This window comes from Zingiber officinale, chromosome 5A (genome assembly GCF_018446385.1).
Source record: "Zingiber officinale cultivar Zhangliang chromosome 5A, Zo_v1.1, whole genome shotgun sequence".
Lineage (NCBI taxonomy): Eukaryota > Viridiplantae > Streptophyta > Magnoliopsida > Zingiberales > Zingiberaceae > Zingiber > Zingiber officinale.
Genome location: NC_055994.1, coordinates 52,142,532 through 52,203,479, shown reverse-complemented (window position 1 = coordinate 52,203,479; position 60,948 = coordinate 52,142,532). Strand labels below are relative to the sequence as shown.

Sequence of the window (60,948 nt, the reverse complement as noted above, 5' to 3'; positions counted from 1 at the left end):
ACAGGGACCTAGAGGAGGAATTGGTTTAGGCCTCCTGATGGGCTTGGGCTTCCTGTGTTCGACCCGAACACCCAACCCAAGTCCATCAATAATAACCCATATTACTAAAGGATTATTATTGAACTACCGCACCAATTCCATATTACAATATAGGCTCCTACTTATCATGAGTGCGTTAATCTCCCTGTGTTTAAGATATCGTATGTCCGTTAATTAAATGAGTTATTGACAACTCAATTAATTAACATCTGATTCCAAGAGTAGTACCATTCAACTTTATTATCATGCCGGACTAAGTCCACCTACAGAGTTTACATGATAATCCTTATGAGCTCCTCAAGGGGACATCATCAGCCTAAATAATTAGGACACAAATTTCTTCTATAATCAACAACACACCATATAAATAATACTATCTCCCAACTCATCAGGTCTATTAATTTAACGAATAAATCTCACCCGTTGATAAGTTAAAGAAATAAATACTAAGTATATATGCTTGTTATTATATAGGGATTAAGAGGACACACATCCATAATAACAGAGGTTCTGCTATTTTATGTAGTCAGTATAAATTAAACAACCTCAAATGGTCCTGCTCAATACATACATAGTGTACTAGTGTAATTTTATAGTCAAGACAAACTAATATCAAATTACACTACAACTGTTCCAATGGTTTGTCCCTATCCATCTTGGTTGTGAGCTACTATTTATAATTTATAAGGAACCGATAACATGATCTTCTGTATGACACCACATACCATGTTATCTACAATATAAATTAAATGGACAACTGCATTGACATATATATAAATATAAAATGCAAACATTTGACCAAAGTGATTCTCATTTCAAAATATTTCAAAACAAATGTTCATACAAAAGCTAGGCTTATAGTATACATCCCAACAGGCATGACCCCTTGCCCTTAGTGTGCACGGTCGTGCCAAATGGCATAACTGGGCCGTGCAGACAACGAAAGCGGATGGTCAGGTCATGTCCCTTTCAGTGAGTAAGAGGCATCATTGTGCCTCCTGGCATGGTCATGCCTCCTAACACGACCCTACTGTGTCACTCTCTGGATCAAGGGCACAGTCGTGCCTGGTAGGCACAACCCTGTCATGGCTATCTCTACAGGGGGCATGACCATGCCTCACCACACAACCTGCCTATGTCTCAGGGCACAACCAACCCATGATGGATTCTGGAATAGGTTGCACTTCGCGTTCTTTGTCCCCTTCCACTTCATTTCGCATCTTGCCAATCAAAATAAAGCAAAAGCATATCTTCGACCACAAATAAGTAATTATACTAATAAAATGAATGAATGGAGTACGATAACATAAATCATAATAAAAAAATATAGTAAATGTGCGTCAATGAAAGCCTAAAATCATATATAATCTATGTGCACACACCCCTAGATTTAAACATTTATTTGTCCTCAAGAAAAAACTACAATCTAAACTCCTATGGTTAAATAGTGCATCGTAATGTTTAGCAAATCAGTTTAATCCTATCAAATAATTTTATTAGTAAGGAAGATACAAAAGTTGTTCGAGTGTGGCTTAAGAAATAGTTCTCCGTGCTTAGTGCAATAGTGACCTAAATTTTTTAAGTTTCAATTCCTAAGCCTAGTCAAGTTGTCATAAGACCATGTTCCTTATACTCCCAGCGATAGACACTTACCTGCCACACACATGGTTCATATCTCTAAAATTACACAAGATTTTAAAGGATTACTCGTAATCAAGAGAAACATAATATTTATTTTCCTAATAATCTAACTCGATCTCAAAGGAGTAAATTATTAGTTTCCATTCAAGATAACTATTTTTATATTACTTATTCAAATGATTTTTTTGTGCTTTAAAGGTGTTGCACTAATACAAATGCAAGGATTTTGATTTTTCCAAGTGAGTTTCCATGATCTGAGATCGTCCAGTAATCAAAATGTAATTGAGAGATCACTGTAGAAATATAAGTACTAGTTCAATTCTATGAATCATGACTACTTTCAGAGTTATCTACCATCAAAACTAGGCAAAGTGTGGGAAAAATCCTAAAATAAGGTCAATACTTAAACTCTTAAAGAAGAAACCTCACTCATTTCATGCTATCATGGATAGAAAAAGATAAATCATTAAACATACTAGCACCATAAGTAAAAATGAACCACATGAAATCTAAAATAAACGTACTAGTATTTTTGTATTAAGAAATAAACAATCATGACATGATATCTAATGCAACTAGAAAAATTTTATTATGTAAAAAGAAATATGACAAAAACTAATCTAAATTCAATACATCATCCTAGACTTAAATCTTTCATTGTCCTAATGAAAACTAGAAATGTAATATGTGTTAGCAATTCAAGCCGTAAAAATCACTTTTTGCGTTGCAGAAATCCCGAATTCTAGCCACGGATCCGTGCAAAGATATATTTAAAATTAAATCATGTACATGTTTCTACACTAGATCTACCTTAGATCTACATGAAAAGAGAGTATACCTTTGTAGCGAAGCCCTTCGCTTATCCCGCTTGTCCAAAAGGTGCCGGATCTCGAAGAGTATCAAGTGAACACTCCTCTACAAGTATCCACACGGACAAAAGGTGGAGAAGAACCACTTAGAGTGTGCTAGCACTCTTGGGTGGCTCGGCAATGGAGGAGAGGGAGAATAGAGAAGAGAGGAGGAAGAAGATGACTTCAATTAGCACACAAAAATGCTTAATGCACACAATTAAGTGGCCGGCCACTTTTAGAGGCTTTTAAACCTCCATGTAATACCAAGAGTCATGACTCTTGGTCTCCCTTATGAGGTGGCACACACTTGATGTAACCTTGATAATGTGGACCAATATCATTGGTCGACCCCCACGCCATGTCACAATGAAGTGACATTTGGTCAAGTCAAACTTGACCCTTCATCTTCCCTCTCAAGTTAACTTAAACTTGACTCATTTATCTCCCATGGTTGATCAAATCTAACCATTGATTCAAGTCAATTTGATTTAATGAATATCTATTCATTGAATTAAATTGATTCAATGAGTCATAATCTAAATTAGACTCATTCAACACATGAATCAAATTGAGTCCCACTCAATTAGTCTAATTTGGATTACTCTTAATCCAATTTGATTCATCACATGAACCTAATCCTCTTGGTCCATCATATGAAACTATTCTCCATCTAATTACCCTTTGTGTGTGACCCTATAGGTTCTTGTAACGTTGGCAATGCTCCTAAACCCATTTAGAAACATAAGTAATGAGCGGTATCTAGCAACACATCATTACTACCCAAGTTACAAGAATGTTGAGATCCAACATCATCTTTGTGACTACTAATTGTGACTCTCACAATATGTGACAATATCCTTCTATCCTTGACATTTAAATTGATCAAATGAGGTATAGACCGTGTCATCCTCTAATCAATTTATATCTTGAACTCCAAGTAGACTCACTCTAAACAAATGAGCTCAATATCTCATTTTGACTCATTTAGGCATGGCCATGCACTTAGTGGTCTCACTCTATCAAGAATCATGATGTCACTCCCGTCATATAGGAGGGATAGATCCCATCTACATCACTCACATCCCTCCGCATAATTTGGTACATACCCAGTAATCGCCTTTATAATCCACCCAGTTACGGATGACGTTTGACGAAGCCAAAGTATACAACTCCTTATGTTGGGAACCATGGTAACTTCAGGTCCAAGGATTGATAGTCAATCTAATAGTCACATGAGAAAGTATATGACACTCATATAACGATCCATGATACTTTCTCATGGCGGGTCATTCAGTATACATTCTCCAATGCATACCCATGTGTCAACTTGATATCTCTATATCCATGACTTGAGAGATCAAGTCATCAAGTTGACCTACATGATAGTCTCATCGCATTAACATTGTCCCTGAATGTTAATACTTGACAAGGAATGATTAAGAGTAGTGTTCTCTATATCATCTCACTATCAATTCAACCAATCGATTGATATAGATAAGAACCTTCTACTCAAGGACGCTATTATACTTAGTTATTTGGCACCAATATAAGTAAGTATAATAACCATAAAGAAATGTCTTTATAAATATATATAGGAATATGATACATCGAGTCCATACAATGATCATCACATGATTGGCTCTATGGCTCTAACTAACAATCTCCCACTAGCACTAGTACCAATCAGTGTAGGCTTTAAGGCCCAATGACCTAGTGTGACCATCATGCTTTCTCTGTGCCAACGCCTTGGTCAAGGGATCAGCAACGTTAGTCTCTATGGGTACTCTACAAATCTTCACATCTCCTCTATCGATGATCTCTCGATTGAGATGGAAGCGCCGTAGTATGTGTTTGGTCCACTGGTGTGAGCGAGGTTCCTTAGCCTGTGCAATTGCTCCATTGTTGTCACAATAGAGCTTATAGGATCGGCTATGCTAGGAACTACCCCAAGCTCAGTAATGAACTTGCGGATTCAAACTGCCTCCTTTGCTTCTTTTGATGCAGCAATATACTCGGCCTCTATTGTAGAATCAGCAACTGTGTCCTGCTTCGAACTCTTCCAGCTCACAGCACCACCATTCAAGCAAAACACGAACCCAGACTGCGATCTATAATCATCCTGGTCAGTTTGGAAGCAAGCATCACTGTAACCCTTTAAAGCTAGCTTGTTATCGCCTCCAAATATCAAGAAATATTCTTTAGTCCTTCTCAGGTACTTAAGAATATTCTTGACCGTTATCTAGTAACGCTCACCTGGATCTGACTAGTATCTGCTCGTCATGCTCAAAGCATACGAAACATCAGGACGACTACATAGAATGGCGTACATGATAGATTCTATGGCTGAGGCATAAGGGATCTTATCCATGCAGCCCCTCTCCTCTCTAGAAGAGGGACTTTGAGTCTTCGAAAGACTCACACCATGTGATATCGGTAGAAATCCTTTCTTGGAATTCTGCATGGAAAACCGTAGTAATACCGTGCCAATATATGTACTTTGACTTAGGCCAAGCAACCTCTTAGATCTATCTCTATAAATCTTTATGCCTAGAATATAGGCTGCTTCACCTAAGTCCTTCATTGAGAAACAATTCCCCAACCAAGTCTTTACAGACTGCAACAAAGGGACGTAATTTCCAATGAGTAGTATGTCATCCACATACAATACAAGGAAGATAACTGTGTTCCCAACAACCTTCTTGTAGACACAGAGTTCATCTTCATTCTTGATGAAACCAAACTGTTTGATCGCATCATCGAATCGAAGATTCCAGCTCCGAGAAGCTTGCTTTAGTCCATAAATGGACTTACGCAGCTTGCATACTCTGCTAGTATGCTGTGGATCTACAAAACCCTCAGGTTATGTCATGTACACATCTTCGAGCAAGTTTCCATTCAGAAACGCGGTTTTGACATCCATCTGCCATATCTCATAGTCATGGTAGGCTGCAATAGCAAGCATGATCCGAATGGACTTAAACATCGCTACTGGAGAAAAGGTTTCATCATAGTCAATATCATGAATCTGCTTGAAACCTTTAGCTACCAAGCGACCCTTATAGATAAGTCTATCCATGTCAGTCTTTCTCTTAAAGACCCACTTACACCCAATGGGTTTTACCCCTTCAGGTGGATCAACCAAAGTCCATACTTGGTTGGTGTACATGGATTCCATCTCGGATCTCATGGCCTCTAGCCATGACTTAGAATCTGGTCTTATCACAGCTTCCTGATAAGAGGTAGGCTCATTCTCAACGAGCACAACGTCATCATGGTCAAACAAGAGAAATGAGTATCTCTCAGGCTGACGACGTACCCTATCAGACCTGCGAAGAGGTAGGTCTACTTGAACTGGTTGTTGTTCCTCAACTCCTTCTGGAACAATCTCATCATCCACAACACTTTGTGGTTCCAGTTCAACTTCAGTCAAGGCTTCAGTGCTATGGTCCATATCTTGAACTTCTTCAAGATTGAACGTACTCCCACTAGTTTTTCTAGAAACAAAGTCCCTTTCTAGAAATATCCTAGTCTTAGCCACAAACACTTTGTGTTGACTGGGAATGTAGAAGTAATATCCCTTCGTTTCCTTGGGATATCCTATAAAATAGCACTTATCAAATTTGGGTCCCAATTTGTCCGAGACTTGACGTCGAACGTAAGGCTCACAACCCCAAATCCTCATAAAAGACATCTGGGCATCTCTCCCAGTCCATATCTTATATGGTGTCTTTATCACTACCTTGGATTGAACACGGTTAAGTGTGAAGGCTGCTGTGTCTAGAGCATATCCCCAAAAAGATATAGGAAGATCTGTGTGACTCATCATAGATCGTACCATATCTAGTAGGGTACGATTCCTCCTTTCAGATACACCATTCCACTGTGGTGTTCCAGGAGGAGTGAGTTGGGATAGAATCCCACACTCAGCTAGATAGTCACCAAACTCATGGCTAAGGTATTCACCACCTCGATCTGATTAAAGTATCTTAATACTCTTGCCTAGCTGGTTTTGTACTTCATTCTTGAATTCTTTTAACTTTTCAAAGGATTGTGACTTATGTGTCATCAGATACACATAACCATATCTACTGAAGTCATTAGTAAATGTAATGAAGTACCTATAACCACATTGAAAGGGCCACATACATCACTATGTATAAGTCCTAACAAGTCAGTCGCTCTTTCGCTGTGTCCACTAAAGGGAGTCTTAGTCATCTTGCCCAGTAGGCATGACTCGCATGTCTCATATGATTCAAAATCAAATGAGTCCAGCAAACCATCTTTATGGAGCTGAGATAAGCGTTTCTCATTTATATGACCTAAGCGACAATGCCAGAGATAGGTTTGGTTCATTTCATTTGACTTGAACCTTTTGGTACTTATGTTATAGATGGGGTTCTCTAAGTCTTGAATGTAGAGTCCGTTCATCAGAGGTGCACTACAGTAGAACATATCATTTAAGTAAACGGAACAACATTTGTTCTTTATTACAAAAGAAAAGCCTTTCTTGTCCAAACAAGAGACTGAAATGATGTTCTTTGTAAGAGTAGGCACATAACAATATTCATCTAATTCTAGTACAAGCCTAGAGGGCAGAGATAGATAGTAAGTTCTACAGCAACAACAACAACCCGTGCTCCATTACCAACTCGTAGGTCCACCTCGCCCTTCGTCAATGCCCTACTATTTCTCAGTGCCTGCACATTAGTACAAATGTGAGAAACACATCCGGTATCCAATACCCACGATGCAGAAATAGATAAATTGACTTCTATAACATATATACCTGAAGTAGAAGTCTTACTTCTCTTCTTCTTAAGATCTTCTAGATATACTTTGCAGTTCCTCTTCCAGTGCCCGGTCTGACCGCAGTGGAAGCAGGTATATAGCATCCTTGGCAAGCCCTCCTTTAGGTTTCATTATCTTTCCTTTGCCCTTGGCTTGGGACTTTCCCTTACCTTTAGGCTTGCCCTTGCCTTTATGCTTTTGCACCATCAAAATGGAGTTGGGCTTTACCTTCTTAAGGTTGAGCTCAACAGTTTGCAACATGCTTAGCAGCTCAGGTAGTGGCTTGTCAATTTCGTTCATGTTGTAATTCATGACAAATTGACTGTAGCTCTCAGGCAAGGATTGCAAGATCAAGTCAGTGGCAAGCTCTTGACCAAGTGGGAATCCCAACCTCTGTAGGTTTTCTATGTACCCAATCATCTTGAGCACATATGGACCTATGGGAGTCCCATCTTGCATCTTGCACTGAAACATGTGCCTTGGAGATCTCGAATCTCTCATGCCTCGCTTGTCCTTGACATAGTTGATGAAGATGTTCAACCATATCATAAGCAGACATCAACTCGTGTTGCTTCTGAAGCTCAGAGTTCATGGTCGCGAGCATGAGGCATGACACATCTAATGCATCATCTTGATGTTTCTTATAAGCATCTCGGTCAGCTCGCGTGACAGTGGCAGGAGGTACCTTGGGAATGGGCTGCTCCAGGACGTACAGTTTTCTTTCTTGTGTGAGAACGATTCTCAAATTTCTGTACCAGTCCAGGAAGTTAGCTCCATTGATCTTGTCCTTATCAAGGACAGAACACAAGGAGAAAGTGTTTGTGTTTGTCGACATGACAATCTACAACAGAAATAATGCAGAAAGTAAATATCATATTCCATTTATCATTTAATTAGACCTTTAACTAAATGATGCTCCCACTGAATTTAGAGCTTTTGTAGAATCAAATCATGGATGTGGTCAAACCACACTACTAGATTCATACCAATTGGCTATAATTTTCGTGGGACAAGATCCACATCATACTATGACTTGAGATAGCTTTGGCTAAATCGCCAAAAACTTAGTATGATCGATAGATAACGAATTATCAATTACATCTCTATGCAACTCTTGTTTATAGGATCAAAATCCTCAGTTATAAAAAACCTTAAGTTAGCTTTGGCTAAATCGCCCAAAATTTAGTATAAATGTGATTTTTATCCTATCTTCGAACCGTTGGAAAAAAATGTCTATAGTTATACCCGATCAAATTGAGTTAACTAGTTATACTCAATCTAATTGAGTTTGCACTCACCCAAGCTTTGATAGGCGAGACCAAGATTGTCCCTCCGCACCCTACCAAGATAATATGCGTTGCTCTGATTTGGCAGATTCAACAACAACAAATGATCGAGGTAGTGATGGGTATCAAAACTTGGTAGGCATCTTGAGTTGATTTGATTAAGATCTAATCTAATCGTTAATGTGTATCATATACGCATCAAGGCACCAATTACCCTACACTAGCATGCATCACATACATACAAGCAAATATATCAAGATATATACATATATTGTGATGAGGTTATGACCCTACTACGATCTTCTCAAGCTAATGAGAAGATCGAACGGTCAACCTAGGATCAACAGTTTCTTCAAGCGTCTCCTTTGACCGCCTTGTGTTGTCGGCTTCCTTCTTGTAACTCCATCTTCAATTGTACATTACAAAATTGAAACTCGAGTTACATTCGAGTCTAAAACTATTTTACAACAGGAATATAAATAAAGGAGGCATGACGTGCAGGTCGCAAATCACATACAACACGCACAACAAAAAAATGGCGCGCAGGCCATATTATGAATTACAACACAATTTTTGTCCAATCAAATTGGGGTTTTTGGGCCATGATCATCACAATATCATACAAAATTCTAAATTATGTATTTTACATAAATTTCTATAATTTTACTACTGATTTTATGAATTTTATGAGTTACAACTTCTCGGCGGTCCCGATTAGCGATTTTCGGGCGCGATCGCGGGACAATGCCCCTTGCGGGGTTAGGGGCAGCGCCCCTACTCACGAAATGAATGTCGCGAGTGTCCCATCTTGATCTAACAGTGCCTTAAGCCGCTGCCCTAAAATAATTTGGGCGAGACCTTGTCGTTTCGGAAAGTTTTTCTCGGTAGTTGAAGCCTACAAGCGTCCAAACACTTGTTGCTTCGCCTCTACGAGAAAAATACTCACAAAATCCATAAAAATAGTCAACTTACAGAAACTTACAGATCTGAAATCTTTTCATAAAAACAAAATACAAACGAGTACATGCTTCGCACGTGGCTCTAATACCACTGTTAGCAATTCGAGCCGTAAAAACCGCTTTTTGCGTTGCAGAAACCCCCAATTCTAGCCACGGATCCGTGCAAAGATATATTTAAAATTAAATCATGTACATCTTTCTACACTAGATCTACCTTAGATCTACATGAAAAGAGAGTATACCTTTGTAGCGAAGCCCTTCGCTTATCCCGCTCGTCCAAAAAGTGTCGGATCTCGAAGAGTGTCAAGTGAACACTCCTCTACAAGTATCCACACGGACAAAAGGTGGAGAAGAACCACTTATAGTGTGCTAGCACTCTTGGGTGGCTCGGCAATGGAGGAGAGGGAGAGTAGAGAAGAGAGGAGGAAGAAGATGACTTCAATTAGCACACAAAAATGCTTAATGCACACAATTAAGTGGCCGACCACTTTTAGAGGCTTTTAAACCTCCATGTAATACCAAAAGTCATGACTCTTGGTCTCCCTCATGAGGTGGCACACACTTGATGTAGCCTTGATGATGTGGACCATCATCATTGGCCGACCCACATGCCATGTCACAATTAAGTGGCATTTGGTCAAGTCAAACTTGACCCTTCATCTTCCCTCTCAAGTCAAGTCAAACTTAACTCATTTATCTCCCATGGTTGATCAAATATAACCATTGATTCAAGTCAATTTGATTTAATGAATCTCTATTCATTAAATTAAATTGATTCAATGAGTTATAATCTAAATTAGACTCATTCAACACATGAATCAAATTGAGTCCAACTCAATTAGTCTAATTTGGATTACTCTTAATCCAATTTGATTCATCACATGAACCTAATCCTCTTGGTCCATCATATGAAACTATTCTCCATCTAATTGCCCTTTGTGTGTGACCCTATAGGTTCTTGTAACGTTGGCAATGCTCCTAAACCCATTTAGAAGCATAAGTAATGAGCGGTATCTAGCAACACATCATTACTACCCAAGTTACAAGAATGTTGAGATCCAACATCACCTTTGTGACTACTAATTATGACTCTCACAATATGTGACAATGTCCTTCTATCCTTAACATCTAAATTAATCAAATGAGGTATAGACCGTGTCATCCTCTAATCAATTTATATCTTGAACTCCAAGTAGACTCACTCTAAACAAATGAGCTCAATTTCTCATATTGACTCATTTGGGCATGGCCATGCACTTAGTGGTCTCACTCTATCAAGAATCATGATGTCACTCCCGTCATATAGGAGGGATAGATCTCGTCTACATCACTCACATCCCTCTGCATAATTTGTTACATACCCAGTAATCGCCTTTATAGTCCACCCAGTTACGGGTGACGTTTGAGGAAGCCAAAGTATGCAACTCCTTATGTAGGGAACCATGGTGACTTCAGGTCCAAGGACTGATAGTCAATCTAATAGTCACATGAGAAAGTATATGACACTCATATAACGATCCATGATACTTTCTCATGGCGGGTCATTCAGTATACATTCTTCAATGCATACCTATGTGTCAACTTGATATCTCTATATCCATGACTTGTAAGATCAAGTCATTGAGTTGACCTACATGTTAGTCTCATCGCATTAACATTGTCCCTGAATGTTAATACTTGATTAGGAATGATTAAGAGTAGTGCTCTCTATATCATCTCACTATCAATTCAACCAATCGATTGATATAGATAAGAACCTTCTACTCAAGGACGCTATTATACTTAGTTATTTGACACCAATACAAGTAAGTATAATAACCATAAAGAAATATCTTTATAAATATATATAGGAATATGATACATTGAGTCCATACAATGATCATCATATGATTGGTTGTAGGGCTCTAACTAATAATATGGAGGAGGTTTTGAAGTAAGAGGAGTTACCAAGTGATTAGCTCTAAATGGATGAGACATTTATATGTTTGAAAATACTCCTCTTTCTGATGCTCACATTCTTCCATAACTTTGAATTCTACAAAAAGAAATTAGATAAGAAAAATTAAGTAGAGAGATTTGGGTTATTATAAAGAAACAAAAGAAACTATAAAGAAATTAAAAGCTTAAATAAAAAATAAGAAAGAACTTGGGTTGTCTCCCAAGAAGCACTTATTTTAGATCATTAGCTCGACCCCTTATTTGGGCTTTTCGAAATATCGTTCTAGCCGGAGTGAGAAACTCTTAGACTTTTCTTCCATTGGCCTATTTTATTATAGAGATAGTTGTCATCATACGATTAATATAGTGTAACACCTCTCTCTCCATCTTCATCTCCTTGCAAGTTCATTCTAGAGGTCGAAGATGGTTCAGATTGAGCTTTCAATTTTGGTCCAAGTGAAATCTGCACACCCAAAAGAAAAACACGTCTCCCATAAGCATGAAATATAAGAATGAACTAGAATCATATTAAATTTAATGGAGCATGAATGAAAAAATGAATCATATTCCATAAAATCGATTATAGGTACCTATATGAAAGCTTCTAAAAGATCACTAAGAATACTAATCTTGTATTGTTGAAAGGTACCTGAAAGTTCTAAATAAATGGATGTGACTTCTTCTAGATCAAATGATGGTTCTGGCTCTAGCTCAGGTGGTAGTCCAACTAAAGGTGGTGATTCTTGGGGCTTTGCTATCTCTGCACAAGTCCCTATATTTATATTCACAACTTGTTCAATTCTTACCACTCTCATACTATCAAGTGGTTGTGGGCTCAAAGAAAGTGATTCTTGAGATACTACTTCCACAACACAATTCCCTACACTTTCTTTCATAACATGAATATCATCACATATAGTAAAACATATACCAACATCAATATCAGCTGCAAGAGAATCAACTACAGGAGGATCAACAACTTTACTTGTAGTCTTAAATTGATCAACCTCAACACATTCATCATCTAAAAATTCTATTTCACTATAACTCCAGTAGGAAGATCTAAAAACTTACAATCCACTGCATTATCATTATAATCATCATTTGAAGAGTCTTTATTTTTATATATATCAAGAAATCTACACTCAACCATATTAGTATCACAGAATTGTCAAAATCTTTATCTTTATTGGCCCCCACTAGTCTTTGTGGAAAAGGAATCCTTGTGGAGGTCTTTGGAAAAATTAATCTATCTTTTCCCCAAATTCTCTTTGATCTTGTGGTGGAGGTCCAAATTGCTTGTCTAGTATTAGTGCGATCAACCATTGAGGGAAAGGTATTCGTGGCCTATGGACACTTTCTAGAGTGTTGGAACTAAGTTTTTATAGTTCTCTATTGTTCTTTTCCTCATTTCTATACAAATCTTTCTCTAGAAGTTTTCCAAGATTCTCGCCACTTCTCAACTTGATAACATTACATTTTACACTGGACTTCTCTATTCTTTTCAACCCCTTATTTTGTGATTTGATGAAGTTTCCTCTCTGTATATGGGCAGTTGTAACAACTCTTGTGTGACAATTGTCATTGCATTCTTGGCTTGCACTTCAAGAATTATTGGGGGATATTCCATCCAACTTTTGTCTGACCATTCTTAGAGATTCAATGTTACTTGATTAATTAATGTATAAGCTTCATCCAAACGTTTGTTTATTAAAGAGCCTCCAGCAAATGAATCTAATAGTGACTTATTTGAGAAGGAAATCCCCATATTGAATATGTGCACTGTCAGCCATCTTTCCAAACCATGGCGAGGACACTGTCTTAATAAACCTTTAAATTTATCTCATGCCTCAAATAGTGATTCTCCATCTACTTGAGAAAAATTTGTGATGTAATTTCTCATATACATAATTCTGCTTAGAGGGAAAAAGTAATTCAGGAATCGTTGCTCCAACTGTTCTCAACTTGTAATGCTTTGAGGACAAAAAGAATAAAACCAAGTCTTTGCTCTATCTTTGATGCTGAATGGAAATGTCATCAACTGGATAGCATCAGCAAAGACCCCCTCACATTGTACCACATTGCAATATTCAAGAAATGCTTCAAGGTGCAAGTATGAGTTTTCTGAAACTTCTCCGTTAAATTTGTGGCCTTGTGTCATGGTAATTAATTCTGGGTCTAGTTGGAAACTTGCTTCTTTGATATAAGGTTTTACAATGGGATCCAATCCTCTTGCAGATATTGGTGTGTAAAATTCTCTCAAAGGCCTCTTGATATGTTAGTGCTCATTGTATTCTAAAAAATTCTAAGAACAAATAAAAATGCAGAATTAAAGACAAAAGGAAGATGCATAATGAAAAATAAAAAAGAAAAATGTCTAAAGTAACGCATATACTAATCAACTAATGTTAATTGAAAATAATCCCTGGTAACGACACCAAAAACTTGATGTGTATCCATAAGTGTACAGAAACATCATCAAGTAATAAAAGATATTGAACCACAGGAACTGTTGATTAAGTACTAGTTAACTTTATACAACAAATTATCTAGACAATCAAAAGTTGGGAAAAGTCTTTAAGAACTAAGGTTGAGAGGGAGAGAGTAGAGAGAGGGGGAGAAAGAGTGGTTGGGGAAATGATTCCAGTAGTTCAATTTCATTATGATGTTAGTTAATGTTCCTATGCATTGTTCATCTTCTTTCCTTCATGCCTACACTCTTGTAGGATTTCTAACTAAAGTCTAACTTGACCACTAAGATTACACCGGAGAGTTTACCCAAATCTTATGCCATTAAGTAAAGAAGTAACTTTAGAAAGTTCGATTAAAGGGTTAACCTTAAGGCCCCTAGTCATACTATCCCTAGAGTTATCTGATTTACTTCCTAATGGTAAATTAATATAATTAAGTAGAAGAGGTAACATAGAAAGTCTGGTTAAAGGGTTACCCTTTGTCACAGGGCCCCTTTGGTCATACAATCTCTATATTGCATAAGTCACTTCCTAACATTAATGTGAGAAATACCCCCTCAAACTCTAATTAACTTTCCTTATAGGGAATTACTCTCTGTTTCATGGAAATGCCTTAGAAAGTAAGGATACCCTCTGTCATAAAGTTCCCGACTACACATTCCAAAGCACCTCCTCTAAATGGTGAACAAAACTCTATATCTAAATGTGTTAACCTCACACACATTCCATCAAATATATATAAGGAACAATACACAAGAACAAGTCATAAAATATATCATTAAATAAGAAAATGACATATACATAATTCATATATTAACATCATATCATAACTACTTCTTGCATCCTAAGAATCAAAGAATCTACTCCATTATAAGATAATACAACCAAGGATGAAGAAATTAACAAACTACAACTCATTATATGAAAATAGAGAGAAGAGAGTGTTTATCCATGAAGCCCGACGTCTTTAGAGGCGTTCCCTTGCTCCAAAAGTGGACGGATAGTGCGGATCGGCAAAGTTGGAAGCTCTATAATTTCTCCTAGAAGGAAAAACTCTTTCCAAAGGAAGGGACGGGGCATCCAAACCAAGGATCCATGAAAAGGGGAGAAAACCCCCTATTATAGCAGAGGGCACAACCCCTACCCTTAGCAAGCACGACCATACAATATGGCACGATTGAGCCATGCAAATGATGAAAGGGGATACCATAGTTGTGTCTCCAAGCATGGCCTTGTCATGCCACTATCTGGAACAAGGGTACAGTTGTGCCTAGTTCGTGCCTAGTAGGCATAACCCTGCCTATCTCTACAGGGGGCACGACCGTGCCTCGGGGCACGACCGTGCCTCGGGGCACGACCGTGCCTCAGGGCACATCATACCCATGCTAGATTTCAAAATATGCTACACTTCGTATTCTTTTTCCCTTTCCACTCCATTTCATATATTGTCAATCAAAACAAAGTAAAATCAGATCTCCAAACAAAAAGAAGTAATTATAATGATAAAATGAATGAATGAATGAAGTGCGATAACGTACATTATAATCAATAAATACCAGTAAATGTGCATCAATCAAAGTCTAAAATCATATATAATTTAAGCACATCAACTCTAAACTGATGTTCTTTGATTCACAGGACTCCGACAGCGAATACACCAAAGAGTCCATGACACTATAACTTAGAAGGAAGATGAGAAACCCGAGCAAGTGAAAAGAACATCATTATTTAGAGTTAAAAAATAATATATAAAAAAATATATAATTTGAATGTATTATTATAATTTTTAAATTTAATTTGATAATTTTAAAAATGACTAAAATACATCAGTAATTTACTAAAGAGCGTAGCCAGTTTTGCCTTTTCCCTAAATCACATAGGCATTTTGGAAATGTCTAAATCGCATAGTCTGCCATGTGTCAAATACCCATTTTACCCTTCCAAAGAAAAAAAAGGAGCATTCTGAACCGGAATGTGTCCTTCTCAGAAAAAGTGACCTACTCTCGAAGCAAAGGTGACCAGCAACGAACGGTGCAGCTAAATTTATGATGAATGATGTAGGTAATTTTTTGGTGAACGGTTAACCTATGCTGAGTGAAAAAGTCAAACAGCAACAAGCTGACAAACTTCAAGCGGATGGGGAATATTTTTCGGTGAATGGTGCTTGTTCTTATCATAGAAAATGTGGAATGTAGCATAGGTAAAAAATATCCCTCTAGTTTAGTATCCTATAGCTTTCTAGGAACTTTGCAGGTTATTGTACATGGAAAAGAAAAGTTGATCAGAGAGAACATAACAAATGTAGCTCTGGTGTAGGTTCTTCTCTAGTGGATAGTGTAATGTATAGCTCTAATGGTCTTAATGAGGTAGCCGATCCCGACCTTATGATTCCCTCATAACCTTGAAGTTGAAAGTGATGAAACCTAGCTCCAGCCAGTGACTTTGCTAGTTCTCTGTTATTCGATTTGAGAATAGTTGAAGGGAGGTATAAGCAAGTGTAGCACAAGGTTTAAAAAAATTCAAGTATTTGTAAAATACTTTGAACCAGCCTACCAGAGATGCTGTAAACCTAGTTCAACGATGGTAACATCTCAAATTGGCCTTACCATTGTTGTACGCTGGGAAATATTCGTTATATTCATCTAATGATTATTTTTGTTATTATAGATAAACCAATCATAGTAGGAGTGATAGTTGATATTGTAGTGTGGACGAAGTTTTATTCTCTGATCAATCTTATAGAGAACATGTAAGCGTTATTCTACTAATGTATAAATCAATTAATATGATGTGTATAATTGCATTATATGGAACCTTGGTGACATGGTTTAGTAAATAGACAATTTTCATGTGATCTTAATGTTTGCATCTAGACTTTAATGTCTTCTCTTATACTCTTGAGAGTTTTCAGAATAGTCTGAATTAATACATAAAAAGTGTTGTTATGAGATTAAAGTTTCTTGTATGTGAAATTTTAAAATTTGAAATTGGTAACTAGAAAATTAGCAACATGTGATGATCTATTGTCTTCCTTCACTTGGCTAGTGTGTTATAGAAATATTCACATATTTAATAGAAATGATTGTTCTTCACAATTGCATCAATGCATGGATACATTTTCTGATGAAGTTGTGTCACATAAGATGGAATCAATTGATTTAAAAAATGAAGACCAACTCAGTGATGGTACACCAAACATAAATACTAGTGGTAGTAAAATGTCATCTTCCACTTTTGCTAGTGTTGTGGTGAGTATTGGAGAGAGTGTAAATTGTATATACAATTTGAGAGAAGAAGCTATCAGTATTGACAATGTTAGAGGTCAGAGTCTTTTGGAAGAATTATTTAAAGATACGTGGACTCAATAAGAAAAATACGATATTAGAATGGCAACCGAAATTGAAAGAGATGCCTATAGGGATGAATTTATAGGGAATGATATGCACTATTCAATAGATCTGGCAATCATAATGATTCAGTATAGTGATCTTGAAGATGCATTTCCATTATCTAAAGATGGGTATGTAATGAACTCAAAAATAACCGAATTGTAAACGGAAGAACCGGATGAGAGAGATGTTTTTTATGCTAGTAAGGTAATGTAAAGTTTCAGCAATTTACCAAACAACTTAGGTGAATATGTCTTTTCCCTGATCACGCCTGTGGTTTTGGAAATGTCCAAACAATGTAGTCATTATCTTTGTTTATACATGTCTATCTTTCCCTTTACTATTCATTTAAAAATTTGTTGAACTAGATTTTTTTTCTGTGTTGTTGATTTTGAAAGATTAGTAACAAAATATTGCTGCTTCCAAAATCAACATCATAATACTATTGCTAATTTTTTATGTTGATTTTTGATAAATCATCAACATTGTATTGCTGATTTTTAACAACACAATGTTGTTGATTTTCAAAATCAACAACACAATGATTTTCAAAATCAACAACACATTGTTGTTGATTTTTGAAAATCAACAATTAAATGATGATGATTTTTAAATGTGTTGTTATTTTTCGGAAACCAACAACAACTTTATTACTGACTTTAACTTTCATATTCCTCACTATACTCAATGGGAGTATTAGTAACTAAAAAAATTGTGATTCTTTTGTAGAGATTTCCAACCCAAAAATAATTTAAAGATGCACTTGCTAACTAAGAAAGTATGGGAGGAAAAATACATCAAATTGAAGATATTTAAACGAGGTTCCATTTGATATAATATATGTCATATACTTCAAACTGAATTAAAAGTTATGGCTCTCTCAACATGTTATTATAGGTCCCGATAGGCTAGCTAGAGGGGGGAGGGGTGAATAAACTGTAAGTTAGAAATTTAAATCTCTTGCTACCAAACTTAGCAAGGAACACACATTAATTTTAAACAAATAAAAAAAATAAACAAAATAGAGAGACAGAAGATTTTACTTGGTTTGCAACCAAGGAGGTTGTTAATCTAAGGTAATATAAATATCACTAAAAGAACTCCTTCGTGAAGGTGGAGTAGCCTCTTATAGTAGTTAAGCACAAACAATAAAAATAGAATCTGTAAATGAAAGTACAGAGTGCGTTGTTAAACTTCGAGTATGAGTGCTTTATTTATCTCACTGGTCGCAACTAGCCATTTACTGACATGGCACTTCCCGGGAACCAGGACCCAGTCTGGGCGCTTGGACTTGGTCAACTTGATCCACTCTGCAATAGTTTCTTTCCAACGGATCAAGGCTTCCCGGGCGCCTGGACTCGATTCGAGTGCTTGGACCCGATCTGAGAGCCTAGACTCGGCTGACATAGACTCTATGCTAATCCTCTTCGACCAACAACTCGCTGACATGGCGGAACATTCTAGGCGCCTAGACCTAGTTGGCCTTGGGTGATTCTTTGATCGTCCAGAGTTGAGCTCACCCGAACTCAACTCTGGTCTTCTCCTCGAGCAGTCTTCCTCCTCGACTTCTCATCCCTTGAAAGTGTCATGCGCCTCCTTCTTGTTTTCCAGTGTACTCTTCCACAGCTCCTCATCTCTCGGATGCACCAGGCCTATTGACTCACTTTCCGTGCCATAATTCTCGCTCACTGAGTCTTTTGGTTGACTTCTTATATTTCTAAGCTCCTGTAGACTTAGACATAAGGCATCAAAAATAACATGACCTAACTTAATTCAGTTAACCACATCAAAATTAACTCGGTGTACTTATAGTTATAACTTATAGTTGTAACAGGTATGAAATTATAGTTACTATAATGTGTTGCTGGTCCTTTAAAGATCAACAATACGATATAGCAGATACGGAATCATAGCTGCTATAACGTATTTCTAATCTTCAAATTTAATATGTAAATAAACAACTTATTATTTAAATTTCAAACACTAGTGTAGATATATTTTTTGACCCTTTATAATATAATGGGCACTAATTTGAATTAGATATATTATTCTTTAACTTTCATATTCCTCAGAACATTCAATGGGAGTATTAGGAACTAAAAACACTTTTGATTCTTGTGTAGAAATTCTCAATCAAAAAAAAATAAAGATACACTTGTTGAGTAAGATTTAATAATGGGACACAAGATATGTCAAATCAAATATCTTTCAACAAGCTTCCATTTGATATAATACGTGTCTTGTACTTTAATAACTTATAATTATAGTAGCTACGAAATTGTAGCTTCTACAATATGTTGCTGGTCTTTTGAAGATCAATAACATAATGTAGTAACTACGGAATCATAGCTGCTATGACATATTATTGGCTGTAAAGACCAACAATACGTTGTAATAGTTAACAAATTGTAGATGCTACAACATATTGCTAAATTAAAATTTTAATATGTAAATATGAAACATATTGTTTAAATTTTAAACACTAGTGTAGATATTTTTTTTGCCCCTTCACAATATAATGGGTACTAATTTGAATTAGATGTATTATTTTTAACTTTCATATTCATCACAACACTAAAGGCCAGTATTAGTAAATAAAAACACTTTTGATTCTTGTGTAGAAATTCCCAACCCAAAAATAATTTAAAGATGCACTTGTTGAATATGCTCTGCATTTCATTTACAAAATAAAGAACTCCAGGAAAACAAGAGTTAAAGTAATATGTGTTGGAGTAAATTGCACATGGGCAATAATTACAAGGGGAGAAATAGAGTTGACTATTACAAAATATTTATAAGAACACTAATGCGATCTTTTCTTAGAAAATGTTGATCATCTTATATACACAACTTCTTTTATAGCTTCTAAGATTAAAAGTTAATTTGTCTATGTAGATTTGTATAAACCTAGAAATATTCAACAAGATATGAGAAGATGATTTATAGTAGATATTGTAGGATCGAAAAAAATTTAGATATCTCCACAATGACATGATATTGTCCACTTTGGGCCTAAGCCCTCATGGTTTTGCTCTTGGGCTCTACCCAAAAGGCCTCATGCCAATGGAGATATCTTTTCTCTTATAAACCCATGATTTTTCCCATGTGTTTCCAATATGGGACTATGTTTGCAACCTTGCAACCTCAACAATCCCCCCCTCAAACAAAGGACCATGGGCTTCCCACGTCCGATCCTCGACCCACCAGGTCTTCCTGCCCCTCGGTCTACCCGACCTACTAGGACTTCCTGCCCCTTGGTCTACCCGACCTACTAGGACTTCCTGCCTGGTGTCTGGTCATCTTGATCCGAACATAGGAGCCCCCACTTTTTTGTTCGAGGTCAATATTGTACTCACATGGTTCAATCAGACTATAGCTCTTGTGCGCAGTCGGCGGTTAAACCTTCTGGCAGTCCGGGCTCTGATACCAATTGTAGGATCGAAAAGAATTTAGATATCTCCACAATAGCATGATATTGTCCACTTTGGGCCTAAGTTCTCATGATTTTGCTCTTGGGCTCTACCCAAAAGGCCTCATGCCAATGGAGATATCTTTTCTCTTATAAACCCATGATTTTTCCCATGTGTTTCCAATATGGGACTATGTTTGCAACCTTGCAACCTCAACAGATATATCATATCGAAAGGCAAATCATGCATGTCAAAAAGTGTTGGGTCACTTCGGGAGCTAGAAGCGGGTGAATAACTTGTCACGCTTGTTTGCTTGCTTCGAAGATGATGATGATGTAGTGAAAAATCTCACAGCAAGCTCATAATGCTAACACCAAGATTTACTTGGTATCCACCTCAAGAAGAGGTGACTAATCCAAGGATCCACACACACAAGCACTCTCTACTATGAAAAACACTCCTTCTCGGTAACTACCGGAGGTGGAGAAACCTCGTACAAACTCACACAAGCATACTGTTGGGATCTAGCGCGCCAAAGACGCGGAAACGCAGCGGAAAAATTACTAGATCCTCTTATCCAGTAGATCCATGCGAAGGGAAGAAACATTTTCTGAAGACTATACTAAGCTACATGATATGATTATACCTTTGTTACGTGCCCTTCACAATCCCGACAATAACCTTTTTCTCTGGATCCAGATCTTAGCGCGTTCAAGCGTCCACACCTCTATGGTATCCACATGAACAAGCCTTGTCTTTGCTTGTCTCACAAACAAAGCAAGATGGAGAAGAAATCATAAGGTTGTGCTAGCAACCACAATGGTGATTTCGGCCAAGAGGGGAAGGAGGAAGAAGAAGAATGCCAAGGGTCTCAACACTTGCTCATCTTCTCAAAATTAGCATCCAAATGATATTTATAACCATCCCATGGTATACCAAGAGTCTCCACCCTTTCATCTTCTAATCTAATGGCTCAAAATCAACCATTCAATCTAATGGTTCAATTTTGACCATTCAACTTCTTTGGTGAACTCAAGTTCACCCAATGAGTCCAACCCATTGATTCTCAAGCAACTCGACTCAATCCAACAATTGGATCCCTTTGAGTCTAATTCAATGAGTCAAATTCGGATTACACTTAATCCATTGATTCATCACATGAACTCATCTCCATATCAACTTGTTCTTTGTGTGTGACCCTATAGACTCTTGTAATGTTGGAAATGTACCCAAATCAACATTTGCGATGCATAAACAATGAGTGACATCTAGCAAGGCATCATTGCTACCTAAGTGACGAGAAAGTCGAGATCCGACCTAACCTGCCCGTGACTTTCATCATGTATGACTTGGTCCCTCTATCCTTGATATCTAGATTGATCAATGAGGCATAGACCGTGTCATCCTCTTATTAATCTTTGTATTTCTTGATCTCCAAGTAGACACACTTAAACAAATGAACTCAATATCTCATATTGATTCTGTAACACCCATAGGATCCCTAATGATTTCATATGAATTGTTGCATGATTAGAATAGGCCTTATGTAGATTTTTCCAAAATAAAAGGAAAAATTAGAATCAAAAAGAGGCATGACCAATGTTTGAACCTTGGACCTCTTAGCAAGTGGTTCTAGGTAATAACCAGTAGCCCCAGCAGGGGTGTGCTGTTATAAAAGAGAGGGAAATTGTAGTTAAAGGTAGGGAAAGAGAAGACTCCCTTTCACTAAGAAGGAAAAATTTAAGTTTTCTTCTTCCATTTTCAATGAGAAGTTGGTTTTGCCTTCTTCCTTCATTGAGAATAAATAGGAAAATAGGAAAGGAAAACTTCATTTTTGCTTCCCTCTTCCTCATTCCTCCTCCTCTCCACCGAAATCAAGCCATCCTTCCTCACCATTGCCGAACCAAGCTAAGGTCCCCTTCCTAGGGAAGTTTCACGAAGCAAGGGTATTCTCTGAGTGAATCAAGCGAGAGGATGTAAGTATTCCCCTCACCTGCAGTACAAGTAGTTTCGTATGTTTTTATGCTTAAAGTTTGCTTGAAAACTAGGGTCTTGCCTTACATGTTTCGGCCAAGTAAGAATAAAAGAAGGTAGATGAAATTTAGGACCTAACTATGCTTGGTTATGACTCTTCATGATATGTAACCTACTATGTGATGCTAGTTTAATGATCTCATGCTTTAGGTTGAATGAAAAGTTAGATCCATGCTCCTAAGGTTCCGGCAAAGTAAGAATAAAAGAAGGTAGATGAAATTTAGGATCTAACTATGCTTGTTTATGACTTCTCATGATATGTAACCTACTATATGATGCTAGTTAAATGTTTTCATGCTTTAGGTTGCACAAGAAGTTAGAATGATGCTTTAGGGTTTCAGCCAAGGAAGAATAAAAAGGGTTAGATGAAATTTAGGATTTAACTATGCTTGTTTATGACTTCTCATGATATGTAACCTACTATATGATGCTAGTTAAATGTTTTCATGCTTTAGGTTGCACAAGAAGTTAGAATGATGCTTTAGGGTTTCGGCCAAGGAAGAATAAAAAGGGTTAGATGAAATTTAGGATCTAACTATGCTTGTTTATGACCTCTCATGATATGTAACCTACTATATGATGCTAGTTAAATGTTTTCATGCTTTAGGTTGCACAAAAAGTTAGAATGATGCTTTAGGGTTTCGGTCAAGGAAGAATAAAAAGGGTTAGATGAAATTTAGGATCTAACTATGCTTGTTTATGACTTCTCATGATATGTAACCTACTATATGATGCTAGTTAAATGTTTTCATGCTTTAGGTTGCACAAGAAGTTATTATGATGCCTTAGGGGTTCGGCCAAGTAAAAATAAAAGCAATTAGAGGAAATGTAGAAACCTAATTATGCTTGTTATAATTCCTCATGATAAGTAACCCACCATATGATGTTAGTTTAAAGGTTTCATGCTTTAGGTTGTTAAAAGAAACCTAGACACATGCTTATAGGTTTCGGCCAAGGCTTGTGCATTAGGGTTAGAAACTTCTATATGCTTACCAAGAGTTTCACTTGCTATGCTATGTATGGTGTAAAGGTTTCATGCTTTAAATTGGAAAAAAAAGAATAGAGTCATGCTTACATGTTTCGGCCAAGACAAGGAAACTATGTTAATGAGCTACCTAGGGTTCCAAAGGGCCTCACATGTCATGCTAAATACTATGAGATATTAGGATATTGATTCCATGTTGTTATGTTGCTTGAAAACCCATGATTCATGCTTATATGTTCCTTATAATATGATATGAATTTCATGTCACCATGTTAATTTATATGTGCACTTATGACATCATGTTATGTTTACCCATGATATGTTATATGTATGTGCACTTATGCCATCATTATATGCTTTCTTATGACATGCCATATGATATGTGCACTTATGCCATCATGCTAGGTTTTCTTATGCCATATGATATGTGCACTTATGCCATCATGTTATGCTTACCTATGATATGTTATATGTATGTGCACTTATGCTATCATGTTATGTTTTCCTTATGACATGTCATATGTTATGTGCACTTTATGTCATCATGTTATGCTTATGTAAGGCTTATGTATGATGAAAAGCCTAAGAGATGCTTCCCTTAAGTTGGGATTAAGAGCACTCTTCATGATATGACAAGAACATGATATACTTTGATATGACAAGAACATGATATGCTATGATGTGACAAGAATCATGATATGCTATTTTACTTTTGTATGGCTTGTACCGGGGATGAGCTTCTAAGTTGCCCCTAGGTCGATGGTCAAAGAAACGGGCCTAGTAAAAAGGGATGAGCTCCTAAGTTGCTGCCCCTAGGTCGATGGTCAAAGAAACGGGCCTAGTTCCTAGTAGGTTCAAGATTAGCTACCTTGAATCTATTTAGGATGCGCACAAATTCATGTATGTGGTACAAAGCCGGACCCTCATGTTGAGATTATGTTTAAGTACCTATATGATATATGTTTTCAAAAGAACATCTCGCATCTACTCATTCATGCTATACGTTACATGTTTTCAAAAGAACATCTTGCATCTAAATGTCTCATGATATATGATTTCTTATGCTTTAGAAGAATGCTCTATGGAGATATTTCATGTTATGTGATCTTTATGATTTATAAAAAAATGCTCCCTTGAGATATGTTTATGATGCCTAGATGAATATGCTACTACCTTTTGATTATGCTCTCATATGTTATGCTTATGCTCTTTTGAGATATGCCTATGATACTTAAATGAACATGTCACTACTCTATGGCTGGTTTATGATTTATGATTTTGTGAGTAGGAAAGGAACTTACTAAGCCTATGTGCTTATAGTTTTATGTTTTCCTTGTACTGCAGAAAAGAGTAAGGAATGACTACACTAAGAGGAGCAGCAGGAAGGGCAAGGATGTATGCGACAGTGACATGGTGGAATAGATCCATTTGGGTTTCAAACTTATATGTATCTAAGTTGTGCATGAGAAACATGTTTTGACTTTATGCTTTTGATAATAACTTGAGCTAGTATGGATAGTTTATGCACTTATGTTCTTCTTGTTTCATGTTAATATGCTTATGATATCATGAATCATATCTCAAATGGTTGATAGTAAATCAAGTTATATGCATGAATACTAGGATGTTCACATGTTATGTTAAAGGATTAGCCTGTTAGCATGTTTAATATGTGATATGATTATATTATTCACATGTCATGTTTAGTTAATATGTTTATGATTAAATCAAACTTTTAAACCTCACTTCCGCTGCCATGATTTCATATGTATATATATGTGTGTTTGTATGATTCAAGTAAGTAACCCCGTCCCTCCCTTAGGGTAGTAGAGGGGCGGACGTTACAGATTCATTTACGCATGGACATGCTTTCTTGTGTTCTACTAATCAAGGGGCCCACGGATATCGCTTCTGTTATATGGAAGGGATAGATCTCATCTACATCACTCACATCCCTTCGCATAATTCATTGCATACCTAGTGATCGACTTTATAGTCCACCCTGTTACGGGTGACATTTGACGATACCAAAGTATACAACTCCTTATGTAGGGAACCGTAGTGACTTCAGGTCTAAGGACTATTCATACCAATAGTCACATGAGAATATTTATGCCACTCATACGATGATCCATGAAACATTCTCATGGTGGGTCATTCAGTATATATTCTCTAATATATACCCATGTGTCAACCTAATATCTTATATCCATGACTTATGAGATTAAGTCATCCGCTGACCTACATGCTAGTCTCAACGCATTAATATTATCCTTGTATATTAATGCTCGACTAGGAATAGTTAAGAGTAGTGTTCTCATAATTGGTACAAAACCTACTACCCAAGGACATTATTATATTTATTCAATCGGCACTGAACTGCAATAAATATAATAACTAATTTTGTCTTTTTATTAATAATGATATATGATACAAAATGAGCCATTTACAATCATCTCATAATTGGTACTAGGGCTAATACTAACACATACAACTCGAAACAAGAAGTAAAAGTAAACAATATAATCAATAACCTCTCTTGTTCGATCTCATGTAGCTTGTATATGCCTCTTGACTCTTGGAAGTGCAGCAACACTTGTCCCCAAGATACTCCAAGAATTGGCAAAAGACTTGTGAGCTTGGTGGAGAAGAATCGGGAGAGATCTTCGTGTAAGCGCTGCTTCATTTGAACTCACTGTTGCCTTTATTGAAACATCCCATGATCAACTCTCAATTTTTTTAAAAAAAATAACAACTCACTAATCTTCAACTATGCAGGTACTTGTAGAATAAACCCATCACAAGTCTCATTTTATAGAAGATAGAGAACAACATCTCACATATGAGTCTAACAAAAAGAACAATACATCCTCAATATCTCCCAAGAACCCCAGAAAGAAGTAAGCTCCGCACTCCTAATGTCCGGACAGCGCCATGCGTCCATCCCGCCTCCTCGTCTACTCCGTCCGCATGTCTTCCGTGGTGTCCAGGAAGGCATCCTCACCTGTACGTAGGCATCATGAGTCTATGAACCTAGCAAGTATAATTTATATGAAAAGTATGACTTCCATAAAGTAATAGGAATAATAACTAGCAGAGCCTATCATAACTTATAAGCAGTACAACTACAAAACGAAATACAATATCATAGAAGGTCCTACATAGCTAAAAGGGGTGAGCATGTCGCATATCCAGTAACCACAATTAGAACAAGTCAACAGTCCTATGATCCTAGATGTACCTCTTAGAGAACATGCAGTCATATAGCCGAAGCTAACAATAAATTATAGTATCAGTCATAAATTACAGTATCAGTCATATTTGGAAGAGCCCTCCCTGGAGCTCATCTCGGGTCACCCAACCCGTACTGCCACTACATATGCTCATACCCATCCTATTAGCTATATAAGAAAACATAATCTATCCTCATTATACCATAAACAATTGCTCATTGATCATTCCATTCATTCTATAAACATCTCTACCTGGAAGGGAAACAATTAAAGCATACATACGTATAAGGAAACCAAACTAAACTCTATACCAAAATCATGCATAACCAGCTAGAGGAAGATCACAAAAATGAAACTGACATGGAAATCATGAAATCAATTAAATCTGTTCTATAAAATTTAGCCTACATGAGAAAACCAACACAGCATTAAAACCCAACCAAAAACACATGAATTTGTCCAAAGTAATCAACCAATACCGAGGCATGAACACAAACTGAAACAAATTCAGAACCATGCTAATCTGTCTAAAACATTCTACCAACAGCGAAGAAATGAGCACACATTGAAATCAAACCGTAACTGATCTGAAATTTCGCACGCAATGACGCCGCCACAACCTCCAAACTTAACTCCCAAACAGAAATACCAAAAATCCAAGCGAAACCTAATCTATTGCAAGATATCAGAACTCCAAAACCCATCACAATAGTCTATGCTTCATCGAAAAGGATTTACAACCTCCCCTTTCTATAGTAGAACATTCAATCAACACAAAGGAATTAAGCACAACATCTGAGTTGGATCGGAACCTCCCAAGCGGACAGTGATCATGGCAGTAAAGAGGAAAACAAAGCAATATCAAATTTCGGAGTCCATCACGAAGAAAGAAAATGTCATTGAAACGAACTTAGAATCCCAACTCCATCGATAATCTGGAAGGCTCAATGAAAATAGAGCATCGACAACCCAACTCAAATCCCTAATCCACCGAAAAACCCAAAATGAAACAAACAGTAAGGAGAACAATCATCGTTATCTATAACCAAAATCACCAACATCTTCTAACCCGAAATTTGATTCATCAAGAAGAACAGATCTATACCAAATCCAATTGTGAGCGCCCCGAATCCGATAGAAAAATTCCAGAAACATCACCAGGGAAAACAGAACATCACAGTTCATTCATCTATCGAGCATCTCATTCAAGCATTTAAACAAACATGAAATCCGCAGGAACACAGAACACTAACACCACGGAACAACAATCAAAATGAACCCAATTCCATTCACAGTCAATCAAGCTTCGGAAGCAACGATCGACTTCTACTAGTTCCTAAACCTTACCTCATAGAAGCCATGCCCACATAATAGAAGTACTTGCCTGTCCTTCTTTGCTCCCCCGCGGGAAACCTCGCCCCCTATTGCTGCGTCGAGGGTGTCCTTCGCCTGATCCAAACGTCCTCCACAGAACGGGTTGCGGGCGACGCTCGGCCTGAGCTCAACCGCAGCGAGGCATGCCTTTGACTTCAGCGGCGCGACTTCGGGCGAGCAGAGAGTGAGAAGGGATCAGGAACAGTGACTTAATGACCTAGGAGCTTGTATACATAGGTCTTATGGAATTAACTTAGGTTAATCAAAGTTAATCAACTCCTAACCTAAGTTAGGTATCCTCCATATGGTTCCTTCTAACTTTATTCCTCTATCCCCTTAAATCATGTTGAACAAGTTTATTTAAATTTCTAAAAAAAATATTCTCAAAATTCCTGGAAGATTTCATAATTAAATTTTTAATTAACGCTCATGCGACCCTAACCAATTTTGTAAACAAATTCTTTATTTACGCTTGTGAGACCTTACATTTATATTCCACGATCTAGGGCTCTCAACTGATTATGCCTCATTCCAATTGATTGCCACATTAGATCCTAGTGATCCCAGTCGTCTAAAACCTTCTGTTGGTGCAATTGACCTCTAGGGTTTTGATGTTTGACAATATGACCAAGGGTTGACCCAAACAGGACGTGATGTTTGGGAGAGAGAAGTCTAGTCAGGACTAGATGACTAGCAAAGGTAAGTCCTAACCAAAGGTTAGACAAAGTGGAAGTCTCGGTGAGTGAAACCGGACCCTAGTGAGTGAAGCTAGGTGATAGAAGTCCCGGTGAGTGAAGCCGGACCCTAGTGAGTGAAACTAGGTGGTGGAAGTCCCGGTGAGTGAAGCTGGGCCTTAGTGAGTGAAGCTAGGTGGAGGAAGTTCTGGTGAGTGAAGTCAAACCCTAGTGAGTGAAGTTAGGTGGAAGAAGTTCTAGTGAGTGAAGTTAGGCCCTAGTGAGTGAAGCTAGGTGGAGGAAGTCCTGGTGAGTAAAGCCAGACAATGGAAGTCCTAGTGAGTGAAGCTAGACAACCCTAGGAGGTAACCCTAGGTTATACTTGAATTCTGTTAATACTATGCTAACTCAGTGTTGCAGGGAAGCTCAGCTAGGTCGACAGGCTGACTAGGTAGCTGCCACGAAGTTTAGACAGGTCGAAGGGCTGACCAGACGTCTGACAGGTAAGTGAAGGTAAGTTACTAGAGGAGAGTGACTGTGAGGACACGTTCCCGGAAGGGAACATTAGGTGTCGATCCGACTTAGATCCATTTCGGATATCTAAGTCGAGATCGTGACTAGATTCCGGTCTCGAGGAGACAAAATCTAATTAATATTCTATTTGATTTTAAACTGTGCTAATACTATATTTTACAGGATATATATATCTTGTATTTGCCTCCGGATTAACGTTTTCTTGTAGGAAGGAAGCTGTTGGAAAACAGGGTTCGAGCGCCCGGAATGGATCTGGGTGCCCGGAAGCAAACTTTATCCATTTCGTGCATCGACACGTGGAGCTTCATGATTGGCTTGGCTACGTCATATTCAGGGCGCCCGAAAGGATTCAGGCGCCCCGGACCTCCTATATAAGGAGGGTAAAGGCTGGAGTCAAGAGACAACAACAAACGATCTGCTCTCCCGTGCTCTTGCGACGTCTCTCCGACAAAGTGCTGCTATTTTCCTTTTCTTATTGTCGGTATTAATTTCTTAAAAGTAGTTCTGTACTTTACTATTGTAATCCTTTTCGAATTGCTAGTGAATTACCCAACGAAAGCACTCGACGAGTGCAGGCCTTGGAGTAGGAGTCGCCGAAGGCTTCGAACCAAGTAAAAAAAAAACTTGTGTTAGCGTTGCTTTTTCTTTTTTGCTTTTCTTATTCCGCTGCGTGCTTACTTGATTTTTTTTAATCGCTATTCATCCCCCTCTAGCGAAACTCATCGATCCAACACCTTCATCCTGTGCAACAGTCATATCCCAATCGATTGACCAATTGATTGGGGAGGCTTGAATCGATTAACTGATTGATTCAGAGTGCATATATACTCCCAAACCCAACATCCAGTCAACTTTGACCTATTGGGACTCCTCATTGCCTAGTATCCGGTCAACCTTGACCTGCTGGGACTTTTTCACCAAGTGTCCGGTCAGTCCCTTGACTCACTTGGACTTTTCTCCTTGCGCCAAGTATCTGGTCGATTTTTTAACCTACTTGGACTTCCAATTACTAGATGTTTGGTCATCCATGACCCACCTAGATTTCCATTGTCGGGCTTCACTCACCAGAAATTCTTACTACCTAGCTTCACTCACTAGGACTTTCACCTAGCTTCACTCACCGGGATTTTCATCTGCCTAGCTTCACTCACTAGGTCTTTCACTTGGTTTCACTCACCAGGATTTTCTCACTACCTAGCTTCACTCACTAGAACTTTCTTTCTTCCTGGCTTCACTCACCAGGGCTTTTATCTAGCTTCACTCACTAGGATTTTCCTTCTACCCGGCTTCACTCACCAAGACTTTCAATACCAAGTGTCCGGTCAACAATGACCCACTTGGATTTTCCTCTTTTGCCAACATTCTCATTGGACTTATCATTGCCTAACCTCCAGTTAGGACTTTCCTAGTCAAGAATTCGATTAACCTTGACCTACTTGACTCTTCTTCTTATCAACCTGGTCAACCTTAACCAATCTCTCAAACGGGCGATTGCTCCTGCATTCTCCATACATTGTCAAAATAATCTTCATATATTGTCAAACATCGAAACCCAAACATCAAGACTCAAGCTTGAGCAAACTCAAGCTTAATCAACCTGGTCAACCTTGATCCAAGGGATATTGCACCAACAATCTCTCCCTTTTTAATGTTTGACAATACCTTTAAGTTAGGATAATCTCATAGCCTCACCTTCTTCTTCATGCTAAAGCATGAATGATAGTTTCCTTCATTTTCTCCCTTTCTTAGAGGGTAAACTTTCCCTTTTGGTAATGAAGACCTAACTTAAATCCTACATTCTCCCCCTTTGGATAATAAAGACCTAACTTAAACCTTACATTCTCTCCCTTTGGTACACATCAAAAACTCTTCTTCATAAGAGTTCTCATACGTTGTTCACAACCTCATTTATTGTTCACAACACTACAATGAAGGTCCCATACCCTTCAATGTCTCTAATGCTCACCCTTGAACATTAACCACTTCATAATGCCCCTCCTAGAGCATTCATCACAATGAAGGCTTTACTCCCTTAAAAAAAGTTTTGTGAAAAATAATTTTCATGTATTTAAAGAGTGGCTCTGTTGGGTTCGTCGGGCCGCGATAACCGCTTTTTCGCGTCGCGGAAACCCCGAGTCACCCAAAGCCGTAGATCCGTGCAAAGATTCGTAAACAAAAACTTTTCGAAAAACCTTTTCTTGTACGAGTTTGTAAAACCTTTAGATCTACACTAGATAAGGGTTATACCTTCGAAGCGTGCCTTTCGCTTATCCCGCTCGTCCAAGGAGTTGCCGGATCTCTAGACCGTCAAGCGCCGATCCTCTAGATGTATCCACACAGACACGTAGGTGGAGAAAACCTCACACAAAGGTGTGCTAGCACCTTGGTGAGATTCGGCCAAGCAAGGAGGAGAGGGAGAGGGAGAGCTTGAGAGGAAGAAGGAAGAAGATGCACCACACTTGAATGAAAATGAAATTCACACACATTCACAAAGTGGCCGGCCACTTTCATCTAGAGTAACTCCCCATTAATTGCAATTAATGTGAAGTTAATAAGAAAATGGCTTTGTAACTTCCATGAGGTGGCATCCATGATGATGTGGAATATCATCATTGGTCCACCTAATGCCAACTCACCAATGAGGTGGCAAAAGGTCAAGTCAAAATTGACCTTTGGTCTTCCATCTCTAGTCAAGTCAAACTTGACCCAATCTCTACCATGGTTGATCTAATCCAACCATTTGATTCGAGCCAACTTAATATAATGAATCTAATTCATTAAATTAAATTGATTTAATAAGTCATAATATAAATTAGACTCATTAAATACATGAATCAACTTGAGTCGAACTCAAGTTAACCCAATTAGGATTACTCTTAATCCAATTTGATTCATCAAATGAATCTAATCCTCTTGGTTCATCATATGAACCTAATCTCCATCTATTTGTCCTAAGTGTGTGACCCTATAGGTTCTTGTAACATTGGCAATGCCCTAAACCCATTTAGGAGCATAAGTAATGAGCGGTATCTAGCAACACATCATTACTACCCAAGTTACAAGAATGTCGAGATCCAACATCACCTTGTGACTACTAATTGTGACTCCTCACAAAATAATGACAAGTGTCCTTCTATCCTAGACATCTAGATTGATCAATATGAAGCATAGACCGTGTCATCCTCTAATCAATCTAAATCTTGAACTCCAAGTAGACTCACTCGATCAAATGAGCTTAACATCTAATATTGACTCATTTGGGCATGGCCATGCGCTTAGTGGTCTCACTCTATCAAGAATAGCGATGTCGCTCCCGTCATATGGGAGGGATAGATCCCATCTACATCACTCACATCCCTCTGCATAATTCGTTACATACCCAGTAATCGCCTTTATAGTCCACCCAGTTATGGGTGACGTTTGACGAAACTAAAGTACATAACTCCTTATGTAGGGATCCATGATGACTTCAGGTCTAAGGACTAATAGTCATACTAATAGCCACATGAGAAAGTATATGACACTCATATAACGATCCATGATACTTTCTCATGGCGGGTCATTCAGTATACATTCTCTAATGCATACCCATGTGTCAGCTTGATATCTCTATATCCATGACTTGTGAGATCAAGTCATCGAGCTGACCTACATGCTAGTCTTATTGTATTAACATTGTCCCTGAATGCTAATACTCGACTAGGAATGATTTAGAGTAGTGTTCCCTATATCATCTCACTATTGATTCAACTAATCGATTGATATAGGTATGAACCTTCTACTCAAGGACGCTATTATACTTAGTCTATTTGGCACTAATATAAATAAGTATAATAACCAAACAAATGCCTTTATTAATAAACAAGAATATGATATACATGAGTCCATACAATCATCAAATGATTGGCACTAGGGCTCTAACTAACAATCTCCCACTATCACTAGAGCCAATCAGTATAGGCTCTAAGGCCTAAAGACCTAGTGTGACCATCATGCTTCCTCTGTGCCAAAGCCTTGGTCAAGGGATCTGCGATGTTAGCCTCTGTAGGTACTCTGCAAATCTTCACATCTCCTCTATCGATAATCTCTCGAATGAGATGGAAGCGTCGTAGTATGCTTGGTCCGCTGGTGTGAGCGAGGTTCCTTCGTGTTATAGCTCCATTGTTGTCACAATAGAGCTCAACTGGGCCGATGCTAGGAACCACCCCAAGTTCGAGAATGAACTTGGATCCAATCGCCTCCTTTCGCCTCGATGCGAATATACTCGTTGTCGAATCAACATCGTATCCCGCTTGAACTCTTCCACTGACAAGACCACCATTAATGCAAAATACGAACCCCGATTGCGATCATCCTGATCGGTCTGGAAGTAGCATCACTGTAACCCTTTATAGTTAGCTCATCATTGCCTCCATATATCAAGAAATATTCTTTAGTCCTTCGTAAGTACTTAAGAATATTCTTGACCGCTATCCAGTGACTTTCACCTGGATCTGACTGGTATCTGCTCGTCATGCTCAAAGCATACGAGACATCAGGTCGAGTACACAGCATGGCGTACATGATCGATCCTATGGCTGAGGCATAAGGGATATGATCCATGCGGTCTCTCTCCTCTCTAGAAGAGGGACCTTGAGTCTTCGAAAGACTCACGCCATGTGACATCGGCAGAAATCCCTTCTTGGAGTTTTGCATGGCAAACCGAAGGAGTACCTTGTCAATATATGTACTCTGACTTAGGCCAAGCAATCTCTTAGATCTATCTGTATAGATCTGTATCCCTAGAATGTGGGATGCCTCACCTAAGTCCTTTATTGAGAAGCAACTCCCTAGCCAGGTCTTGACAGACTGAAGCATAGGGATGTCCTTCCCAATGAGTAGTATGTCATCCACATATAATATGAGGAAGACAACTATGTCCCCTACAACCTTCTTGTAGACACAAGGCTCATCTTCATTCTTGATGAAACCAAACTGTTTGATCGCATCATCAAATCGAAGATTCCAGCTCCGAGAAGCTTGCTTTAGTCCATAAATGGACCTATGCAGCTTGCATACTCTACTACAAAACCCTCAGGTTGTGTCATATACACATCCTCGAGTAGGTTTACATTCAGAAACGCGGTTTTGACATCCATCTGCCATATCTCATAGTCATGGTAGGCTGTAATAGCAAGCATGATCCGAATGGACTTAAACATCGCTACTGGAGAAAAGGTTTCATCAAAGTCAATACCATGAATCTGCTTGAAACCTTTAGCTACCAAGCGACCCTTATAGATAAGTCCATCCATGTCAGTCTTTCTCTTAAAGACCCACTTGCATCCAATGGGTTTTACCCCTTCAGGTGGATCAACCAAAGTCCATACTTGGTTGGTGTACATGGATTCTATCTCGGATCTCATGGCTTCTAGCCATTTCTCAAAATCTGGTCTCATCACAGCTTCTTGATAGGTGGTAGGCTCATCCTCTATGAGCACAATGTCATCATGGTCAGACAAGAGAAATGAGTATCTCTCAGGCTGACGACGTATCCTATCAGACCTGCGAAGAGGTATGTCCACATGAACCGGTTGTTGTTCCTCAACTCCTTGTGGAACAACATCATCCACAACACTTTGTGGTTCCAGTTCAATTTCCTTCGTGGCATTAGTGCTATTGTTCGCATCTTGAACTTCTTCAAGATCGAACGCGCTCCCACTAGTCTTTCTAGAAACAAAGTCCCTTTCTAGAAAGACCCCACCTTGTGCTGACTGGGAATGTAGAAGTAATATCCCTTAGTTTCCTTGGGATATCCGATGAAATAGCACTTGTCAGATTTGGGTCCTAATTTGTCTGAGACTTGACGTCGTACGTAAGCCTCACAACCCCAAATCCTCATGAAAGACACCTGGGCATCTCTCCCAGTCCATATCCTATATGGTGTCTTTATCACGCACGGCCTTTGATGGAACTCGGTTGAGTATGAAAGCTGCCGTGTCTAGAGCATATCCCCATAGATATGTCGGAAGATCTGTGTGACTCATCATAGATCGTACCATATCTAATAAGGTACGATTCCTCCTTTTGGATACACCATTCCACTGTGGTGTTCCAGGAGGAGTGAGTTGAGATAAAATCCCACACTCAGCTAAGTAGTCACGAAACTCATGGCTTAAGTATTCACCACCACGATCTGATCGAAGTACCTTAATACTCTTGCCAAGCTTGTTCTGTACTTCATTCTTGAATTCTTTGAACTTTTCAAAGGATTCAGACTTATGTGTCATCAAGTACACATAACCGTATCTACTAAAATCATCAGTAAATGTGATGAAGTATCTATAACCGCCTCTAGCAGCAACATTGAAAGGGCCACATACATCACTATGTATGAGTCCTAACAAATCAGTTGCTCTCTCGCTATGCCCACTAAAGGGGGTCTTGGTCATCTTGCCTCGTAGGCATGACTCGCATATCTCATATGATTCTAAATCAAATGAGTCCAGCAAACCATCCTTATGGAGCTGGGATAAGCGCTTGTCATTTATATGACCTAAGCGACAGTGCCAGAGGTATGTTTGGTTCATGTCATTTGACTTGAACCTCTTGGTACTAATGTTATAGATAGGGCTCTCAAGGTCTAGAATATAAAGTCCGTTTATTAGTAGTGCACTACAATAGAACATATCTTTCAAATAAACAGAACAACATTTGTCTTTTATTATAAAAGAGTATCCTTTCTTGTCTAAACAAGAAACTGAAACTATGTTCTTAGTAAGAGCAGACACATAACAACAATCATCTAAATCTAGTACAAGCCCAGAGGGCAGAGATAGCTGATAAGTTCCTACAGCAACAGCAGCAACCCGTGCTCCATTGCCTACTCGTAGGTCCACCTCACCCTTTGCCAATGCTCTGCTATTTCTCGCACATCAGTACAAATGTGAGAAGCACATCCAGTATCTAATACCCATGATGTAGAAATAGATAGATTGACTTCTATAACATATATACCTGAAGTGGAAGTCTCACTTCGCTTCTTTTTAAGATCCTCCAAGTATACCTTGCAATTCCTCTTCCAGTGCCCGGTCTGACCGCAGTGGAAGCAGGTAGCATCCTTGGCGACCCCTCCTTTAGGCTTCAATGCCTTGCCTTTGCCCTTGGTTTGGGACTTTCCCTTACCTTTGGGCTTGCCCTTGCCCTTGCCCTTGTGCTTCTGGACCATCAGAATGGGCTTAACCTTCTTAAGGTTAATCTCAGTAGTTCGTAACATACTAAGTAGCTCGGGCAGTGGCTTGTCAATCTCGTTTATGTTATAGTTGAGAACGAATTGACTATAGCTATCCGGCAAGGACTGCAAGATCAAGTCAGTGGCCAGCTCTTGGCCAAGTGGGAACCCCAGTCTTTGTAGGTTCTCTATGTACCCAATCATCTTGAGTACATAAGGACCTACAGGAGCCCTGTCTGACATCTTGCACTGAAATAGTGCCTTCGAGATCTCAAATCTCTCATGCCTCACTTGTCCCTGATATAGTTGACGAAGATGCTCAACCATATCAAAAGCGCCCATCAACTCATGTTGCTTCTAAAGCTCTGAGTTCATGGTCGCGAGCATTAGACAGGACACATCTAATGCGTCGTCTTGATGCTTCTTGTAAGCATCTTTGTCGGCTCGCGGGGCATTGGCAGGAGGAGCCTCCGGAATGGGCTGCTCCAGAACGTACAGCTTACGCTCCTGGGTGAGAACTATTCTCAAGTTCCTGTACCAGTCCAGGAAATTCGCTCCATTGAGCTTGTCCTTCTTAAGGACAGATCGCAGGGAGAAGGAATTCGTGTTCGACGTCATGGTTATCTACAACAGAAAATTTGCAGAAATAAATATCATATTCTTTAAAATCATTTAATTAGACCTTTTAATTAAATGATGCTCCCACTGAATTCTATAATTCTTGTGGGACAAGATCCACATCATACTAACCCTTGAGTTAGCTTTGGCTAATACGCCCAAGGCTTAGTATGATCGGTAGGTAACGATTACCAATTACATCTCTATGCCACTCTTGTTTATAGAATCAATATCCGCATTTATATTAAAACTCGAGTTAGCTTTGGCTAATACGCCCGAGAGTTAATATAGATGTGATATTGACCTATCTTTCCAACTATTGGAAGAATGCCTATAGTTGACTTGATCCAACCGAGTAACTATGAATACTCAATCTAATTGAGTTTGTATTCACCCATGCGTTGATAGACGGGACCAAGATTGTCCCTCCGTACCCTACCAAGATAATATGTATTGCTCTGCTTTGGCAAATTCAACAATACATGTGATCGAGGTAGTGATAGGTATCACGGCACGGTTAGACATTAGAGTTGAGTCGATTGAGATCTAATCTAATCGAAAAAGGGATGCATCTTGTGCACGACTTAGATCTAATCTAATTGCAAGGGTGCATCATGTGCACGACTTAGATCTAATCTAATCTAATCGTAAGGCACTAATTAATTAACTACTTATTAAATATGCATCACATACACAAGCAATTAATTAATCTATTTGTGATTTAGTCATGGCCCTACTACGATCTTCTCAAGCCAATGAGAAGATCGATTGGTCAACCTAGGGTCAACAGCTTCTTCAAGCTCCTCCCTTTGACCAGCTTGTGTTGCTCGTGCCCGCCTCGGAACTCTGTCTCATGTGGACCCTCCACCGCTCCAATTTGTACATTACAATTTGCAACTCGAGTTACATTCGAGTCTAAATCTAATTTACAACAAGAAAATAAGAGAAGGCACGACGCGCAGGTCGCGAATATAATACAACACTCGCAAACACATAGCGGCACGCAGGCCGTATTATGAATTACAACACAACCAATCATATTGGGCTTTGGGCCATGACTATCACAAATTAATATATAATTCAAAATTATATATTTTTCATAATTTTCTATAATTTTAAAATAATTTTTACAATTTTTATGAATAAAATTTCTCGGCGGTCCCGTTTAGCGGTTTCGGGCGCAATCGCGGAACGGATCCTCTTGCGGGGCCCAGGGGCAGCGCCCCTACCCGCGATCTAACCATCGCGAGGGTTCCATTGTGATCCAACAGCGCCTAAACCGGCTGTCCCAAAAAGATTTGGGTCGAGACATTGCCGTTTCGGAAAAATCTTCCCGGCGGGTTCGTTTTTAGCGATTTCGGGTGCAATCGCGAAGCAAATTCCCTTGCGGGGTTAGGGGCTATGCCCCTACCCACGATCTAACCATCGTGAGTTGCTCCTTTGCGATCTAATGGCACCCGACCCCGCTGTCCCAAATGGATTTGGGGCAAAACGAAGCCGTTTAAAAGAAAACTTTCCGGTAGCCGAAGCCTACAAGTGCCGAGACACTTGTGCTTCGCTTCTACGGAAAAATTACTCATAAAAACTCTAAAAACTCAATTTTTATAGAAAATTACAGAAGGTTTATTTTTCATAAAAATTCAAACGAACTCGTACAAGTCTTTGCACGTGGCTCTGATACCACTGTTGGGTTCGTCGGGCCGCGAAAACCGTTTTTTCGCGTCGCGGAAACCCCGAGTCACCCAAAGCCGTAGATCCGTGCAAAGATTCGTAAACAAAAACTTTTCGAAAAACCTTTTCTTGTACGAGTTTGTAAAACCTTTAGATCTACACTAGATAAGGGTTATACCTTCGAAGCGTGCTTTTCGCTTATCCCGCTCGTCCAAGGAGTTGCCGGATCTCTAGACCGTCAAGCGCCGATCCTCTAGATGTATCCACACGGACACGTAGGTGGAGAAAACCTCACACAAAGGTGTGCTAGCACCTTGGTGAGATTCGGCCAAGCAAGGAGGAGAGGGAGAGGGAGAGCTTGAGAGGAAGAAGGAAGAAGATGCACCACACTTGAATGAAAATGAAATTCACACACATTCACAAAGTGGCCGGCCACTTTCATCTAGAGTAACTCCCCATTAATTGCAATTAATGTGAAGTTAATAAGAAAATGACTTTGTAACTTCCATGAGGTGACATCCATGATGATGTGGAATATCATCATTGGTCCACCTAATGCCAACTCACCAATGAGGTGGCAAAAGGTCAAGTCAAAATTGACCTTTGGTCTTCCATCTCTAGTCAAGTCAAACTTGACCCAATCTCTACCATGGTTGATCTAATCTAACCATTTGATTCGAGCCAACTTAATATAATGAATCTAATTCATTAAATTAAATTGATTTAATAAGTCATAATATAAATTAGACTCATTAAATACATGAATCAACTTGAGTCGAACTCAAGTTAGCCCAATTAGGATTACTCTTAATCCAATTTGATTCATCAAATGAATCTAATCCTCTTGGTTCATCATATGAACCTAATCTCCATCTATTTGTCCTAAGTGTGTGACCCTATAGGTTCTTGTAACGTTGGCAATGCCCTAAACCCATTTAGGAGCATAAGTAATGAGCGGTATCTAGCAACACATCATTACTACCCAAGTTACAAGAATGTCGAGATCCAACATCACCTTGTGACTACTAATTGTGACTCCTCACAAAATAATGACAAGTGTCCTTCTATCCTAGACATCTAGATTGATCAATATGAGGCATAGACCGTGTCATCCTCTAATCAATCTAAATCTTGAACTCCAAGTAGACTCACTCGATCAAATGAGCTCAACATCTAATGTTGACTCATTTGGGCATGGCCATGCGCTTAGTGGTCTCACTCTATCAAGAATAGCGATGTCGCTCCCGTCATATGGGAGGGATAGATCCCATCTACATCACTCACATCCCTCTGCATAATTCGTTACATACCCAGTAATCGCCTTTATAGTCCACCCAGTTACGGGTGACGTTTGACGAAACTAAAGTACATAACTCCTTATGTAGGGATCCATGGTGACTTCAGGTCTAAGGACTAATAGTCATACTAATAGCCACATGAGAAAGTATATGACACTCATATAACGATCCATGATACTTTCTCATGGCGGGTCATTCAGTATACATTCTCTAATGCATACCCATGTGTCAGCTTGATATCTCTATATCCATGACTTGTGAGATCAAGTCATCGAGCTGACCTACATGCTAGTCTTATTGTATTAACATTGTCCCTGAATGCTAATACTCGACTAGGAATGATTTAGAGTAGTGTTCCCTATATCATCTCACTATCGATTCAACTAATCGATTGATATAGGTATGAACCTTCTACTCAAGGACGCTATTATACTTAGTCTATTTGGCACTAATATAAATAAGTATAATAACCAAACAAATACCTTTATTAATATACAAGAATATGATATACATGAGTCCATACAATCATCAAATGATTGGCTCTAGGGCTCTAACTAACAGGCTCCCCCTAAAAACATGTTCTAAACTTCTATCATTGCACCAACAATGACTTGGAATTCCTAAGACTTTAGGAAATCCACAAGTTTAAAGTTTTGAGGTTCAAATATCAATATTTGAATGCAAACCTCATCCTAAACTTTAACTTAGTCTAATTTAACGAAACTGTTCTTGTTTCAACAAGAATATCACCCTTAAATGTATATAAATATATTTCAAAAGGTTTGGAATGGTTAATAAGGCTAAAAATGGCTTAAAGTGTTGAAATCAGACTTTTCGAGCCAAAATGAGTCTTTTCAATCGATTGAAGTTGGGACTCAATCGATTGAAGTCATTCAATTGATCAACTGATCGATTCTGCGAGCTTCTGTTTGCTGAAAATACACTTGAGTCGATCAACTGATTGATCCAGGTAGGGTTGAATTAATCGGCCGATCGATTCCGTGAGGCTCTGCTCAAGAAAAACCCATCTCAATCGATTGGCTGATCGATCGAGGCTTTCCAATCGATCGGTTGATCGATTGATTTCTGATTTCCTGAAATCAAATTTCAGTCGAAATTTAGAAACTCTTAAATAAATCTACAAAATTTTAAAAATCATGAAAATTCTTATAGACTTTATTTAAGATGTATACTTGAAAAAATAGTTTTCTAAGAAAATACTTCATATTTTCAAATATTAACATAAACTTGAAAACTTTTAAAAATTTCAATGTTTTCTTCTAGTTTATATCTAACTTTTCAATGGTGATTACTATTAAAAGATAGCCTTCACCAAGGTTTTCCAAAGTATATTTAAAATAATTTTTAAAATCAATTTCCAACCATGTTCTTTGGGCTTAATGCACATAACTTGTACATTAACTTTCTCAATTATTGGATAACATATAATTATGTATTTTGATGAACTCAAAAACTCAAAAAGATGCACTAAATCAATATATTGAGTTTTGTTAATCATCCTAACATCCCACTTTCATCTAATGTGCACTAAAATACATACAAGTCAACTTATCGTCTTTGTGAGATGTAGATTTTGGGTTTGCCCTAAACTAGGGATCATGCATATCTATCTAGGCATTTTAATTTATGAACATCCACCTACGATGTCACTTGTTGATAAAATCCTTTACCATTTGTTGGTAAATGTCATTGTCCTTAATTACAAGGAAATTAAAATAATGCATGATGATTTATGGCATACATCAAAAAGAATATTTTTTTTAAAAAATATACTATTGCTATATGATGTATGTATGACATGACATGATATTTTTGTTTATTTTTCATAATAAGTATGGATGCAAAATATGATGTCATGGCATATGATAGGTAAATAATCATGACAAATTAGCATAAATAAGTATACCTAGATTATCTATCTAAATATCTCTAAATCTTTGCTAAATTAAATGAAATCATCCTAGATTGCACCTATTTTCCTAATAAAATGTCAAACTCCTAACTTGGTATTTCTTTTGCTTCTCCTTATTTGTATTAATTTGAATTAAGTCTAATTCCTCAAATTTTTAGTACATTTACTCTTCCAAAGAGTAATCAACATAATCAATTTCATTTTCAAGGAGTACAACTACCTTAAAATTGCTCTCCAAGTGTCAACTTCATCAAGGTTGGGTTAACTACCCTTCTAATTAGAGTTGACACTCTCTAACCCATCTATGATGTAGAGAATATACTCCTAGGAACTCAAAACTTATTGGTGTTCCTTGGGTATTCTAGGTACTCGCTAAGGATAACTTCCCTAGTTGTCTTTCTAATGACTTTTCTAGGCTTTTTAGAAGCCTTGGTCACACTTGACTCACTTAGGTCAACTCTAGGGATAACTTCCCTTGTAGCCTTCTTGGTAACTTTCTTAGGCTTTTTAGAAGCCTTAGTCACGTTGGTCTTGGCAAAAATACTTCTAGGGATAACTTTCTCTGTATCTTTGACTTGAACCCTAAACCTAGGGTTAGTTCCATAGTTATATGGAACTCTATGATAAGATGTCACATCCTTCTTAGCCTTACGTTTGTAACCCAAACCTCTATGACCATTGGATGACTCTTGATATCCTAAAATTAGGTTTTTCTCATTTTGTCCCTTAAAGATATTTTTCATTCTTTTTAGAGTCTTTTCCATCAAGCCTTGACCTCAAGGCTTGGTTTTTCATCCTTAAATCCTTAGATTTTGATTTTTCATTAGGTCCTTGAGCATTTCTATTTCTAGGCTTATATCTAAAATCCATAGAATTTTTGCCTAGATTGTTATTTATCTTCCCAACCTTAGGTGAGGTAGTCTTGGCATGAAGAGCTACATTTTTTTTTTGATCTTATCATGTCTTCTATTTTCATAATAGATAACATTGAAATGATATAAATTATTTATAGCATGCTTTTTTATCATTACTCAAAGGAATTGGCTTAATAAATGATACCTTGGGTTTGATCAGTTGGGAACTTTTCCCTTAGAAGCTCCCCTTTGACTCGAGCTTCCTCCTTTGAGCTTGGTCAGTTTCTTTGCCTTTGGACATTGGCTCCAGTAATGCCCATTTTGTTTGCACAAGAAGCACACTATGTGCTCTTTGCCCTTGCGTACCATGGGATTGACATTCTTGGGCTTTTCCTTTCCCTTTGGTGCCACTTGGCCCTTTTTCTTGGCCAAGTTGGGATACTTGCTCTTATAGTGCCCATATTCCTTACACTTAAAACAAATGATATGACTTTTATTATTTACAATTGAAATTGTTATACCTTTGCTTATAGGAGTGACACATGATTCTCCATTTGATTTTTCTTGACTTGTAGAGGTGACATCCTCTTCCTCTCCATTTGACCCGGAAGTAGAAGCTTCTTCTTGCTCTGGTGTCAATGAATGATGCTTCCCCTCAATCCTAGAGGTGGAGGCCTCTTCTGTAACACCCATGAAATTATAAGATAAGTATATGTGTGTTATTTTCTTTAGAGCATAAAAAATAAAAAGAATAAGAGAAAAGGAAAAATAAAAACCAAAATAAAATAAGAAGAGGTGAGGTCAAGGATTGAACCTTGAACCTCCCACAAGTAATAGTGTTAAATTAGTGGATGGAACCACTAGAGTAATGAATGATAAGTGAATAAAAGAGAATGGAAATGGTAGTTAAAGGAGAGAAGATGGTTAAGTAAAAGAACAAGAGAAAACCAAGTTGCTTACCTTCTCTTCCTCTTAGTTAAGAGAAGAAGCAAGCAAAAGATAAATTGCCTACTTCCCTCCCTCTCTCTATTTTCGTGGGATTAAAGGAATGAGGGAAAAGAGGAGTTGAGGGAATGAATGAAGACATGCTTCATTTACAAAGGAGTAAATAGGATTGGGAGAAGAAAAGCAAGAGATTTAATTCTTCTTCTTCTCGCTTTCTTCTCCTTCTTCATTCTCCACCGAAACTAAGAGCCCCTCCCTCTCCTTATTCCAAAAGCTAGGCTAAGTTTCCTCTCCAATAAAACAAATTTACAAGAAGAAGCCTTCAAGATTTACCCCTTCCAAGCAAGAGAAACAAAAGGAGGTGCAAGAAGAAGAAGCTCTCTCCTTCCTTTGCACATAGGGTACCTTTTTCCTTAAGAAAAACCACAAGCGAAAGGAGGTAAGTATCCCCTCACCTGTGGTACAAGTAGTTCATAGGTGTTTTCCTTTATGAAAATAGATTTCTAAAAACTTAAGGAATGATCCATGGTAAATTTGGCCAACAAGAATAAGACCCTTAGGAAAAATTAAGTCCTAAATATGCTCACCATGATTTTTATGATATGTACTTTTTTTAAGAGATTGGTTTAGTATTCTCATACTTGTATGTTGCTTAGAATTAAGATTTCTCTCCTTAAAACGCTCGGCCAAGACAAAATCAAGGACCTAGGAGAACTTAAAACCTAAACCAAGCATGCCATGATTCTCCTTATGACAAGATATGAAGTTAACATGATATTTCTCATGCTTGTATGTTGATTTGAAACTGTATTTCATGCTCATGAGGTTTCAGCCATAATAAGTTTAAGGGCCTAGGAAACTTAGAACCTAACCTAATTATGCTCATGATGTTCCTTGTAATAATTGCTATGAAATTGATTTAGGGTTCCCATGCTTTTATGACACTTGAAACCTAGTTCCAAGCTTTACAAGTCTCGGCCATAACAAGTATAAGGGCCTAGGAAACTTAGAACCTAACCTAATTATGCTCATGATGTTCCTTGTAATAATTGCTATGAAATTGATGTAGGGTTCCCATGCTTTTATGACACTTGAAACCTAGTTCCAAGCTTTACAAGTTTTGGCCATAACAAGTTTAAGGGACTAGGAAACTTAGAACCTAACCTAACTATGCTCATGATGTTCCTTGTGATAATTGCTATGAAATTGGTTTAGGGTTCCCATGGTTTTATGCCACTTGAAAACCTAGTTGCATACTTAACAAGTTTCGGCCACATTAGGTTTAAAGACTTAGGAAGCTTAGAACCCAAACTAAACTTGCTCAAGATGTTCTTTGTGATAAATGTTATGATATTGGTTTAGGGTTCACATGCTTTCATGCTACTTGTAACCTAGAATTGTGCTTACTAGGGTTTCGGCCATGACTAGTTTACAAGCTTAGGAAACCTAGAACCTAAACTAACCATGCTCATGATGTTCCTTATGGTATATGATATGATATTAGTTTAGGGTTCACATGCTTGTATGTTGATTGTAACCAAATGTGATGCTTGATAAGTTTCGGCCATGACATGTTTAAAGACTTAGGAAGCTTGGAACCCAAACTAAACATGCTCAAGATGTTCCTTATGATATATATTATGATATTTATTTAGGGTCCCCATGCTTTCATGCTACTTGTAACCTAGAAACATGCTTGCTAGGTTTCGGCCATGACAAGAATAAAGGCTTAACTTAGAACCCATGTTAAACATGCTCATGATGTTCTTTATGATATATGATATGATAATGATTTAGGGTTCATATGCTTTTGTGGTGCTTGTTAACCTAGTCAACAATTACATGTTTCGGCCACTTCATGGTATTTGAGTTAGAGACCCAATTATGAAATTCTATGTGTCTCACATGCAATGCTTCATGATATGATAAGAATATGGTATGCTTCTATGCTCATTTATGTATGCTTATGACCTATGCATGATGATGACCCTTATGATGTGTTATGTGCCCAAATTCATGATGTGCTGTGTGCCCAATTATGCATGCGTTTATGATGAGCTATGTGCCGAATTTCATGATGTGCTGTGTGCCCAATTATGCATGCGATCATGATGTGCTGTGTGCCCAAATTCATGATGTGTTGTGTGCCCAATTATGCATGCTTTATGTTATGCCTAAGAGTTGCTTCCCTATTGGTTGAGACTAAGAGCACTCTTCATGATATGAAAGGAAATGTAATATGCATGATATGATAAGAATTATGATATGTATGACATGCTACTTTACTTTTTATGGCTTGTACCAAGGGTGAGCTCCATAAGCGCCCCGGGGTCGATGGACTAAGAAACGAGCCTCGTTAGGGATGGGCTCCTAAGTGCCCCTAGGTTGATGGACTAAGAAACGAGCCTAGTATGTATGCCTTGTAGGGTTCAAGACTTGCTACCTTGGACCTACATAGGACGTGCGCATTTATGTATGTGGTACAAGCCGGGACCCTAATCATGTTGAGATTATGTTTAAGTATGTATGTAATAAGTTTTCAAAAGACATGTTGCATATATTTTTCATGATACATGTTTTTGAAAGTCATCTCGCATGATACTTATGATTATGTTATATTATGCTAGGATGCACTTTATGATTATGTTATGATATGCCATGATACTCATGATTATGTTATGCTAGGATGCACTTTATGATATGCTATGATACCTTACAATTATGTTACGATATGATGCTTCTATACTTGATATGATGAGTTGTCTTTATGCTTTATGCATTATGAATATGCTATGCTTTACGGTTTTTTGTGAGTAGGAAGGATCTTACTGAGCCTTGTGTACTCATAACTTACTTTCCTTGTACCACAGATAAAGGCAAGGAATGGATGTACTAAGGGAGCAGCAGGAGGGGCAAGAAGGACTTGTGTAGTAGTGACTCGGCTAAAAGAGAAAGACCTGCTTTTATTTAATAAGAATTATGCTTATATCGTTATTCCATGACTCCATGACATTTCATCATGCTTACTAGTATTATGGCTTAAATTCTGGTAGTTAGGGATGACGATTTGAAAAGTAAAAAGAAAAGTTTTAAAGGAAAAAAAATATATACTATAAACAAGACTTCCGCTGTTTTAAGTAGAAAAGATTATTAACAAGCAAGTAAGTAAGATAAGATAAGAAGAAAAAGATAAGTAACCCCCGTCAGCTTGAGCAGTAAGGGGCAGGGCGTTACATCTTCATCTTCATCCTCTTGCACATGAAACAAAGAGTATGCTCCCTCTTTGCCTTTTTCATTGCACTTCTTTGAGGATGAAACTTCTTGGTCTTCTTCTTCTGATGTTGAGCACCACTCAACCTCAGAGTCCTCTTCTTGTTGATCCAATAAGTTATCCTCTTTGGATTTTTCTTGACTTGGTGTAGTGGAGGGTTCTTCATGGATCTTCGCCAATTTACTCAAAAGCTCCTTGGCATATTCAAATTCTCCTATCCTATTCAAGATGTTACTAGATAATAAATTGACCAAAAGCTTGGTCACTTTATCATTGGCCTCACATCTTTGGACTTGCTCTTGACTCTATTTGATCCTTTTGATGAGTTTGCCTTTTGAATCTCTTGGAGCTTGAAAGCCTTCCATTAGAGTAAACCATTGCTCTATTTTCATCATAAGAAAATTTTTTATTCTTGATTTCCAAGAATTGAAGCTCGTTGATGTGAATGGTGGAGGCATCCTTGTGTCATATCCGAGTCCATCTCAGAAATCCATTTTTAAGTTAAGCTCATCTTGGTGAAGTCTTTGACTTGTTGAAATTTGGGGCTTCAACTTCTTTAACCTCTAGCTCGTTGCCCTTCCGATGATGAGTCTGGTAAAGAGCGGCCTTGCTCTGATACCACTTATTGGGTCACTTTGGGAGTTCGAGGGGGGGGGGAGGGGGAGGTTTGAATATCTCATTGTGCTTGTTTGCTTGCTTTGAAGATGATGCAGCGGAAAACCTCACAGCAAGCTCACAATGCTAACACCAGGATTTACTTGGTATCCACCTCAAGAAGAGGTGACTAATCCAAGGATCCATACACACGAGCACTCTTTACTATGAAAAACACTCCTTCTCGAAAACTACCGGAGATGGAGAAACTCGTACAAACTCACATAAGCATACAACTCGAAACAAGAAGTAAAAGTAAACAATACAATGAATAACCTCTCTTGTTCGATCTCGTGTAGCTTGTAGATGCCTCTTGACTCTTGGAAGTGTAGCAATACTTGTCCCCATGATGCTCCAAGAACTGGAAAAAGACTCGTGAGCTCAGTGGAGAAGAATCGGGAGAGATTTTCGTGTAAGCGTTGCTTTATTTGAACTCACTGTCGCCTTTATATTTCGTGATCTAGGGCTCCCAATTGATTAGGCCTCGCCCCAATCAATTTCCACGTCAGCTCTCGATGATCCCAACCGTCCAAAACCTACATCCTGTGCAATGATCATATCCCAATCAAATGGGAAGGCTTGAATTCATCAACAAATTGATTCAAAGTGCCTCTATGCTCTCATTGGAAAAGGCATGAATTGATTGATAGATTGATTTAGCCTTTCTTACATCCTTGCGAGAAATCCAACCCCAATCGATCGACTGATAGATTGCCATTGCCCAATCTGTCAACTGATCGATTGGGAAGCTTCCTATGCTCGTGAGAAGGTCTCCCCAATCAATTGGCTGGCCGATTGGGTTGCCTTCACTCGCAGCACACTCCCAATCGATTAACTGATCGATTGGGCTCTGGTTCAATTGATCACCTGATCGATTGACCAACCCTAACTTGCCTAACTCAAGGCTAGAGTTTCCAAATCCAATATCCAGTCAACCTTGACCTGTTGAGACTTCTCATTGCCTAGCATCTGGTCAACCTTGACCTGCTGGGACTTCTTCATCAAGTGTCCGACCAATCTCTTGACTCACTTGACTTTTTCCTTGTGCCAAGTATTCGGTCGATCCTTTGACCTACTTGGACTTCAATCACCAAATGCCCGGTCATCCTTGACTCACTTGAATTTTCATTGCCTGGCTTCACTCACCAAGACATTCTTACTGCTTAGTTTCACTCACTAGAGCTTTCACCTAGCTTCACTCACTAGGATTTTCATCTGCCTAGTTTCACTCACTAGGTCTTTCACCTGGATTTACTCACCAGGATTTTCTCACTGGCTGACTTCGCTCACCAGGACTTTCCTTCTACCTAGCTTCACTCACTAGGATTTTCCTTCTGCCTGACTTCACTCACCAGGACTTTCAATACCAAGTGTTCGGTCAACAATGACCCACTTGGATTTCCCTCTTCTACCAACCTTCCCGTTGGACTTATCCTTGCCTAACCTCCAATTAAGACTTTCCTAGTTAAGTATCCGGTCAACCATGACCTACTTGAATCTTCTTCTTGTCAACCTGGTCAATCTTGACCAATCTCCCAAATAGATGATTGCTCCTGTAATCTCCATACATTTTCAAAACAATCTTCATATATTGTCAAACATCGAAACCTAAACATTAAGACTCAAGCTTAGTCAATCTGGTCAACCTTGAACCAAGGGATATTGCACCAACAAAAAAGCTCTAACAAAGGTGATAGGTGATTTCGAAAAGAATTATGGTGACCTCCCTAGGGTTTTTCGGGAGCAAAAATATAGAGACCTAGAAACATATATTGCATTAAAAACTAGTGTTAATAAAAAATTTGAACATTATTTTTGGGCCTTTGGTGCATGTGGGAGAGTTTTCTGCATATACTTTTGAAAAGTAATTGGAATTAATGTAACACACTTGAGTGACAAATACCCAGGTGTTTTATTGATGGTCGTAACAGTAGATGGTAATGGAAACTTTATGTTACTTGTAACACCCCTAGAGAGCCTAGATAAGAAAGTAAGGGTAATGAGAGTACGAATGTAGTGAAAAGAAGGTGTAGATATTCTAAGTTAAATATTAAGATGGGAAGGATTTAGATGATTAAAACTTTATGAAAGAAAATAAAGTTGAGAATATAAATCATCTATGCATGATTTATAATGTATGGAATTAATGTAGACAAAAGGAAGAAATATGAGATAATATATTCATGTGTGAAATATTTATGCATAATGCATAATATGGTAATATATGAATTATTATGTACAAAAGAAAATAAAATGTTAGAAGAGAGATTGAACTTTGGATCTCTTGTAAGGAACATTTATAGGATATCAAAGGGGATAGGAGAATTATTGATAAGGAGAGAAATGACTAAGTAGTTAAGAATAAGAAAGGATTCTTTTTAATTAAAAGGAAAAGGAAGTAAAAATATACATAACCAAGTTTTGATCCTTGGTTCTCTTGTGGATGCATGCATGTGTTAACCAAGTGTGATAGGAGAGGATATTGTAAGAGGAGAGATAGGAATTTTAATTAAAGGAAAGAAAAGAGAGAAATTAAAGGAAAGAAAAGAGAGAACTCAAGAAGCATTTCTCTAGAATATTCTTATCATTAAAGAGGAGAAATAAATAAGGAGGATGAATCAAGTCAAGTTTTCCTCCCCTCATTTTAGTATAAATAGGCATGGAGGGGTGACTTCAACTTCATCCTCAACTCATTCTCCTCCTCTCCTCCATTGGTGCCGAGAACTCACTCTCTCCCTCTTTTCTTCTTCTTGTTGCCGAGCAACACAAGAGGAAGAAACCTCTTCTTCCTCCTCACTCTCTCCCTCTTTTCTTTCTTGTTGTTGCCGAGCAACACAAGAGGAAGAAGTCTCTTCTTCCTCCCCCTCTCCACCAAAAGACCTAGCTTCCTCCATTGGTGCCGAGCAAAGCAAGCAAGAAGAAGAAAGGTCCACAAGCAAGTTCTCGAACCTAGGAAACTTAAGCAAAGAAGGTAAGCTTCTCCTCACCTGTGGTACAAGGCTTTTATGTGATTTTCGGATTTATAAGGATTGGAAAACCTAGGAAAGAATTCAAGAAAATTCGGCTAAAGAAAAGGTATTCAAATCTAGGATGATTTAAACAAGACCTCATTTCATGATAAGATTTTCTATGCTATGTAGAAGGATTCTTTTCCATGATTTTATACTGATATGATGTATGATCAGAGGAGTATCTAACCCTAGGATTCAACCAAAAATATTTTAAAGAGGTTAGGAAGATTATTGTCTAACCAAACTAGTGCAAGGTTCCTTCTATGAAATGCTAAGGACCTTTCTATGGTTTTCTTGCTTGGAAATTAATTGGAACCAAAAGAAGACTCACTTGTATGCTTCGGACCAGAAAGGTTAAGGGTTAGAAAGACCTTCAAAAATTTAAATAAACATGCTCCTATGATAGGATATAAAGTTTCTTAAAGGGTGTTCACATTGCTAGAAACTCATGAACTCTTTTTAGGGTTTTTCGGCTATGATAAAAGGGATAGCTTAGATTAGCCTAAACAAAAATATTAATATGCTCAAGACCTCTGTGATATTATGATATGAAAGTTGATTAATGCTCTCGTGTTTAATTGGAATGTAGAAAATTAGTTACATGATACAAGACATGTAAGATCACAAGAGTCCTAGCTTGTTTATGATCCAATTTTGTGTATGATGTTCTTAGTAACTTTTGCCATGATATTTACTTAGGCTTTCCATGCTTTAGGCCACTTAAGAAACCTAGCTTACGGACTGGTAGGTTTCGGCCATGAAGGAAAATAAAAGAAAAAGGGAAAGAAACCTAGGAAATGCTATACATAATGAGAAGAAATGAAATTATGTTATGTAATATGCTATGATATGTTATAGCATAGGAAATGTTATACATAATAAGAAGAAATGAAATTATGTTATGTAATATGCCATGATATGTTATAGCATAAGAAATGCTATACATAATGAGAAGAAATAAAATTATGTTACGTAATATGCCATGATATGTCATAGCATAGGAAATGCTATACATAATGAGAAGAAATGAAATTATGTTACGTAATATGCCATGATATGTTATAGCATAGGAAATGCTATACATAATGAGAAGAAATGAAATTATGTTACGTAATATGCCATGATATGTTATAGCATAGGAAATGCTATACATAATGAGAAGAAATGAAATTATGTTACGTAATATGCCATGATATGTTATAGCATAGGAAATGCTATACATAATGAAAAGAAATGAAAAAAGAAATGCATGAAAGATTGTTAGGGACATGATATGATAATTATGCATGATAAGTTATTTTTGTATGGTTTGTACCAAGGGTGGGCTCCGTAAACGCCCCGGGATCGATGGAGTAAGACTCGGGCCTCGTCAGTAATGGGCCTCTGAGTGCCCTAGGTCGATGGAGTAAGACTCGGGCCTAGTATGTATGCATGGTAGGGTTCAAGACTTGCTACCTTGGACCTACCTATGAAGCGCGCGCATTATGTATGTGGTACAAACCGGGATCCCCTATAATGATGATATTAATTTCAAGTACTTATAAGTATAAGTTTTCAAATTCATGATACATTGCCTACATACGTGCTTGAATTATCTGATGATTAGATATAATGTCATGTGATATTATGATATGAATATGAATATGATACCCTTGTATGTCGTATGCTTATGATACCTCGCATGATATTGATATGCAATGATATGAATTCGGTTTTTGTGAGTAGGAAAGGAACTTACTGAGCCATGAGTGCTCATAGCTTACTTTCCTTGTATCGCAGATATGGGGGGACGGATATTCGGAACGACGGAGCAACAGGAGGAGCAGATAGTGATGTGTGTGGTGGTGGCTCGGCAAGAACGATTCGGACAAATTAATATTTTTAGTTATATGATCAATATATGCACATTCGAACTAATCAGAATATGTGATATCATGCTTATTTAAATAAAAGGAATGATTTAAAATTTTCCGCTGTTATAGTATAACTAAAGCATGTACGTAAGTAGTATAAGATCGTAGCGCCGCCCTTGGGTAAGAAGGGTGGGCGTTACATTACTGGGCTTTGGCTTTGCAATTGTTGAGGTTGAGTGTGGGGCTTCTTGGGAGTGGTTTCTAAATCATCTAAAGACATTTCTTACTGTTGATCCATCAACAATGACAATAATATCTAACAAACATTGTGGAATATTATCTGCATTAAGTAAAGTCTATCCTACTGCTCATCATGGATTATGTTGCTATCATTTGTCTTATAATATGGTAATAGAGACTAGGGATAGACTTGCATTATGATTATTTTGGACTGTAGCTAGAGCAAATATAATTTTTGAGTATGATCAAATCATGAAAAGGGTGTTAGAGAAACATGGGGACACTTATAGATGGCTGTAAAATGTCAAACTTACAAAATGGGCAAATGCATATTTACGAATATTGTAGAAAGTATGAATGCATTATTCAAAGACACTCAAGAGCTCCCAATAATAGAACTGATAAATAAGACATGCAAAAAATTACACAATGGTTTTATAATCGTAGGGAGGAATTGTCTAAGTCAGCAGGTCCTTTGATGTTAGCTGCTATGAAGGAGATTAAAAACAAGAGAGAAAGAATTGGGTACTATGCAATATATCCACATAGAAGAACAGAAATGGAGGTAGTGACTTCAAGGTCATCCTATATAGTTGATTTGAAGAGTCGTAAATGTGATTGCAGTGAGTTCCAGATATCAGGGCTCCCTTGCTTACACATTATCGTAGTGTGTGAGAACAAAAAAAATAGTCCCGTATATATATTATGAGCAATATTTTTTATTTGAAATATGAAAAAGTACTTATGTAGAAAATATATATCCATGTAGAAGTAAAGAATTTTGGCTAGTATATTAAGAAGAATGCACTGTTTTACCACCTCGTAGTGTTGTGTAACCTGATAGGAGTAAGAAAGCGAGGATCGAGTTGAAACATAGTGATAAGGTTAAAAAATTGTGTAGTAAGTGTACAGAAATAGGTTATAACAAAATGTCATGTAGAAACCCTCTTGAGGAATAATCTGGTGCAAAGAATAATTGGAGAGAAGTAAAGGAGGTTGTGGGAGAAAAATATGTGAAAAAAAGGTAAATATATTCATAGATATGAAGAAGTGACTATAATAGTTAGCAAAGGGATGGAAGAAGAGCAGGAGATAGATAAAATATAGGGAAAGGTCAAGCAAGTCTAGTTTTTTTATTGAATACATATAAAGCAAGTTGAGATATCTATAGTAATTAAAAAAAATCATAAATTGACTTTCATTGATTTCTTGTATTGTATGAATTTCTTAAATACATTAAGTTGTGTTTATTTATAGGAACTAGAAGAAAAAGTTATGTAAAGGAAAATTGAACAATAAGATTACAATACTATATTAGTGAGCGATGAGATTGATGAAACAAGGGATGCAGAAAGAAAACTAGCAATGGAGAAGGAACTAAACACAATAAAGTTGAAGGGTATTAAAGTAAGTTGAGATATTTGGAGTAATGGTTCAATACTACATTTTGATAATTTTTAGATTTTACTAAATGTATGAAGTTGTTAAATAAATGTAGTTGTGTATGTTTGCAGTATATTGAAGAAAAATTTATAGGAATGAAAGAAAAAAAGAGACAAAGATGTGACCTACCTCATATCAGTACTTGAGAATTTGAGTTAGCATATTTCTGACTATGTATAGGAGGAAGGCAACTACTCATTGACAAGAAATGCCTTCCTTACATGTGTTTTAGGCAGTATTTTTACGAACAGTGAAGTAATTGACTCATACATTTTAATACTCTTTAGGGAAGCAACTTAGTCTAGTACAATATATAATCAATCCATTTATTGCTCAACTGAATTCAAAGTAAGAAATTTCCTTCATACGATAACTTAGATTATGTTTGTGATATTAGTACACTAAATTACTAATAAATCTTGAATTTTGCAGTAATCATACCTATGGGAAACAACTTTATACCATATAATCAAACATGATCAAGAAAATAGGAAAGTTAGACTTATATTTATACCCTTGAATATGTAATTACCCTGGATTAGTTTTAATGCGATCTACCAAATTAAGTTAGATTGTGCAGTTTTAATCCCTTGTGTCTAAGTATGTAGGGACTTAGGAACACAAGAAATTGAGTGGAATACACAATTAGCAAGAAGGATGACATGAGAAGTGAGTCGATGGGCTTGGTGCATCAGAGGGATGAGGAGTTGCGGAAGTGTACACCAGCGGATAAGAATGACACATATGATGCTTCCGAGGGACAAGAAGCCAGAGAGGAAGACTGCTAGAGGAGAAGGTCAAAGTTGGATTTGGGTGAACCCAACTTTGGAAGGTTGAAGAATCACCTAAGCAATCGAACAAGTCAACTGCTGAGTTGACTTTGTCTAAGCACCTGGACTAGGTCTAGGTACCCGACGCCCGGATTAGGTCAAAGCACCAAGGATGCCTCAGCCAAGTCAACTAGACGTTGTAGCGAGGATTAGCACTAGAGTACATGTCAGTCGACTCCAGGCACCCAGACTAAATCTAGGCGCCCAGGAAGCAAGATACGTTGGAAAGAAGCTGCTGTAGAGTGGATCAAGTCAACCAAGTCCAGGTGCTCAAACAGGTCCAAGCTCTCGGACAGGTCAAGCGTCTGGGAGATGCCATGTCAGCAATGGCTAGTTACGACTAATAACTTATAAATAGAGCCCTGGTGCGTGAAGATTGTAGACAACACACTCTGTACTTGAATTCTTTTCTGTCTTTAAGTCTACGCTTTTAACGATTGCAAGAGGCTACTCCACCTTCATCCAAAATGATCTTTTAGTGGAGCTTTCAACTGTCTTGGATTAACAACCATCCCGATTAGAACTAAATAAACTCCTTATCTCTTACTTTATTTTATGCATTTCTTTTATTTTAATTAACGTGTATTTTATCCTTGCTAAGTTCAAATAGCAAGAGAATTGATCTAATCTTAATTTCAGGCTATTTGAACCCTCTAGCCGGTCTCACCAGACCAACAAAATTGCTAGTAAGTAAATTGAGTACATGATTAAATAGTTAGTTTGGTATACAATTTACATTACTACTAGAAACTTGTGAAATGATAGACTTGAGTATGGCTTCTTCATGATCTAATATATTCAACATCTAATGTACAATATGAATATGGAATTCACTCAAGAAGATATTAGAAAATTTAGGGTAGATGTGTTAGTTAGAGCCCTAGAGCCAATCATATGATGATTGTTGTATGGACTCGATGTATCATATTCCTATATACTTATAAAGACATTTCTTTATGATTATTATACTTACTTGTATTGGTGCCAAATAACTAAGTATAATAGCGTTCTTGAGTAGAAGGTTCTTATCTATATCAATCGATTGGTTGAATTGATAGTGAGATGATATAGAGAACACTACTCTTAATCATTCCTAGTCAAGTATTAACATTCAGGGACAATGTTAATGTGATGAGACTAGCATGTAGGTCAACTCGATGATTTGATCTCACAAGTCATAGATATAGAGATATCAAGTTGACACATGGGTATGCATTGGAGAATGTATACTGAATGACCCGCCATGAGAAAGTATCATGGATCGTTATATGAGTATCATATACTTTCTCATGTGACTATTAGTATGACCATCAGTCCTTGAACCTGAAGTCACCATGGTTCCCTACATAAGGAGTTGCATACTTTGACTTCGTCAAACGTCACCCGTAACTGGGTGGACTATAAAGGCGATTACTAGGTATGTAACAAATTATGCGGAGGGATGTGAGTGATGTAGATGGGATCTATCCCTCCTATATGACAGGAGTGACATCATGATTCTTGATAGAGTGAGACCACTAAGTGCATGACTATGCCCAAATGAGTCAATATAAGATATTGAGCTCATTTGAATAGAGTGAGTCTACTTGGAGTTTAAGATATAGATTGATTAGAGGATGACACGGTCTATGCCTCAATTGATCAATCTAGATGTCAATGATAGAAGGACATTGTCACATATTGTGAGAGTCACAATTAGTAGTCACAAAGGTGATGTTGGATCTCAACATTCTTGTAACTTGGGTAGTAATGATGTGTTGCTAGATACCGCTCATTACTTATGTTTCTAAATGGGTTTAGGAGCATTGCCAACGTTACAAGAACCTATAGGGTCTCACACAAAGGGCAATTAGATGGAGAATAAGTTCATATGATGGACTAAGAGGATTAGGTTCATGTGATGAACCAAATTGGATTAAGAGTAATCCAAATTAGACTAATTGAGTTGGACTCAATTTAATTCATGTGTCCAATGAGTCTAATTTTGATTATGATTCATTGATTCAATTTAAATCAATGAATAGAGATTCATTAAATTAAGTTGACTTGAATCAAAGGTTGGATTTGATCAACCATGGGAGATAAGAGATCAAGTTTGACTTGACTCGAGAGGGAAGATGAAGGGTCAAGTTTGACTTGACCAAATGCCACCTCATTATGACTTGGCATGGGGCTGACCAATGATGATGGTCCACATCATCAAGGCTACATCAAGTGTGTGCCACTAGGGATGAGCATTCGGTCAAACCCGAACCGACCGAACCGAATAGACCGAAAATTGAATAAATCGAATTTCTTTTCAACCAACCGAACCGACCGAATTTCCCTATGAAACCGAACCAACCGAACCGATAAGATATCGGTTAATTCGATTTTCGACCGAATTGACAGAATTAATCGAATTTTAAAACCCTATTCGGTTTTACCTTTAAAAAAAAGAATTTATTTAATTAATTATATTTTAAAATAAAAATTAATTAAAATAATATTCTTATTCGGTTTATTCAGTTTAACCGAATTACAAAATTCAAAATCGAAACCGAACCGAATTAATCGAAAACCGAACCGAATTTAAAAAAAAAATTGAAAACCGAATTAACCGAACTGAATTTCTAAATTCAGTTGGTTCGGTTCGGTTAATTCGGTTTTTCTGAATTTTTGCTCACCCCTATGTGCCACCTCGTGAGAGAGACCAAGAGTCATGACTCTTGGTATTACATGGAGGTTTAAAAGCCTCTAAAAGTGGTCGGCCACATTGTGGGTGCATAAATGCATTTTGTGTGCTCATTCAAGGCATCATCTTCTTCCTTTCTTCTTCTTCTTCTCTCCCACTCCTCCATTGCCGAAACCCCTTGAGAGTGCTAGCACACTCTAAGTGGTTTATCTCCACCTTTTGTCCGTGTGGATACTTGTAGAGGAGTGTTCACTTGACACTCTACGAGATCCGGTAAATTTTTGGACGAGCGGGATAAGCGAAGGGCTTCGCTACAAAGGTATAATCTCTACCATATAGATCTAGGAGAAAACTATGTATATGTAAATTTTTTTATCTTCGCATAGATCCGTGGCAAGAACTTCAAGGTTTTCCGCAACGCAAAAAGCGATTTTGCGGCTCAAAAGTTCTATCAGTGGTATCAGAGCCACGTGCGAAGCATATACATAGTTTTATTTGAATTTTATATAAAATTTGCAAATCTGTAAATTTCTGTAAATTTACTAAATTTTAACATATTTATGAGTATATTTCTCTTGGGGGCAAAACAACAAGTGTATAGTCACTTGGAGGTTTCGGCCATTAAAAGAAAATTTTTGCAAACGATTTGGTCTCGGCCAAATCAGTGATATAAATGATTTTAGGTACTGTAAGGTCTATGTAACACTCACAAAAATTAATTTGTTGAGTAGGGGTGCTGCCCCTAACCCCGCAAGGGGAGTTGTTACTTGACCTCGGCCGAAAAAATCAACAAACTAGATTGCCGCGAAGTTGCGACTCATAAAGGGTTGTTAGAATAGTTGTAAATTTATGAAAATTTATGAAAAATGCATATTTTGAATATGTATGTGATGTGTTCATGGTTATGTCCCAAAATACCCAATATAATTGAAAATTATGTGTTGTAATTCATAATACGGCCTGCGAGCCGTCATTTGGTTGTGAGTGTTGTATTTTGTTACACGACCTGTGTGTCGTGCCCTCCTTCTTTTAATATTCCTGTTGTAAAATAATTTTAGACTTGAATGTAACTCGAGTTTCACTTTTGTAATGTACAATTGAAGATGGAGTTACAAGAAGGAAGCCGACAACACAAGGTGGTCAAATGAAGACCTTAGAGAAGGTGCTATCCCTAGGTTGACCATTCGATCTTCTCTTTGGCTAGAGAGGATCGTAGTAGGGCCATAACCATGTCACATTATCTTTGAATATTGATATATTCTTTGTGTGTATGTGATGTATGCTATTGTAGGGTAATTAGTGCCTTCATGCGTATATGATACACATTAACGATTAGATAAGATCTTAATCAAGTCAACTCAAAATGCCTACCATGTTTTGATTGATACCCATCACTACCTCGATCATTTGTTGTTGTTGAATCTGCCAAAGCAGAGCAACGCATATTATCTTGGTAGGGTGCGGAGGAACAATCTTGGTCCCGCCTATCAAAGCTTGGGTGAGAACAAACTCAATTAGATTGAGTATAACTAGTTAACTCAATTTGATCGGGTATAACTATAGGCATATTCCAACGGTTGGGAAGATAGGATAAAGACCACATTTATACTAAATCTTGGGCGATTTAGCCAAAGCTAACTCAAGTTTTCTTATAAATGAGGATCTTGATCCTATAAACAAGAGTTGCATAGAGATGTAATTAATAATTCGTTATCTACCGATCATACTAAGTCTTGGGCGATTTAGCCAAAGCTAACTCAAGTCATAGTATGATGTGGATCTTGTCCCACAAAAATTATAGCTAATTGGTAAGAATCTAGTAGTGTGGTTTGACCACATCCATGACTTGATTCTATAAAAGCTCTATAATTCAGTGGGAGCATCATTTAGTTAAAGGCCTAATTAAATGATAGATGGTATATGATATTTACTTTCTGCATTATTTTTGTTGTAGATTTCCATATCGACAAACATGAACACCTTCTCCTTGCGTTCTGTCCTTGACAAGGATAAGCTCAATGGAGCTAATTTCCTGGACTAATACAAGAATTTGAGAATTGTTCTCACACAAGAAAGAAAACTGTACGTCCTGGAGCAACCCATTATGGAGGCACCTCCTGCCACTGCCATGCGAGCCGACCGAGATGCTTATAAGAAGCATCAAGATGATGCATTAGATGTGTCATGCCTCATGCTCGCGATCATGAACTTTGAGCTTCAGAAGCAACACGAGTTGATGTCTGCTTATGATATGGTTGAACATCTTCGTCAACTATATCAAGGACAAGCGAGGCACGAGAGATTCGAGATCTCCAAGGCACTGTTTCAGTGCAAGATGCAAGATGGGACTCCCGTAGGTTCATATGTGCTCAAGATGATTGGGTACATAGAAAACCTACAGAGGTTGGTGTTGGTTGCTACTCGGAAAATCTAATGGTTCCACTGTACAAAAATTTTATACAAAGGTATGAACCTTTTCCTAGCTACCATGTGTTCTTTTAAATTAAACTTGGATCGCCTGCGGAACTTAACACGTTTGATCCAAAGTTTAATTTATTTGTTCTTTTAGGTTTAGACTTGGATCTCCTGCGGAACTTAACACGTTCGATCCAAATCACCTAGGTTATTAATTCCATTAAATATTAATTTCCAGAATTGGCTTCCAGGACTGCATGGCGAGGCACATGGCCTTCTTGGATATGGGAACAACCACCACCGCCTAGACAAAGCCTTTTAAGGAAATCTAATATTTAATTTCCTTAAATAACTTTAGGTCAACCGAAAAGAACAATCAAATCACATGGAAAAGAAAAACAAAAAAAACACAACATTGAAAA

General features: G+C 37.8%; 1 long non-coding RNA gene and 1 other non-coding gene across 2 annotated transcripts; one reads left to right on the top strand and one right to left on the bottom strand.

The window, feature by feature from the left end:
* The first annotated feature begins 13,301 nt into the window (after positions 1–13,301).
* LOC121983502 lies at positions 13,302–13,407 on the top strand. The gene has a single exon (XR_006112551.1). It is a non-coding gene; the product is annotated as a small nucleolar RNA R71 (small nucleolar RNA).
* Positions 13,408–26,594: 13,187 nt separating this feature from the next.
* LOC121980480 lies at positions 26,595–28,686 on the bottom strand. The gene is made up of 2 exons (XR_006111554.1): positions 28,372–28,686; positions 26,595–26,795 (listed from the first exon to the last, which is right to left on the bottom strand). It is a non-coding gene; the product is annotated as an uncharacterized LOC121980480 (long non-coding RNA).
* Between the last annotated feature and the right edge of the window lie 32,262 nt (positions 28,687–60,948).